This window comes from Mya arenaria, chromosome 8 (genome assembly GCF_026914265.1).
Source record: "Mya arenaria isolate MELC-2E11 chromosome 8, ASM2691426v1".
Lineage (NCBI taxonomy): Eukaryota > Metazoa > Mollusca > Bivalvia > Myida > Myidae > Mya > Mya arenaria.
In genome coordinates, this window is record NC_069129.1 from 27,223,419 (window position 1) to 27,295,507 (window position 72,089).

Here is a 72,089-nt window from a genome sequence, read left to right on the forward strand (position 1 = left end):
CAACGATGACAAAGACACCAAAAATACTACACAGGCGAGCTAATAATGTTCATCTAACATAATAAGGCTATATAGAGTTTTGACTAGAGTGCTGTCCTTTTTTTTGCAGCACCTTTCTGCCGTTATGGACACCAACATGGCCACCCTTTTGCCTTTATATAATTAAATGCTTAAGACAGTCTGCGAAATGTTACTTTAGTTTTGATTAGAACATGTCATCAGGATATAAACACATACACTTATCATATTTTAAACCTAAAAATACGTGAATTAAACACAAATCAAAACATTTTCTGTCAAATTCATGTATCAAATTATATTCAGTCTGATAATATGTGCACTTTTTACCCTGAGCACCTTGTCGCTGTCCTTTTTAAAACCTGGCTTTAACTCTTGTTTACAGGTCATAGAGTGTAAAATTTGTAAAACTGGCATGAAATTGAAAGCATACAATAATGTACAAATAAACCTGTTCTATTTATCATAGATGTATAATATATCTCGATTCTGTTACTCAATCAGGCTGATTAAAGGAAACATTGAATTTTATAATATATTTCTCGCCAGTCACTTTGACAACCTGCTTATAGGAATATCTGAAGCTGATACTATATCTCGCGTCAGTCACTCTGATAAGCTAACTACAATAAGTTATTAAGTTTAAACAATATCTCGCTTTTGTCACTCTGTCAAGCGGAATAAATAAAGTTTTAAAGTTTTACTATCCTTCGCGTAAGCCACTCTAACAAACTGTTTACAGGAAACTTTTAAATTTTAACTATGTGTTACTACTGTCGTTCTTTCAAGCTGCTTATATGTATCCTAAAGGCTTATACTATGTTTTTTTTTCACTCTGACAAACCGCACTTATAGGATGTGTTGAAGCTTATACCATGTCTCCCTTTTGTAACTATGTTTAGCTGATTTTAGGAAGCTTTGAAGGTTATACTTCGTCTCGCTTCAATCACTCTGACAAGCTGCTTATATGAAGCTTTGAAGCGTATTCTATGTTTCGCTTCTGTCACTCTGACAAACCGTACTAATAGGATGCGTTGAAGCCTATACTATGTTTCTCTTTTGTAATTATGTCAAGCTGCTTTTAGGAAGTTTAAAATATTATATTTCGTTTCGCTTCAATCACTCTGACAAGCTTATATATAGCTTGATGTTTATAACGTATACGTATTGCATCTGTCAATTTGTCAATGTGCCTATAAGAAGCTTTCAAATGATGCCATGTCTTGTTTCTGACACTCTGTCAAACTGCTTATAGGAAGGTTTGAAGTTTATACTACGTATCGCGTCTGTCAATTTGTCAATATGCCTTCAAGCTTTCAAATAATACCATGTCTTGTTTCTCTGTCAAACTGCTTAGGAAGCTTTGGCGTTTATACTATGTCTCGATTCTGTCACTCTGACAAACTTCTTACATGAAGTTTTTAAGTTTAAACTTTGTTTCGCTTCTGTCACTCTGTCAAACAGCTTATAGGAAGCTTTGACGAATATACAACGTCTCGCTTCTGGCGCTCTGACAACCTTCTTACATAAAGTGTTTAAGTTTAAACTATGTTTTTCTTCAGTCACTCTGTCAAACTACTTATAGGAAGCTTTGACGAATACCCAACGTCTCGCTTCTGGCGCTCAAACAAATTTATAGGGTGCTTTGAATCTTATACTTTGTCTCGATTCTATCACTTTATCAAGCTGCCTATAGGAAACTTTGTCACTCTGTCGAAGCTGCTTTTAAGAAGCGTTGAAGCTTGTACTATGACTCGCTTCTGTCACTCTGTGAATTTTTTTATATGAAGCGTTGAATCAAATACTAAGACTTTCTTCCTCACTCTGTTAAGCTGCTTATTGGAAGCGTTGAAGCTTATAATATGACTCGCTTCTGTCACGCTGTCACGCTGCTTAAAGGAAGCGTTGAAGCTTATAATATGACTCGCTTCTGTCACGCTGTCACGCTGCTTAAAGGAAGCATTGAAGCTTATACTACGACTCGCTTCAGTCTCTCTGTCAAGCTGCTTATAGGACCTCTGTTTGGCTGCTTATAATGGCATAAAGGCTTTTGCACGTATCTTTGTGTAATTACGACTGAGTATGTTAACACCTCTGAATTCATTTACCGGACGTTTGAGACAACCCTCGCAAGTTACAAAGATGTACAATATTTTGTTAGAAAAATAGAAGCATGTCATAACAGTATATTTTTCAAATATTTTTATCATATCATTTTATCTATGATCAAATCAGTGATATTTGAATACCAGCTTTTGAAAAAAATATGATTTCGAATCGGATACAACACAGTCATATAATTTGCGTTCGTTTGTTCACATTTTGATAAGGTAATGAAAAAGAGATGCATTGAAAGGATATGTTTTGGAGGTGGCCGATGCAAGGGTAGTAGAAGGCCATTTAGCAGAATTTGTAAGGAAAGTATGCATTATTTATCTACCGATAGTGAACTACGTAATAGTGAAGTACAATTGTTAATGATTAAGAATGGGCTGTTTGAGCGTAGCGAACTGACTTAGAATACTACCTCATTGACTGATATTTTGACAACGCAAACACAGAGAGTGTGTATCGAATGAGTGACAGTAGACGGAAGTTTAAACACCCGTGAAAGGTGAACATTTCAATGATTAAATCTAGTACTTAATGATTGCGTACCTGCAATTCCATTGACTTAAAATGTAGGTTGTTTTCCAAGAAGTGTTTTATGATATACGTGCACTGACCAAATATGTGCACACACAGAAAAAAACGCAATTTTTGTATATTTAAGACTTGTATTTACAGTCATAATTTGCAAATGTCTGATAAAACTATGATAAAGCTTCACAAATATTTGAACTTTGGTTGTTTGAAACAGCAGCAGCGTCATTGGGCTTGCATGTTTCGTCGATGTCACACACATTGTGTCACAAAAAATACCTGCGTCGTGTTTGTGCTATGAGTTAGGTGCCATTTAAAAGGATTAGACACCAGATGGTCTCAAAACGGCAAATACAGTATTCAAAACCAGCGTAGAATTTTCAAAACGAACTAGTATGAGACCGATAATACATCTTTTAAATTATAAAAATAATATTTTGTAACTGACTCAGCTGAGTTTACCCGTTTAAAAGTGACGAAAAATATTTTCCAAGTTTATAGTGTGTATATTAAGCATGTGAAAGTCACATGATTAGTACATATTCATATAGCGTCTCTGTTGTTAAATTCACTAAGATTTACGTGGTGAACAAACACAGTAAATTTCGAATAGAAAAAATACGCAAAATCTGCGAAGGATACATGTGGCGTAAGCGATGTGATACATCTGAGGGTAAAAATCAATGTGTTGTACAAAGCGGTATCAATTCTATGTAAGTATGACACATTTCTTTTTTTCGTGCAATAGTATCATCTGGTGTCTAGTCCCTTTAAAACACATACAATATACCTCTGTTAAGGTTGGCAGCAATTTCCATCCTGGATTAAGTGGCAACCTGTCATAGCAGCTAATTCGACCTTTTCTATATTCAATACAGATACAACTAAAGTATTTGTTTGTTACGTTCCTCGGATTTTGAAGCACTTTCATCTAAGAAAATGCAATAGGAGAGGTTAGATAATGTTATTGTTGCTAAACATAGCAAACTTTTGATCAGGAGTCAATCTTGTTCCTGTAAAGCTTTTCACAGAAAATGCAAGGTCCTTTCTTTGAAGGAAGTAAATTGCAATTGTTTACTCTTTCGTTGTGAATAGTAATGAAAATTTCGCAAATAACATTGTGATAAGGAAATTTTGTGACGCAATAGCCAACGTATTAGACATATAGCAGCCGCGCGTGGGGTAAACAATGTGTTTTTAGAACGATGTGCCTTTTTGGATTTTTGTGATCGTAATTAATTGACGTTTAAAGCAGTAGGTATACTTTTTATGATGTTAGAATAAGTATTACTGTATAGCATTAGCGATAAGTTGTTGACAATTAAATAGAGTATCACTTGTAGTGGTTGCATATGTACAATCCCCTATACGCTTTTTAACCTATCCAGCTGGCATTTTCCATTGACGATATTTGGTTGCTTGGTTATTTAAAGCGTTGTTTGTCTTCTGTTTGACATTACCTTTAATCAGGATTTGGGTTATATGTAACTTAACTGGCCTTTCCCCCTGTTGTTTGAATTGTTTTATTATTACAAACATCTAAGGTATAAGGTTGTCTAAATTATAATAAATCGTTCTTGTTTTCGAATGCCTCGATACTAGCCAGCGCGCGTTCGCGAACCGTAAAGCCCAACTTATTAAAGACAAATAATGACTTAATGAAAAGTTGGCGATTGCTTTCGTGAGATGCTTTCTGAATGATTGAACCAGAACTCGTTCGGAGATCCGATTGGCGGAGTCATGTGCGTAAGCACTAATGTAAATTACATTCAAAAATTTAAATTTTGGAGATAGCGACGCTGCAGAATTAACTTTTAATCCACGAAAAAAAAACATGATTGAGATCAGATTTACTTTTGTTGAATTCGAACAGTTTGCAATAAAGATAAAATTGTGAAATTTTGTTTGATGAACATAACTTTTATCAGATGTTTAACTTTTATGCGATTCGTTTGAACTATAGTGCTCTCCCTCGAGAAACTATTTGAAATCATACCTAAGTGTGAAACCAGATGTTCTCTCGTGAAAACAAAAACTTGGGCTAATAACAAATATGTATCGAAATACAACCATTTCACATACTTTTTGTATTGATCCATGCTAACAAAAATGCAATCCCAATATACGTCTCCACATACGCTAGCCTTACACAAAGTTTCATCGCTTAACTTATTATTCATAAGGAACATTATTGGAAAGTCGATTTATCTTCAGAATACCGTTTCTTGCATAACGGACATGTGTTTCCGAATTTTAACCGGGCATTGAAATTCATGTCTATCCGACGACTCACGTGCATCTACGCGCCATTTCAGAAAAAGATTTTAATGCATAATGATACTCTTTTTTAAAAAAAAGAACGAATTAGAAGAGAGAATTATACGGGCAATGACGGCTTCCTCACGTTCCTTCGAATCGGATTTTTCCATCCGCTCTGCATACATGTGAAAGATACTAATATACAGTAATTAGTTAAAGTGATGTTGACCTAATCATCATGCATACGGATCCATTGATGCTTGTAACATACTATGTTTCATCGCTACACATCACTCCTAAATCAAGTTAATAAGCGGACACCGTTGTTTTGGTTTTAAAAGCTTATGAGGGCAGTTTCATATACTGCGTTTTATCTAAAGACACAAATGTTTGGATACTATATCTTAGGAAGTTGTATTTGTAAATATGTAACTGTTTAAAAGTGTCATTTTATAAATACTCAGTTTGACTGTACTTTTGCGCATGTCTGTCTATATTGAATGTGCTATATACTTAACATAATTTAACCAGACCGAACCCTTAGATGGGATATCGAATTTCTCTCTGATGAAAAAGCAAATATAGCTTGTTATTCTTTATACCCACAATGATTTCCAACCATTGATTTGCACATTTAAAGGGACTAGACACGAGATGGTCAAGAAATTGGCAAGAACAGTAATTCCACAAAACAAGCCTTGAATTATTATCACGAACTGGTATGAGCCGATAATATATCATTTTACATGATTCAAAGAATATTTCGTCGCTTTCTCAGCTGAGTTAACCCGTTTAAAAAATAGCGTATAATGGCTTCCAAGTTGATAGTGTATAATTTATCATTTGAAAGTCACGTGACTAGTACAGAAAGATATACCGACGCTATTTTTAAATTTACTGGGATTTACGTTGTAGACGAACCTAGTAAATGTCGATTTGGAAAAATTCGAAAGCGAAGAATACATGTGTTGTAAGCGATGTGATACATCAATAAGTAAGATTGCATAATAATGGGCATACTAGGCATTCTAATAATGGTAGAACTTTGAATAAGTGTATAAGGTATTAAGCGCAGATGGATTTTCTAATCCTACCACACCATTTCATTTCGTATCCCTTCAAACATTCTGTCCCAAGGCAAGTCTCCGCATAAGTCATTCGAAAATAAAGCTATTGAGCGAAATTGTGTGTGTTTGTTTAGTTTTATTTACATGTATTTCTCTTAATTTAACATCAGAAATTATTGTTCTGTTTATCCTTTAAACAATTAGTTGTACCATTGCCCCCATTGTATTTGGCCTTGACTTTTGTTATGAACGTGCGTACAGAATCTCGTAAAATCAAGAACTGAAGTTAAACAGTATGATAGTGTTAAAATTTAATGAAGATTTTACTAAACTATGTCTCAAATGACAAAAACAGCTATTACTTTGGAGAAAAGATATATTCTTACTAAACAGAAATTACGATCCGAAAAAAGAGATCGTATTTCTAAATTGTCACTTTGTTATTGTATAATAATCTTTGTCCTGAAGGCCATATATTTCAGTACACGATACCAAAGCAAACAAGATAATCTTATTTGATAAGTTGATCTCTGTTTTGTAAAAAAAATAATTTTTGCTCCGCTGTTTATGTCCAAACAGGTAGAAATACAGAATACAGAACATGTTGATCCTGCTACTGATAAGCTTGACAGGTTGGGGTATTTCAAGTGGGTCTCATTTTAGAGGCGCAATCTTCTCATGGAGACCCGGGCCAGGCCAGGTATAGTTTTTATCTCTTTTATCTCCGTTTGATGACGAATTCACCACCTTTATCAATTGATGGGAACGTGCTTTTTCTGAATGTAAAATGTTTTATCACAAATTTTAATACAATCTTAAGCAAACCAAATCCAAGTCATGCCGATTCATATACAAAAAGAGTTTTTGATCTGATGTCGAAAGAATTTAGTTTATATGAATATTGGGTAATAATTTAAGACTTTTTTCCAAAACAAATGTATGTTCATCAGGAAAGTCATTGAAAACTCTCTAAATAAATACAAAATCTGCCTTTTTGGTGGCCGAATTCTTATAGTGACACTATAATTCAAAATCAATACATACACACGTATAACAAACATAAATTTTGAGTATTAAACCCTCAACTTCTTACTAAATAATGCATTTATGGAAAATATTAATTACTGATAACAATTTTATAACCGTGTTTTTCGTAGCTGAAAACGCAAAAATATTAAATGATTGGTGAATGCTAAAAGATTTACTGTGATCTGCTATCGTCTCATAAGATAGAAATACCGTGTTTTCTGCACCTTTCTTTCAAATTAAACGAAGTATCGTTCATAAGAACCATTGTTTTCGACATTTATTAATCCTTTTTGGTAAATTTAAACAATTGTGTTAAATATAAAAATATGTTTTGGGGAGTAAAAGTGCATCTTTAAACTAAATCTAACAATTCTTCACTTTGATGTTATTATTCCCTATTGTGTGACCCTGTTCATGTTTGAGCCCTACAGATTCATATCAAGGGCTGACAGCGAAACCAGTTCTTAGACGCTGAAAGAATATATTGTTTTCAAACTTTAGGACACTATCACGATTGACTATCGTATATCCTGGCGACGCTCCTATAATCAAGGACTTTTTTGCGACCAAACGACAATTAATAGTCAGAAAAAGATAAACGGAGAAGGGAATTTAGAATGTAAAGAAAACTGCAACTATAATTCCATGAACTTCCCCCTTTCGTTCAAATGCACCGATTTTAGTATTTCTGAGGACTGGACATCGGGAATTGGCACGATCGTAAAAAGGTTTTTTCCTTTGCCACACGGAGACTTTGTTTTTGGGTAATGGCACGCTATAATTCCGGTTTGAAGTTAGGTTGCACCAATAAACCACTTTTTAAAGATTTAAGAACTTTGTAAGAGCAAGATCATATTTTCCTTGCTACTTGAGGGTCAACAACATTTTCAAATCAGGATAACTGTTTTATCGTATACATCAATGTAGCAAAACGTAATAAAAGTAATTTGAGCGAACTGTATTTCTTTAAATCCGATCTTCAAACGATTATAGTTTGGTTTGCTTCCTGGTACAGATTTACAGGCTCTGCGTGGATTAATACATTGTCACTAGCAAGTGGTGGTGACTGGTCACTTCTTGTGACTGCAAACCTCCAGCCAAGGGCTGACACAAGAAAAATCAACAATTCACCTAAAGCAAACATATCACCAATTGTCCGGCTACAGAGGGGATGCAACCATACGATAACCATTCCAGGTAAATGGGGGTAGCAACAAAAACGTTATGAAAAGTAGGGTGAATACGTTTTACTATTCCTTGTGGTACAAATATTTCTAAAACTATTCTAGTGAGTTTGGGGATGGAATATTATCAGTCTATGAATATTAGCATGGAATGCATAGCATTCCTTTTTTACTTTTCTCAAGATTGGGTCATATAATTAAGCTCCAAAAGTCTAATATTTACATTCGCACTTTATTTCCTGTACGATAAAGTTTGCGTTCATTTTGCATGAACCGTTCGACCCTTCATGACACCTGTAGGCGAAGTTTCGCAAGAAAGCAACGCTTTGATTCGACGCTGCTCAATCACCGCACGTAGAGATCTTAAATAATGATTGATTCTTATTTTTCACGTGTTCATGCAGTATTTAAGCTCGGTCGTGATTTGGCAAATATTTGAAGAAGCTCTATGGATTTTCCAAACCGCGACAGAGCGTCCATGCTGCATGAACGCACGAAACACAAGAATCTATCATTGAATGAATATGATAACTTATATACATGATCACATTGAAATAAACGACACCTTCAGCGAGTTGTATAAAACGTTTTTTGTAAGGATAAAGTAAGCCAAAATACTAATTGATTGGCCAATAGTTATCCAATATGTTCTATTAAAAAATCAACATGTTTTAATTATGTCAACTAGACAAAACTTACATGAACAATTGGTCTGCTCTCAGATCTATCAATTGACTGCAGTATTAAATACGAATAAACCGTATTTTTTTACACAGTGTCCGACGTAGATGGTGATATTGTGAAATGCAGACGAGCATTAGGATCACGGAGGAATACTGGACATAACGAATGTGCATCCATCTGCAGTGCAATATCTAATTTGTGGCTAGATAATGTACGTGTTTCTTGCACTTATTTATGATAATTTCATTTAAAATATCTTGTAAACGAGAATTATGTTTATACTTTCGTTAATACTGACGAATAAAACAGCATGTATACGAAATTTAATAAAAATAATATAATATTTACGGGAGTTATATTAATAAATAAAAGAATAATGATGTATTTAATAGCATTTGTGTCTTAATGAGTATTGCGTTTAAAGGGATACATTATATCGAGTCATACATTTAACATTTTCATTTTGTATGTTTTTTGGAAACAATGTTAGGCTTGTGTCAGGGTAAAAACTATGATTTATTTTGTAGAACAACTGCGTTTTGTCATACATGGCAACGACGAGCGGTTGGTATGCCGTGGCTCTACAAGTTGAAGACTTTGCGAATGCGAACGCCAGTTCACCTTTAAGTAGCATCCCCGTCCAGTTTCTTATCAACGTATACGACTCACAAAGCAACTCGTGCCATAAACCAGTCCAGTTAGTTTCACCAACCTTCCCTGATAGGTCTTGCCTTGCAGTGGAACATGGACAGACATTGTATATGGATGTTGTAGCAAGAGTAGATAATGCGACACGAAGGTAAAATTAAACAATGTAACCTACAGGGACAAACCCAGTAATAAAGCCAATATAAACACTGTCAAGAGACACAAGGCAAGGACAGAACGCCACTAAAGTAGATAAATAAACGTACAAATACAACCTACAGACATCACAAACCAAAAAAGCTTTACCGATTAATTATTGGAGTGTCGCCTTTAACGGTGTTTCACGAGTTCAGTGGAACATAAACTCATCATTGTGCGTTATTGTTCCATTTTTTGCAGCGTACGCGACGACGTTACGATTGAAAGTTTAGTTGGAACTGGAAATACAAACACATGTTTCTTAAAAATTGCTCCTTTACATTGAAGTCTATTTATTTTCTTCAATTTTCAGAATAGAGGAAGTTGAAACTATATCACCTCTTGGTTTGTCGAAAGAAGGCCTGAAGAATATTTCAAGTGTTGATTGGAAAATCAACATGTCCTGGACGCCTCCGCTGAATGCCCCAGCCATTAATTCCTTTACTTTCTCGGCAAAAGATAACTTTGGGTAAGTTTTTCACTTTAAGTTTTATTTCTGTTTTTTATTTAATTAAGACTAATATTCTACCTAGTATTGCTAACTCGAGCATGGTCACGTTCACTATTAATCAAGGTATGTGACATGATACTTATTTTCTATAATACTTATTTGTACTTCGTCTTTGTTCATAATATCAATGATAACAGCATCCGGATTAAGTTTGCAAATCCGGAATTTTTGCAATCTTATTTTTTTTATTTTTCACCCAATGTTTTTTATTTTTGTATTTTTAAAATGTGTTAGGTAATACTAATAAGAGATATTTTTTGTTTCTTGAAATTTAATTTAGAAATATGTTTTTTTGGCATTTAAAGTCAACTTTTCCAATGGGAGTCCCATTGGAAAATGGCCTTCCCATTGGAAAATGGCTTTTTCAAGCTTTTCCAATTGGAAAACTGGCTCTATTAAAATTGTGGGAGAATTTTGAACATAATTTTTAAAATTGAAATTGACTGTTTAATTAAGAATATTTTACACTCACTACATGAAAAATAATATATTCATTAAAAATGAAGAACCGATAGATTCATTTAAGGCATTTGTTTGCGAATCCTTCCCATGAGTGAATCTTTCCAATTGGAGGATTCCCACATTCAAAGTGGGAAAGTATGAACATTGGAAAATTCCAATTGGAATATTTGGTTAATGGGAAAATTCCAATTGGAGAATAAAGTTCAGTTTTAAAATGGGAAATTTCCAATTGGAAGGACAGGTAAGATTTTGTAATGGGAACATGTAGGAAATGGGAATAAAGAAAAATATTGCCATATTTAAAGCAAAAATTAGGAAAATGACACTTCTTACAATGTCCTTACCTGTCAACTGTCGACTTATCCATATTCCTCATCGCTGTTATACTATACAATGGTTAGCATGACGTCTAACCATCGTATTGCTTCATTAACCCTGTATCAGATACTAGTACAATTTTTTATCCGAGTGAAAAAAGACAAACAAAACAAATCCATCTTTCATCAATGTCACAAAAACGCTGTCGTTAAGCTTGATTACAAACATCTTGCCATTTAACCGATTATTTTCAAGGTTAAAGGCAACTAAAATTTGGTCAAGAATTAGCATTAATGAAGTTCTTTGAAGTCGAAGATATACACTTTTTTACACTTCTATCTTTGTTAAAGACCACATGATTATGTTCATATATTTACACAAATTATAAAGATGTCGGAGAGGTGATGGAGATCTATTGTATGAAAAGGCTTAATTTATGGTATTTATGGGTAAAAATAGTGAAGGAACGACTCGCCATACTGTCATTATTTCATGTACATTGTGCTATATGAAATTATTCTCGTTCACCAGAGTGATGGTGCCATGCGTTACACATTTGATTTATCACTATCAAACCTCTTGTAAATGAGAATGTGTGAACATGGTGTTGATAAATCAATGAATGGTTTAGAAAATAAACATTTTGAATTTTGAAAAAAAGAAGCCTGAACTTGAAGAATACTGCCATGACTAATGAGATGCAATGTGCCAGGCCGCAAAAGTTTTATCAGTGAACATATTAACAGACAATTAAGATATTACATTCTAACAGAGAAAAAGTAATATGAAAACCTATCGCTGTCGCTAAAGTAATGCACCAGTCAATGGTAAGCATCCCCCCACCCCAGGTCCGGGGGGACAGTCGGTGGTTTTGTGTTCGCGCCAAAATAGCGGGGAATTGGCCTTGGACCGACTGTGTAGCTCAAGGAATTTGGTCGAAGCGCTAGCGGTTTAAGCGCCCGGCATGCGCCACCTCTAAAATAATCGAAGTTTACTGTTTTCATCAATATCGGAGAAACAAAGGTAATAAAATAAGCTCATAATGCACCATTTCCGACTACATACATGAGGAAGTAACCCCAAATTCCTGTAAAACAGTTTATGCCATATACTTTCGGTTCTGAGGGAGGAGCACATGTCAAAAGTTGCGCCCCTAAGTTACTACCCCTCTAACATCAATTCCTGGATCCGCACCTGCGATGTGCCATGTTTCCGCAACCTGGGAGATTTAATAAAAACGCTTCTGTTTCTGGGGCTGTGATTACGAAGTTCGTAATCACTGCTTCTGTTGTAATAAACCAAGTTGATACTTGACTTCTACTACTAAAAGTTACCTAGATTCACGTGCATTATTTAGCACGTTATTGCTATGTGTTTCACAAGATTTATACCCTGTGTACTGCTAATATTTAGCATTCTCAAACATTTATTGTTGAATAAGATTTCAGCTGATAGCTATTTTCTATTTGTCTGAAGATGATGAAAAACATAATCTTATATATTCAACCTCAAGTCAGTTTCCTAGTCTGAATTTTGAGAGGATACAAAAAGTATTCCTGGTGGGTACAACCTTTAAGGTAAAAGACAGACACAAATACATGCATGCCATACTTTTGAGAGGCTTTGCAGTGGATTTTAGTCTGAATTCCAGGGAATATTGGTCTAAAGTCCAGCGGATTTTAGTTTTAACAATATCAACATTCATTATTTAAGGCTAAATACAGAAATTTGAATGCATATTTACTTATATTTATTTAATGATCTAGAATACATACAATAAAAGAATAAATAATATATTATGAAATTATAATCAATTGTCAATGCATATGATAAATAAATAATACATAAAACAAGAGGGCCATGATGGCCCTAAATCGCTCACCTGAGTAAAAGAGTTTAACCTTTGTTATTAATATAGCTTGTTTCTCAAAGAATATTGAACAAGAGCTGTCAAAGTATATGACAAATGCCCCCCAATGTGACATTGATCTATGAACAAGTACATAACAAGAGCACCGCGAAACGGAGCATTATACGCCAGAAGAAGATTCGGCTTGAGGTCCTTTTAATGTAGTGATGATTTGTATAAAGTTATTTGAAAATCGCTTTATTAGTTACCAAGTTATGGCCCGGACACGGAATTGCTAACGGACGAGTAACAAAGATGTGGCCCGGACACAGAATTGCTAATGCCCCCCCCCCATGGTGATTCTAGTCTTTGAGGTATGGACCTGGAAATTGCGCGCAACACATCCTTTTAATGTAGTGATGATTTGTATAAAGTTATTTGAAAATCGCTTTATTAGTTACCAAGTTATGGCCCGGACACGGAATTGCTAACGGACGAGTTACAAAGATGTGGCCCGGACACAGAATTGCTAACGCCCCCCCCCCCCCCTGGTGATTCTAGTCTTTGAGTAATGGCCTGGACATGGAATTGCTAACGTCCCCCCCATGGTGATTCAAGACTTTGAGGTATGGACCTGGAAATTGCATGTGACACATCCTTTTAATGTAGTGATGATTTGTATAAAGTTATTTGAAAATCACTTTATTAGTAACAAAGATGTGGCCCAGACACAGAATTGCTAACGCCCCCCCATGGTGATTCTAGTCTTTGAGGTATGGACCTGGAAATTGCGCGTGACACATCCTTTTGGACACGGAATTGTTAACAGACGAGTAACAAAGATGTGGCCAGGACACAGAATTGCTAACGCCCCCCATTGGTGATTCTAGTCTTTGATTTATGGCCTGGACATGGAATTGCTAACGTCCCCCCCATGGTGATTCTAGACTTTGAGGTATGGACCTGGAAATTGCATGTGACACATCCTTTTAATGTAGTGATGATTTGTATAAAGTTATTTGAAAATCACTTTATTAGTAACAAAGATGTGGCCCAGACACAGAATTGCTAACGCCCCCCATGGTGATTCTAGTGTTTGAGGTATGGACCTGGAAATTGCGCGCGACACATCCTTTTAATGTAATGATGCTTTGTATAAAGTTATTTGAAAATGACTTTATTAGTGACCAAGTTGTGGCCCGGACACGGATTTGCTAACGCACCCCCATGGTGATTCTAGTCTTTGAGGTATGGACCTGGAAATTGCGCGCGACACATCCTTTTAATGTAGTGATGATTTGTATAAAGTTATTTGAAAATCGCTTTATTAGTTACCAAGTTATGGCCCGGAAACAGAATTGCTAATGCCCCCCCCCATGGTGATTCTAGTGTTTGAGGTATGGACCTGGAAATTGGGCGCGACACATCCTTTTAATGTAATGATGCTTTGTATAAAGTTATTTGAAAATGACTTTATTAGTGACAAAGTTGTAACGCCCCCCCATGGTGATTCTAGTCTTTGAGGTATGGACCTGGAAATTGCGCGCGACACATCCTTTTAATGTAATGATGCTTTGTATAAAGTTATTTGAAAATGACTTTATTAGTGACAAAGTTGTGGCCCGGACACGGAATTGCTAACGCACCCCCATGGTGATTCTAGTCTTTAAGGTATGGACCTGGAAATTGCGCGCGACACATCCTTTTAATGTAGTGATGATTTGTATATAGTTATTTGAAAATCGCTTTATTAGTTACCAAGTTATGGCCCGGACACGGAATTGCTAACGGACGGACAGACGGACAGACGATGGAGGCCATAACATAATACGACCCTTCAGGCGTATAAAAAGTTTATCTTGCCTTTATGTGTCAAATACATATTGCAAGTTATATTAAATTGCCTCTGAGCAAAAAAAAAACAATCATACTAAATGACAGCCAACACTCTTTATGTCCTCATATTCAGCATTCCATTGTGAATAAACACTTAGTGTATCTTTCACCTTACGTTGTCTTGGTATGTTGAAAACATATGGCATTTTCATTTTAAAATCTGTCCATATAAGAGAAAGTCACAGCGCGGACACGACAGCCTATAATTTCCTTCAGGTTGCCATGGCAACCAGAGTTCTGCAAGGAATTAATTTTTTTTAACAATTTTGAAAAAGCACCAACCAAGGATCATTCCTATGAAGTTTCATCAAAATTGTCCAAGCGGTTTAGGAGAAGATGATTGTAACCAATTGTTGACATTTTCCTTTAGGTTGCCATGTCAACCAGAGTTCTAAATGGAATTAATTTCTTTGAACAATTTTGAAAAAGCACCAACCAAGGATCATTCCTATGAAGTTTCATCAAAATTGTCAAAGCGGTTTAGGAGAAGAAGATGATTATAACCAATTGTTGACATTTTCCTTTAGGTTGCCATGGCAACCGGGCCAAACAAAATTATGTGAACAAATTTATGAGAGGTCCATGCAAGGACACTTCAAACCAAATTTGCTGAAGATCTATCAAGGGGTTCATGCGAAGAAAATGTTAAGTTTTTTTACTAATTTTAGCTCTGGTGGCCCTTAAAAGGGGCCAACAAAATTATTTGAAAAGACCTGACAGAGGCCCATGCTAGGATGCTTCAGACTTGAAGATCCATCAAGCAGTTAATAAGATCAAGTTGTTTAAAGGTTTTTCTATTTTTTGCTCTGGTGACCCCTAAAAGGGGCCAAACAAAACCATTTGAACAAAGTTGAGAAAGGACCATGTAAGGATGCTACATATCAAGTATGGAGTCATTCTGACCTTTACTTTCAGAGGAAAAGATGTTCAGTGACAAGACAATGTAAAAACAAATGACCACTGAGCAAGGCCAATTTGACCCCGGGACAATAATTTGAATACCTTTGGCTTTGGTGTAGGTCCACTAGGTAACACTATATACCAAATATGAAAGCTCTAGGTCTTATGTTTTGGAGAAGAGGATTTTTAAAGTTTTATTATATAAGACTATATAAAAACAAATAACTTTCAGGGCGGGGCCAATTTTGACCCTGTGGCAATAATTTGAACAACTTTGATCGAGGTCCACAAGATGATGTTGTATACCAAATATCTAATCTCCTGGCCTTACGGTTCTGGAGAAGAATATTTTTAAAGATTTACTATATAACACTACGTTAAAACAAGGACCCCCTAGGCGGGGTCAATTTTGACCCTGTGGCAATAATTTGAACAAATCTGGTAGAGGTCCACTAGATGATGCTGTATACCAAATATCTAAGCCCTGGGCCTTACAGTTTCGGAGAAGATTTTTAAAGATTTACTATATAACACTATGTAATGAAACTAGTGACCCCTGGGGCGGGGCCATTTTTGACCCCAGGAGAATAATTTGAACAAATTTTGTAGAGGACCACTACATGATGACACATACCAATTTTCAAGGTTCTAGGCCTTGTGGTTTTTGAGAAGAAGATTTTTAAAGTTTTCCCTATATAAGTCTATGTAAAACAAGTGACCCCCGGGGCAGGGCCATTTTTGACCCCAGGGGGATATTTTTAACAATTTTGGTAGAGGACCACTAGATGATGCTATATACCAAATATTAAGGCTCTAGGCCTTGTGGTTTTGAAAAATAAGATTTTTAAAGTTTTTCCTTTCCGTTGCCATGGCAACCAGAGTTCTGCATGGAATTCAATTCTTTGAACATTTTTCAAAGGGGACCACCCAAGAAACATTCCTGTAAAGTTTGGAAGAAATTGGCTAAGCGGTTTATGAGGAGATGTCGTTTAAAGTATAAGTTTACGGACTGACGGACGGACAACAGACGGACGCCGGACAAATTGTGATCACAAAAGCTCACCTTGTCACTATGTGACAGGTGAGCTAAAAACATTTACTTATTAATTATTATAGCACTGCGCATAGTAATATACTTTTCATTTTTTCATTCCCCCCCCCCTCCCCCCCCCCCCCCCCCCCCCCCCCGGGAATATATGGCATACACAAACCAAACTTATACTCTCAATTGTTTCAAATGAACATTATTATTTATTAACTATTTTGATTCAATTAGCATTCACATTTAGTCAAGTCACCATGATTTGCATTTGAATTTTTGCTATTTGTAACATTAGACATACCTTATATACTTCATTTGTACCAAAACTAAACAAATAACGATCTGTATTATAAGATAGCACAATTTGAAAAAAAAATAAAAATACTTTTATTACTTAATTAATTGCTTAAACAATAAACATACATTTTTCCATCCTTTTTTATGAAATTCAAAAGCCATTGCATTACTCTTCATATTGACAAACAAGAAATAAAAATAGTTTATGTATGTAATCATTTATTTTATTTAATTTAAACAATCATTTGATATCATTATAATTTAGTTCTTACAAATCATGTAAGTAATTTCACTTTCAATAAATTGAGAGTTAATAAACAGTCACATGACAAATTCCTTTTATTGGATCTTCAATGTCAGATGGAAAGATATTATTAAGGACCCAAGTGATGTTTGTTCCTGCATCTGAACTGCCTAAATGCAGCCAATTAGAAATTTTGCATTGAATGTTACATATTTGGGTTAATTAAGGGCTATAATCTCTGTCCCGACAATTTTGAAGATAGAACTTAAGAAAAGTTATTGACTGGCTAAAAGAAAAATATAAATTGAGGAATATAGGCAATGTAATCTTAACAGATATACAAAAATGATTCGCAAATACATATTTAGACTTATCGACATTTTACTTAATATCAAAAGGTTCTTACAAATTATTTATAATATTATTCTTCATATACATACACATTATTTAGTAAACAGTACTGTTTCAACAATTCAAACAAATACATAGTTACAAATCAAATGTTGCTGTATTATGGCAAACACTTGGTGTTCCATCAGTACTTTAACTGAACTGGAACCACAGATCAACCCATAAAGAAATGGAGTCTAGTAAATTCCCACTCGCCTGCCTCTTGGAACAACTGGGCCATGATTTTACCAGTTACCAGTAAGTGTTCTTTTAGACCATCATGTTGGTCAAAAATGTAATCAGACAAATCAAGTCCGTAACTGGAAATCGGACCTGTTTCAATACATAGGCCACACTTTTTTTTATCCAACTCCTTCCAAATGATGGGAAGTGACATGGACATTCCTCAATCTAACTTCTGCAGTGACTTCATTCATTCCTTTAGTCAAATATGGACAGTGTGAGCTGTTGAGATAGACAGCTCCTGTGACATCACATTTTATTGTGAAGAATGTCCAGCATAGATGGCTTGTCATATAATGTAGCTAATATGTCCGCCCAGTCAGCTCAATCGGAAGAGCGTTGGACTCTGAATTGGACAACCCGGGTTCGATTCCCGGGCGGACCAGGTCACCTCTGTTGTGATTGGTTATGAAATCCTTTCTACGACCATTCGCACTGTACCACTGCACCTGGCATGTACAGAAGTTGTCAGTTCCTTGCAGAGGTGAAGGCACCTAGTACTGGTTCTGCCCAGGATAGGTGTGCGGTGGTTGAACTGTCACTCTGGGACCCTTCAATTTGCTCACGCCGGGACCCGGAGTATAAACTACTAACACCACCACCTGGCAGCCTGCTCTGAAGCTTGTCCATAGCCCCATATGTGTGGCCAGTCATCCATTATCCCCATTTTAATGATAATCTGAAAATAATCCCAAGCACATTTATATGCATATTTATTATATCATATCCGTTTCTATACACTTATCTTCTCTAGGATGTTCAAACAGGCTTGATGTGACAATACAAAATGTGAAGACAAATAAACAGTGAGATACAACAAGTATTTTGAATTTTCTGTCTGATTTAAAATGATTTGTAATATAAACAGGACAGGTGAAACTTCCTATTCGACAAATATCTTTTTTTTATTGTCATTTCCAAGCATTTTTTATGATTAGATTATTTAATATTTCACAACTTAAATACTATCAGGAAGTCATAAGATTAACCATCTATATATATATAATAAATCATATATATATATTTAATATATAAAAACAAGTCATTATACAATTGATATACACAAATTAAAAAGGTATTTATACTTCTGAAACACTGTTGCACAAGCCACTGGGCACAAAGAGGTTGATGAAGGTTTTCCTGATTCCCTTTGAGGTTTCCCCACACTAATGAGAAAGATGACCTCTGAGAGAGATGGTGGTTATTTCCTGAAACATTAAATTTATACATGTTGTATATAATTTAAAAAAAGGACACTTGACAATATACAGAATGCTGTACATAAAATTCATAAGTCCTATAAATAAATGCTTTTGAAAAATTCCAGAACGTATAAACAGCAAAACCCAAAACCTCTTGATTTTGTTCTCAATTGGCCAACAGAGGAAGTATTTTTTTTTTCAAGAATCCATGAAAACCAGTGATATAAAACTGCTGACAAAAAATTAGATCATGCATTTTTCTTTAACTGTTAGTAATAGTTTAACCCACAAAACATTGGCTTTCAAACGAAAATATGCAAATTTGCGATATGATCTATGTCAGCAGTCTTTTATCATTGGTTTGCAGATACTATTAAACCCAAAAATTTGCACTTCCCAAGACAAAAAAAATAAAAAAAAGTTGTAAAAACGGTAAATTTGTGAGTGTGCATGCAGCTTTAATAATAATTAATATATTCTTGTAATGAAGCTGTTATGTGCTAAAAATAGAACCCAATGAAAAATAAGCATATCCTAATAAGCCTAGCTTTATATGAAGTATTTACTGAATCAAATAGACATATATAGGCAAATGACTGAAAAGCTACCATAATTTAAAGCTGCACTATCACAGATTAAACATTTCGACAACTTTTTAATTTTTGTCTTGGAACAAGCCAATTTTTGCTACAATCCATGGAAACCAGTTAATAAGACTGCTGACAAAAAATTAGATCGCGGATCTTTATATTTAAGTTCATAAAATGATGTTTTATGCATTTTTCTTAAACCGTTAGTAAGGGTTTAAGCTCTAAAACATTTTCGAAAATATGAAAATCTAAGATCTGTTTTTTTATCAACAATCTTACATCAATGGGTTGCAGATATTTACGCAAAAATTTGCTCTTGGATTGCTCTTTCCAAGACAAAAATAAAAAAGTTGTAAAAATGGTAAATCTGTGAGAATGCAGCGTTAAGAGTATTTTTTAAACTTATAATGAAAGTCATTTGCATTTATTTTATATAAGCACGAAAACTAATGTGTTATTTATTCTGAACTCCTTTATAAAAATGTAGGACAAAACATCCCATGTCATTTTTGACTAAGGGGACAAAACACGTCCAACCCATTTAGACAGCAGTGTTCTGCCAAGGATTGAAAAAGATGGGGCCGAATGGCCCAGCAGTCATGAAAATTAGGGGCCATTTACAAAAGTGAAGGGCCATGACCTTTTCCAGTGGAAAAATGAAAACTTTTAAATGAGTGTTTTATTTACCCATTATATACATGGTGTAACATCCACATGACATCAGTATTCTCAAGTATTGGACAGATCCATTCAACATTTAGAAAAACTTTAAACTTGGCACAAATGAGACACAATGATATATGTTAATAAACAGTTTCATGTGTCAATGTGTTGTTATGCTTTATCAGGGATGTGATTGACCTGGCAGCTGGAGGGCTGAAACCATTTCGGTCATTGGGGAACTTTTGGGGTCAAAAGCACACTGCCGTAGAAGAAAAACTGGCCCAAAAGCACACTAGTATCTTTTAAATCAACTAAAAAAATTAAAAAATCTTGTTTTTTTATTTATTTCTTTTTTTTTTTTTTTTTTTTTTTTTTTGGGGGGGGGGGGGGTCCTTGGGGCCATTAGATACGCGGAATTCCACCCAGGAACATTTTCCTCTGTTTTGCATTCCTTTAATGCACCAGGGCCTCATTGAAATTGAATTTGTTTATATCTCCCCCCTCCAATTTGAGTTGTTTTCTTTTTCTCAGCCATGATGATGACATTGAATTTGGTAAAAAAAATTATACTACCCCTCGCGGTTGGATAGTTACACGTAAACGGACCAATGAAAATCGTTGTTATCGAATGAATACATTGGCAGTTGGGGTTTACTGTTATTTTGAAATTTCATATTTAATGTTTCATCAGAAAAAGAAATTGATTAAGTCTAAACGGCTCTTAAAAATTCGATTAAGTAAAAACGGCTTTTCGAAAAACGGGTGCGCCAATCGGCCCGTCTACAGGTATTTCGTTGCGCCATCACGATTTTTTCTGCGCCAATGGCGCAAGGGCGCATCCTTGGCAGAACACTGAGACAGGGTTGACAAAACAACCCAGATCATTTTGACATGGTGGACAAAATAACCAGGAAAATATTGGCAGTTCAAAAAGTTAAGACCCCCCCCCCTCCCATCCTACCAACACTTGAAAGATTAAAACTAATTGGCCATTATCAAGATGTGTTTTATTACCCCCAATAAACACACTTTTTCACTTAATTTATTAGGTTTAGAAATGTTACTATGGAGATCTTTATCACAGCATAAGGAAGACACAGTGACTTTAATCATAAGGATTTGCTACAAAGCTACAGTACAATATTAAGTTCAGCATTATAATAATCCTTACTTCAAAACACTCTTCTTAAAAAGGTGTTCAAGGCCAAAATCTAATATTCATATTCATTACAGGCTGCTTTGCATGACAATTATTAATTTCAGATATTTGCTTTAAGCAATTTATTTTTAATTATAAAAACACTTTCTCATAGTTTTCAGTTTTCATCTTCTTTTTGATATTGACATGTTAATATTAAAGGGGCCTCATGTGTTTTTAATATTTACGTTAGTCTTATATTAAAGCTGCAACCTCACAGATTGAACGTTTTGACAACTTTTTTTTAAAAATTTGTCTTCGAACAAGCGAATTTTTGCGTAAATATCTGCAAACCAGCGATAAAAGACTGCTGACAAAATATCAGATTGCAGCTTTTCATACTTCCATCCAAAATTGATGTTTTATGCATTTTTCTTAAACTGTTAGTAGCAGTTTAAGCTGTAAAACATTAAATTTGGAATGGAAATATCAAAATCTGAAATCTAATCTTTAGTCAGCAGTCTTTTATCACATAAGCAGGTATTTACGCAAAGAAATTCTAATACATAAAGTTTAAACAAAAAATAAAAAAGTTGGAAATCAATACATACACAAGTTGACTAACATATATTTTGAATAATAAACCTTAAATTACTTTTCAAAGAATGCATTTAAGGAAAAGTTACTTACTGAAAACAAGACTGTAACAATGCATGTATTTTAAAGTGAAAACGCATATATATTATGTATTTTAAAAATGTAATCCTTTATACTTTTTACTCTTTCTGTTTTTAAAAAGGATGTAACCCTAACCAAATCATTTTATTTTTGGCCCTACTATAACACAATCAAGAATTTAGCCCCACATTCCAGAATGCAGGGCTTAAATTGTGTTATCATTTTGATCACTGACATGACATCATTGACAAAATAAGGATTCAAAAATCTTTGTTTCCGCCCAACTGACCCTATTTTTATCCTTCTGATCTTTTTTTGTTTTTGGTGTTTTGATCAATATGTGCTTTTTTAGTAAAGACCTTAATAATTCCCTGATATAGGTCAGTTTGCCAAAGAAACATGGTCCTAAAAAAACAACAGTTACCGTATGCCTACCTTTTTGATATTTAAATGGAAACTATGAATACTTTTTTTTGGCCTAAGCAACAATTTTTGTTTGAAGCCAGATGTGCATACTGTGTATTTTTTTACTTAATTACATTGTATTGTCTGCGAATTACCAATATCAAATCCATTGTCCTATTTAACAGGAGAATGGTTTTGATATTGGTCCCATGTATTATCATTATAAAAAGTGTAGGAATTTTATTCAAGACCATTTGCAAGATGTGTCATGTTTGGTGTCAATATTATGCTTGAATTATCATATTTTATATTTGTCATTGTTATATATTTAATTTGTATAAAAAAATGAGCAATAATAAAACCTCTAAAGTTTTTTCCTCAGTTGGTAAGAATAACACCTGTTGTTGTTGTTGGGTTAATAAAAGTCTGCTTGTCTATGGCTCCATTATGGCTTGACCCTGTCACACCCCCTAGTGTGACTGAAACATATTTGTGAGGCCAAAGGGGGGATCTATCTTCATTGGATGTCAGTATTTATTTTAGCTCCACCCCTTTTACTTGACCTGGCATCGCCCCTTTCACTGAACCTGACATCTGATTGGCTGAATGAATATGCCTTTTAAAGGTTTCCTTATGACTGACAGCCCCCACCACAGAGAAAGACTGGTCATTTGAGACAATCACTATCATATTTTGAAAAGGGGGCTATATGCATGACTATGAATTGGCTTGTAATTGATTTAAGATAATGATCATTATCTGCAGTTATGCACTTAAATTCATAAAAAGTTCATGTTCCTTATACTATGAAAATTTTGGAAGAAATACATGACTGTCAATTTAGAATTGAACTTAATTTCCATGTAAATATCCTTAAATTGTATAACATGTCGAAGGCAAAATGTAGATTTTCACAGATTGATACAATTGCTAAAAGGCATGTTCATTTTTTCTAGATAATGACATTAATAGAAGGTTTCTACTTTGTGTAAGGTTTTCTGAATTTAAACATTTTTTTTTGTCTTCAAGTCTCTTAACATTACCAAATAAAAAGAACTGTCCTCCAGTTTGTATTATGTAGAATAAGATGTAATTTGGAAGTAACTGTAATTTGTTACAAAGATGGTTTAACCAAAACTTAATGAAAATCCCACATTGATTTCATGCATTTATATATATATATATATATATATATATATATATATATTAATACATATAGCCCAGAATAGTTGTAGCCCGGAATTATAGCTATTCTGGTTTTTCCGACCTAATCCTCCAGTACAAACAAAATTAAACCGTTGTAATATACACACATTACTTCGGAAACAATAGAGTCATTGGACTGTTGCATGAATTTCAATAGCTCGAAATTCACCTTTTATTTGTTACTTCCGGGCTATATGTATTAACATAACAGGGTTTTCCCATGCTGGTACAAATAAAAGGCGAATTTCCAGCTATTGAAATTCGTGTAACAGTCCAATGACTCTATTGTTTCCTAAGTATAATTCCGGGCTACAACTATTAAGAGCATATACTATCACACTCATCTGATATATTGGGGATTAAATTTATGTACCAGTACATTATCTTACAGAATGATAGTGATAGTCATTATCAAATTATTATCCTGATTAATAAGTAAGTTGTTGAGTGAAACTATTTTAAAATTGAGACAATAAGGTGGATGACATGTTAAGTTATTGAAAGCTTTGAAGATTTTATACAAAAGTTATAAGTTGTCTCAATTTATGATTTCGAAAACCATTAAATTGGCAGGCCTAAGCATCATGAGCCACTCACAGACTTTGATGGAATTGGTAAAAGACAAAAAATAAATATTTACTTTCTTAGTGTTGCAATGCAAAAGATACTGGGCCTACTTTCTATCGAGTAAAACATTCTTAATATATAAAGCTTTTTTCCATTTGCCAAATAATGGAAAATTATTTGAACTTGATTTTAAAAAATAATTATTTTTTATCCTGACTATATAATTATTTAGTCTTTAAAACAGACTCTCTTCCTTTTAAACTCTAAAATATCTTTAAAAATAAAATAAAATACATTTAAACCCATTAAGATTTAATTAATTATTTAAACAGGCCAGTCTGCACTGCTTTTTCAGTAAGGATTTTAGTCAAAATCATATCTTTGTAAGAACAAGACAGTACACCATAGGTAATTATGACCCCCCCCCATAATTATGCATATTATGCATATTTGTATACATGTATTAGCTAGACAATATACAACGATAAGTGTATTGTATATATTAGTGAGCAAATAAATGCATTAATAAATAAATAAATACAGATTTATACTGGTAAATAGATTTATAAATATAAATATTTTAGGAAAGATAAACATTAGATAAAAAATATTATCAAAGCCTTTTTAGCCATATTGTATTGGCTGGTGGGGTTACTCAAAATTACCATGCATGGTCCGCTTACAACCAATTAAATATTTTCAATAGCTCTGAGAATGATTCATACAATCTTTGATATGATGTCAGTTTTTTTTACATGGCATGGCTTGACTTGATCAATATAAATTTTATATTATATGACTTGCACAATTCACATGACTTTTCATATATATCCTTTAAGTTTTGTGTGATAATAGATCTTTGATCTAAATTTGTGATTCAAAACTTAAAGATACATATATATATATATTTACTGCTTCGGAATCACACTTTACACACAAGACATGTTAAAATAGATTATTGTACTCACTGTTTTTTAATTTAAGTTTATTCATCAAACTCTGTCACTCTAGCTGTCTCTGTATTATCAGCATCACACATCAACTAAAAAAAAAATAATAAGAATTATAACAAGAAAGGTTCAAGTAGTTAAAAAATATATGGGCTGTCATTGGACATATAATATAACAATTTACCATGATTCCATGAAATATTTTTACAAACTAGCAAACCTGAACTCTTTAGTACATCTTTGTGAGATTTTGCATAAAGCATCTATCTAATTCTTTGTTAATTTACCACATTAAAATTAAAATATATTGATTAACTGTACTTTTATTTATTTTATAAATATCTTATATGTTGTGCACCAGTCAATTGTAACCCTGGCGCCCCCAGGTCCAGGGAATAGCGGGGACTTTGACTTTCGGTCCAGCCAACCCTGGGTCTAATCCCCTCCCCTGCGGGAACGAACTGATGGTAAAACCCCGGCCAAATGCCCCTGCACACCAGAGACTCTATATAAGGCCCAATCTCGGCTAAATTTGGCTCAAAGACAAAACCACTGCGGTCACCCGGCCCTGCGTGGCCACATAGAAAGTAAAAACACGGCCCATTTCCCGACTATTCCCAGTATACCCCCGGACGGGGGGGGGGGGGGGGTTAGTTGACGGCTATTTAGGCAGAGTAGCCCCACTCCCTGTCGAAGTGTGGATAAGAAGAGGACTGTTTCAAGTGAACGTTCTTAACGAGATGTCCTACTTATTGACTGTTTATATATTCAAAAATCAAGACAAAAATTAAATGGAAAAAATAAATGACTTACCAATGGGTGTTTGAGATATCCATTTGGCACCACTTTAGTGCCATTCATCGCTCTTCAAAGCTCCATAAAACAAAATCATTCGTCTAACACATTCCCGACATCTTAACACAGATGGTATTGATTACTGTGACATGTTTGTGTTAAACCGGTTTGAAGGTGCATTCACTCGAGTAATAAAGTCAAAGATGCACTCTTAAGTACTGCCAGATAAGGTTTACCACAATTAATAATGTTGTTTCAATATTCCTAAAAGAATGAATAAATGTCGAAAACAATGGTTCTTATGAAGGATATCGAGTTAAATTTGAAAGAAATGAGCATAACACACCGTATTTCTACCTTATGAGACTATAGTAGACCACAATAAATCTTTTAGCATTTACCAATCATTTAATATTTTTTGCGCTTTCTGCTATTAAAAACACGGTTACAATCTTGTTATCAGTAATAAATATTTTCAATAAATGCATTATTTAGTATGTAGTTAAAGGTTTATCAGTCACAATTGATGTTTGTTATATATGTGTATGTATTGATTTTGAATAACAGTGTCACTAAACAAAAAATAAACAAATTTACGCAATTTCACAACCCTTTTTTCCAGTTCTTCTGGATTACCCTGTATCCCCTGCCTCGTAACGAAAAGTTAACTTGGACGACATCGGTACGTTGTGGTTGGGGGGGGGGGGGGCCCCCCCCCCCCCCTCCTTCTGGCCACTAGTGCAATTGCAAAATTAATTTTGATGCGTGAGGGATATACTTAAGCGACGATGTTAACCATTGCTTCAATATTTATGCATGCATATGTACTTGTTGGCATTTTGGGTGCCTCATTTCTACATCAAAAATGCTCAACCAGGTATGAGTTTATTGTATAAATTATAGCTCGTAGTTTGTAAAATGTGGTTCTTTAGCAAATTTGTTTTAAATACGAAATAAAAGATGTTGCTTCCAAGGTATGCATGATCAAAATATCCATAAATTATGTATGAGTCCCTTTTGCTGAGTGGTTATGCTATTTATTTGTCCATGACGTAAAAAGCGTAGGTTCACCCCTGATTAAAACAAGACTTTATTTTCATACTTTCATTGTATTTTGTTCTGCAATTTCAGTATCAAAGAGTGAACTAATTATTTCAGACACATTACCTGGAAAATGATTATTTGGTGCCAATGAGGTACGAGTCCCTTTAAGAATGACAAAGTGTTTTTACAATCAGCTAGATAACAAGTTCATTTTTTCCACACATACAAGATGATTTACAAGTAATCATCATATGTGTATTTTTGCTCCACTGCTATCTTGTAGGATGACTGGCTTATATACTACTACCGGGTATGTAGTAAAGTGACAACATGGCATTAATTACCAATAGCGTTTATTTTGTAATGCAAAATTCACCAGCCTTACATTTTTGTACAGTTCGATATTTTTTTCTTAAACATATACTAGTATTACTGTTTGAGGAAGGCATTGGCACATGATGCATGTTAACATTCTAAAATGCCTTTTAATGGTGTTTAGCTTGGACCAGCTCAAAACCAAATAATAGGGGTTGGAAAGTCTTTGGTTTAGGAGTTAAAAAGTCTTTAATAAGGTTATTAAAATAATTCAACTAGGGGTTGAAAAGTCTTTGTTATAGGAGTTAAAAAGTCCAAACAGGTAGGGGTTGAAAAGTCTTTGAAATAGGGGTTTAAAAGTCTAAGGGTTGAAAACTGAAAAGTGTTCTTTTTTAGAAGGGTTAAAAAGCCTCTTGGGGTTGAAAGGTCCTGCTCCCCTGCAGAACAGTGTGTATGAATTAAACTATTATCTTAGGTAAAACATTTCATATGGATTTCCATCAATTAATTACATCTTCATTAAAAATCAAGAAAATGGTACATTTTCTGTGTAAAGGTACTGACAACCGAAATAACATTTTCAAGCGTAAAGGTTAGTATAGCTTTGAAAAAATGAATAAGTTCTTAGTCGTTTGTAACCACAACTTAATCGATTAAAAATGGCGTCTGAGGAGATGAAACTAGTGTAAAGATATTTAAAAAAATGGAATTTGTGTCACTGGTTGAGTAAGAATACTTCAGGTAATTTTTGATATGATTTATTGCATTCAAATTCATTAAAAGATGCTTAAATCTTATCGCTAAGATATCAGCACAGAAGTATTAGCTTGGAATTGGATGGATACAATGTCAGGACACAGGTAAACAATAAAACAAAACTTCAAATATATTCCTAAATAAATAAATAGGTGTTCTTTTAAGAGATTTAGGAAAGTTGAAATATTTTCCCATTAAAATTTATTGCCAGAACCTCCAATTGGATTAAGCCCATTGCCAATGTTACCAATTGGAAGATTCCAATGGGACAATGTTCCAATTGGAGTTTTCCAATTTCCTGACTTTTCCCATATTGAATTGTGGGAAATATCCAATTGGAAAAAATGGTCGACGGGATTTTTTTTTACAAAAAATGATAAAAAGTACTATAAACGCACTTTTTCTAGACAACATTATAACCATTAATGATAATGATTGTTATTAATCACTAATTCCTTTTTTGAAAATGTGGGAGAATTTCCCAACAAAAAATGTTGGGCTGATTTTCCAATTGGAAAAACCATTTTTCCAATGGGAAGGCCATTTTCCAATGGGACTCCCATTGGAAAAGTTGACTTTAAATGCCAAAAAAACATATTTCTAAATTAAATTTCAGGAAACAAAAAATATCTCTTATTAGTATTACCTTACACATTTTAAAAATACAAAAATAAAAAACATTGGGTGAAAAATAAAAAAAATAAGTTTGCAAAAATTCCGGATTTGCAAACTTAATCCGGATGCTGTTTGATGTGCTCACAGGTATGAGAGCGAACGGAGGACGTACACACTTCTAGCTGGAGGTTTGTAACGTAAACTGCCTTTCATGTATTGCATGTGAGTCAAATTGATATGATATACACAATTTGCATATTTTCCTCAACATTCCGACTTACTTAAAATCATGACGTAAGCCCATACGGCCAATAACTTTGAACTTTTATTTAGTATCAATACAAAGAGATCAAATGAGTTTATTACTCAACTACTACTTAACTGACTTTTTCAGTATCCTCGCCAACATTCAAAGACGGAACACAGACGCCGAGAGGGACGGTTTTGCCCTCTAACCGAATATGGGAAATAGGTGTTCAGAACGAGGTCAGGGTTTTCTTTCATTCGCGTACATGTATAAACTTCACAATATGGTGCCTAACCTAACTTTCATAATTATGGTGCTAATACATCTTTAACAATTATTAAAGAAAGCAAAATTATTGCCCCAATACCCCGGATAATCTTAACGACAGTACGGACGGTGTTTACAACGAATTAGGACAGTCTCATAGATAGGCTGTATGTCACGTATACTTGATAGCGATATTTGAGGGGCCAAAGTCGATTTATCGGGTTCGTAATCAGTGACACTAGTTATTGAAAAAAGTTTAAAATACTTCTGTGTGCAAAACTCTTAGCAAACATGCTTGTGAATCAGTAAAAAAAGCATGTTGCAATTGTAATTTTGCACCGATAGAAAGCAATCGGAGCATCTCGGCTATTTTGTTATCGAAGACAACCTCGCATGCATATAGACGGTTTACGATGTCAGAATTCTTTACATTTAACAACGCTGCAAGTACATCGCGAAGTAATTTCATTTAAGCAGTTAAGCCTAAGTACTTTACTCTTACGAATCTGAATTATTTATGCAATGATACACTAATTTGAACTAATTAATACAAATTACACGTTAAAACACTACTATTACGTAATATCATAATTATTAATTGTACGAACTACTTTTACTAATGCTCCGGTATTCATCCGAGGTTATTTTCGAAGGAAAATTCCCGAAGTGCTCCGATTTCGATGGAGAGGTATTGATACATTTCCCAAACTAGAAGGTTTGACGTCAGGTAGGAAGTCACCGTACCGCGTTTCACGACCTCGAACGCCATATATGGGATGATAGTTCCACTTGTATAGAAATCATTTAACAGCATTAGAAAATAGTGACATTTTTCATAAGAAAAATGGAATTGGTTCAAGTAACCAATATGTTTTCACTTAATGTCTAAGGGTACAAGCAATGTAGTAAATGTAAAGAAAATGTAGGTCATGTAGATCCAGTATGTTCAACAAATTTAAATCACAATTCATTCTGCTTTAAAACCTACAAAGATGGAAAGTAGCCCATGGTATGATAGGTTATAACCGTGCTTTGTTTCATTGTCATGTGTTACAAAAACAACAAATGTTACTTCCGACTTACAGTTTGCGTAAGTTTCCCTTAATAAAACGATTACACACACGAATTATTCCTCTGGTGTTTTAGCGATCGAGGATGTTGTCTATTTTGTCTTATACAAAATGATTGAGTTGAATCATGACAACCAGGCTTATCCTAACATTTTCATTTTATTATAATTGTAGAATTTACAATTGTAATTGTTACTGGTAGTATACTTTTAGTGTTGACAGTCAAAACAATATTTGGTGATACAATATCATGGACTTGCTTATAATTTAGTTCGAGATCACACCGTACCATCGCTATATTACCTTGCATTTTCAAAATGGAACTCTGGTGGAGAAAGTTTCTTCAGATGGTGTTACGAAAAAGGAAGGAAATTTAATCACATTTCGAACAATGTCATCTTTAATCGAGAAAGAACACTATTACTTCTCATTTGATCTAGGTAAATGATGGTGTTATTGTTTTTGTTTGTACTACAAATGGCTTTTATAAAGCACATTCTTTATAAATCAGTTTGATTTATGAGTAAAACCTTGCCATGGATATATATATTACATATAATACGTGTTATGTTTGGATTAAGCGTATTTCATTCCATACTAAGGTACACATGACAACATAATTTTCAATACTAATATTTAAGAATGTCCTGAAGAAACAAATTACTTGTTCTACATGATATTGTTCTATTTATAACATTTTTTTGCTTTTCTCCGTAAAGGTATTGTTCGCGGAACACAGTACTGCAAAGCCGAATCCATTCCAGTAACAAACGCCACTTTCTGGGCATTTAGAATTAGTAAGATGTATATTTAACCTATGCTCATATACATATCACCAGAAATGCAGCATACTTTCATAATTCTCCTGACTACAGCAGTATTGTTTATGATTGGCACTTTTTGTTCTTTTGATCTGTGTGCAAAATAGAGCCTAAGGGAACCTAAGGGATCTGCATTTATCTCTTTCTTTGCTCTTTTATTATTTTACCTAAGGGCATTCACATTTGTACCTATATTGATATTTCAGAGGATATAACGCCTCCGGTTATAACATTTACATCCCCACCGAGATTAACCAATGCAACTACTGAAATAGCATGGATGTCCAATGAAAACGCTTCATACGAATGCACATTATTTGCTGGAAGTCATGTTGTATATAGAGAACATAAATGCGACACTCCATTGATAGAACCTGAGTTGCATGAAGGCATTCATACACTTAGAATCTACGCAACCGACCTTGAAAACAATACTGCGACTGTTTCTCATTCATGGACAGTAGGTAATGAGTTTTATATAAGTAACTATAGTTTTATGGCATTAATTGCATTTCGGGAAGTGTAAATATAAGATTATCGGTTTAAAATGAGACTGTCCATTGCAAGTAACGGTAAGTAAAAACACACTATCAACGCCCCCAATCACAGCACTAAGTGATTAACATAAAGTATTAATCAATTACCTTGAAATACCAAAATAAATATCGCACAAGGGGTTGTGGGTTCGATCCCAACCAAGGGTACATGAACCGTCTTATGGCCTCTCAAAATGGACACGAATACTGGTTTCTACCCAGGAAATGGAGCGTGATTCTATACACTGTCAGCTTTTGTCGCAAGCGAGCTTAAATACATAACATATATACTTAATATAAAAAAAACACTGGCGTGAATACTATAATGTTATTAATTAGGTGATTTCATATTGGCCTAGTTATTTGTCCGAGGTTAGCTGTATTTGCCTGAGCCCGAAAGGGCGAAGGCAAATACAGCTGACCGAGGACAAATAACTTGGCCAATATGAAATCACCTAATTAATAAGTATTTTATTAATTAACTATTACCATTTTGGTTAAAAACATTTTTATAACTTACCTTTAGTTCACACTGAAGCCGTCTTTATTCCTCATCCATTCATGGTGTTTTGACTTTGCTGATTTTGACATGCATCCTTAAAGTGACATTGCATATATTTATGATTAAGCACTGTACATTGTAAGGAAGCATGTCTTTTCGTCTTAATTTCGTTAATCGTTTGCACGTCAAATGTTTCACCTTACAGTATCACCTTTGTCGTCCATTTTGTTAATGTACACAATCATAATAGTCGTAAAATCCGCCAACGTGTTAAATACAACTGTAATATCAAACCGTACAAAGTAGTTTAATCATTCAATAGGTTCAAGTATTCCAAAAAGAGTTATACGAAGCACAAAATTGTCAAAACAGTGGGAAAACGGAAAACAAAATGGCTACCTTTAAAAATAATTTCCAGCATGTTTCTCATATTAGGCGAGTTTCGACAGCCAATGAAAATGGCCCATTTCTCAAATCTTATATAAGGCGAGTTTTGTAGCCAATCAAAACGGAGGAAACTCATATTAGGCGAGTTTTGTTGATATTGGCCGAGTTTGGTCGATATTGAGCTAGTTCTGGCATATATTGTCTTCAGTTGTCTGGTATTGGTGCAACATTTGTCTCTGTATCTCGCCAAATACGTAATAGTTGATTAATAATTATTCATATTATGTGCTTCTGGTCCTGATCAAATATTCTGCCCAAAGACTTTCGTGAAAGCCAATAACGCCGCTTGCCGAATTACCAGGAAGAAAGCATGCCCGAGGGTAGGATGTTCGATAATGACATGAAATATAATATCATCTGTTTTCTTGCATTACGTAAATGTGTGAACGTTTTTTTGTCTAAAAAAGTGCTTCTTCAAGATGATGTTTTCTATTGAAATGCCATAAATTAGTTTTCATATACTACGTAATAAGAGGAAAAAGAAGTAGCGCCTTGTTCCGCGTGACACCAATCTGGTATTGTTTTGTTTGTTTTGTTTTCGGAGGGGGGATGGGGTTGGGGGATGGGGATGGTGCAAGACGGACTTCCCTCCACGGGCATATTCACCGGAATTGCCTATCCGATGTGCATGAATACTATATCCATACAAGAAGGAGTCAACACAAGGAACAGTTACCAATGACAACAAATTAATTACATGAATATGTATATAAAATAAGTATACATACAAAAATAAATAAAAGTAGTACCCTTTAAGAAACTGCAACACCATATCCAATCCTATTCTATTCTAAGATATGAGGAAAACAACAATGTTTTGCATTTATTCGTTCTAGAAATATAGTTTATTTGATCGAAAAATAGATAAAATATAGGCGGAAATAGTAAAATGTTCAGTTGCTATATCCAAAATGGTAACCCCCCCCCCCAGATAACCCTTTGTTTTAGCGCAAAAATTGTTCAATGGTAAGATGACCACTTTATCACATATGTTTTCAGACGCAACACCCCCTGTGATAACATTTAAACAAACACCCCGACATACAAGTAGTGCCCAAACAGTTTATTTTAAATGGACTTGCAATGAAAGATGCAGTTCCGAATGCTACATATCCGATGAAACAAGGACTGAAAATGTGACATGTGCTGTTAATAGCTTGAACTGGAGAATTCCAAATACTTCTTCAAACAGGTCGTACACATTTAATGTCATTGCAACCGATGACGTTGGAAATAAGGACAACCGCTCTTTCATTTGGTTAACAGGTATGATTTCATTGGATATCGGCAATTTATACTGGTTCTGAAATGCTTTGAAACCATTGCGTTCGTACATTCTGCAGCGTATATGTCATGGAGCTTGCAAGTTTTATGTTATTTTACATATCTTTGTGTTTAGATTTCGATACACCAAAAATACAGCTGTGTGCAAAAGGTCAGCATTTGACCATCAACTGCTCAACAGACAAAAGACCAGAAAATATTTGTAATGTGACGGCCATTGACGATATTGACAAATCCCCAAGTCTACATTTCACAGATTCACTAGAAGGAAATTCATGCACGTTTAAACGGGCATGGATTGCTATGGATGCTGCTGGAAATAGCGCTAACGTCACTCAGAGCATTTCAATAACAACCCAAGAGCATATCAAAGTGCTAAGATACCCCAGGTCAATGTATGTTGCGTGTGGGGCAGTGGCAAAGCTTACGCAAGTACTGTCCTCTATGTTTGTCATTGAACATCCTTGCAATTTAACTGTTTCTACAACATATGCGGATAATTCCTCTGACGTATGTGATTCTGTCATAAACCGAACATGGACACTAACAGATGAATGCAACAATGTAATAATTTTGTCTCAACTGTTGTATATTCGCCAAGCAAAGAAACCAATTAATCCTTTCGATGGGTACATCGGAACAAATTTAGACACAGAGCTTCGTTGGCAGGGTTCTTCAAGCGCGGTCAGCTATGAAGTGTACATATGGAAGCGAAAAGCCAGCAAACCGGACATTCCTTTCCAAACAACATCCCTGACTTACACTCATGTCCATTCACTTGAACCAAACTCCGTCTATACTTGGTTCGTCATATTTAGATACAAAAACAACGATACCTACATCAGCCCAATTTGGCAGTTTCGAACAAAATCATTTATCGAACTAGGAGTTGTGGAAATAACAGTCCCTCCAACATGTTATACAGATGAATGGTGTTCTGTTGACTGGAAAGTACAAAATACCGGGAAAAGCACTTCATATGCTTCGTGGTACGACGCTGTATATATATCTTGGGACAGTAATTTCAAAGACAGCAAACTTGTTGCGTCTGTGCGTCAATGGAATATCCTCTATAAGGGTGACTTTTACGAGGCAAACACCCAGTTTCTGTTAGACAAAACTACTACCGGACCGATGTATATTTTCATTTACACAAATTATCGCAGATCATTTGAAGAATATGCGTGGGATGATAACTTGAAGAGAAGTTCTACGCACATTAATGTGGAACTGACTCCTCCCCCGGATTTGCAAGTGACGGATATTTCAACATCTGATACATATGTGTTTTCAGGTATGTTTGTAAATGTTTGTATACTTATGAAACTCCTTTTTTTCTTTATATATTTTTTCAGCGTTTGATACTGTATAACTATACTGATTGGTTTTTATATATGTCGTTAAAAATACACCTTAGACCTTAACATTCAGGCCAACGCATCTTCTTATCATGGACGGTTGAAAATAGAGGGACAGGGTCAACGAAAGAGCATTACTGGTTAGACAGGATTTACTGGAAATTGAATGCGACGAAAGGTATTACAAACTACTGGAATAACATTAACATTAACATTTTATTTTATTTTTATCTGACGATGGAAAATGCTTATAGATATAAAATGACATTTTAAATTTAATTTGTGCTAGCAACAATAAGGTATAACACGAAGCTTCCCATACTTTTGAAATATTTGCTCCATTTGTTTATATATTCAGACGTTTGTGCAATTGAAGAATAAAACATATCTAATTGTTATCATTTGTATATGCAAATGATTAAATTTGTTAGGTATTAGTCTTTGATAAAAGAATATTCATACCGATGAAACCATTCATCTTTCTAAAGTTTGTTGTATTTAATATTTCAGGAAACAATGAGCATACGTTTGTTGAAATCTGGCACTCGGGTGTACTTCAGGTCGGCCAAAAATATTCGGTCAATACTTCTCTACTTATACCGGAATTTACGTTTGGTAGCTTTTTGATGTTCGTGGAAACTAATTACGGAAACAGAGTTTTTGAATATGCAGGAGGCAGCAACAACTTTAAAATGCTACAGGTTAATTATATGTTTTGGTAAAACTGAGAACACAATGAAACACCTTATATAATGTTAAAGATATGTTGGCTTATTTTTTAATTAAAGAATGAATTGCGTGATTGATGTCATTATGAACGCAGTAGGGCTGGTTAAAGTGTGTGGAGTCCAGGACTTCACGCATACTTTAACCAGTCCGACTGCGTTCATATACCCGATAATCACATCAATCACGCAATTCATTACTTAAATTTACACCAAAAGTTCATATTTTCATTCAAAAGTTTAAAAAAAATATCTTTATTTCATTTAAGAAAACCTTGTTATTTCTACTCCACTCTGTTAATAGAACAACCCGACCGTATCCGGCAACAATTTATCAAATTACATCACAGTAACGCGGGAAAATCAATCACTTCAACATGAATGACAATATATTTAACATATCATAAATAACACTTTCTAATATGTTCATTTATGTTTTTCGGGGCCTGCTGACACAATACACACAGCAACAAGATAAGCTTTTTTTCAATTAACATGTACATGTATATTGTTATACGATGATTCGCGATCCGAACATATCCGTAGATGTTGCGTTCATCAGAAAATATTCGCAATTGCCGAAAGGCAGTTCATTTAAGGAATGAAAGTTGAGGTTTAAATATAGATAAATTAAGATTAAGGGACATAACAAATGAATTGTTATATTCAGTATGCTTGCCTTGCTTAACACACTTGCAACTTTATTGCTATTTTTCATGTGAAATTTCTTTAACTATATTTGGTTAAGGTTTTAGTTTTGGCACGGCGATCATTTTGTAACAAAGGCCATGGCAATAGCTCAACCTTTTCGAAAAACAGACGAACCAAACTAATAACAATAACAATCTTAACACCTTGTATCTTTTATACATCTGGTATGTTATTTTTTGCATTACAGACACCAATTGAAGTTATACTATCACCGACACCCGATTTAGTGGTTAGTAACATATCCGTATTTAAGCAGTCCTTCACAACAGGGGAGACTATATACGTTGATTGGGCAGTAGCCAACAGAGGACATACCACACCACATTCTCAGACCTACTGGGAGGACAGATTGGTAAGTAGAAGAATGTTGAGTAGCTTCAGATTAAATAGGTATATTTTGTATATGATATACGAAAAAATGGAATGCATAATAAGATTGAAGATTTTTACTTTGATTCAGTGTTATCAATACAAATTGGTTTGGAAAAAATCCAATCATAAAAATGTTTAAAATTCAATTTTTCGTTTTGTTTTATGATACTCTCTTTAGGAAAGATGAAACATTTCTTTGAAATATGTTTAGGTGTGTTAAAGGATATTCGTTTAAGATCCTTCAACATTCAAACGGATTTTTTGTTCAACATATGAATATGTTTTTGCCAAAGAAATGTTACTAACTATTCAACCAACAGTGCGTTGTGGCTTCTTAGTGATATTGTTTCAAATAACATATTGTAACTTAAATTCAGGTCCTTGTAACAAAAGAAGTACAAATATATATTTTTTTAAAAATAAGCAATCGACAGACAGCCACGATACATTGTTATTGGGAAAGCGTCAAAATTCTTAATTCAATCTTTTCCTACTACTTTAGAGTTTCTCCTTTGAGTGCTAACTTTAATGCATTTTGAACTAAATTCTCAGACTGATAAAAACATCTTTCGTCAATTTGAAAAAGTCATAGAACACATCAACGTATTTGTTTTTTTACTTGTGTAAGTTTCCTTCAACTTAATTTTGTATCGCGGTTAACTCTTGAATTGTGTTGTATGGCAATCCTATAGCTTTATTTAAAAAGACCAAACCCAAATATCGACATGCCGAACCCGTTGAAAGAACCATTACACTGACATAATGCTCTTCCATACATTGGCAACACAGAATAATATGGATTAACAATAAACCGATAAAAGTTATTGCATGGTAAAGATACGGACCGGACAAGATTCAGTCCGAACAAAACTGACAAAAATTATGCCGTTTACGTGTCATATGGTAAATCGAGTGGGTTTATCTAACAATGCTAATAAAAACACCAATGGAGTAATCGCCATCTTATCGCTTACAGTTATATATTTTTCAGCGTACGCGTAGATACTTATTGATCATAATTGTTATTATCAGCCTTATTGTAATCATCATTCAACATCAAAATAACACTTTAATGAATTAAGAGTCTGATATGCAGATTGGACGAAGAAAGAATTATAGTCTATATATTACTTACTTAAATGTTAGATGCATTTCCTTTCCCTGTGACGATTTCCTTTGCTAATTTCATTTGCAGGATCTGATTTCTACAGTTTCGTCAAACTTAATATATTCTAAAGTATCACCACATTATGGAACTCTTATCGAAAATGGTGTTTATTCCTTAAGACAGTTTTTCTACGTTCCCCCGAACTTGAGAACAGGTCGATACACAATCAGTGCGGAAACAGATGTTCGAAATAACGTATTTGAGTACACCAGAAACGATAACAATAAAAAATCGTTGGATATAACGATCACAAGAGCAGTTCCTGATTTATCAATAAGGAAATTTACAACCGGAGTCCACAGAACGAAAACATCAACTTCAATTAATGTAACTTGGGAGGTCACAAATATAGGACACGGTCAAACACTCTCAACAAAATGGGTTGATTGTCTTTATTACAAATCATTACACGACTGGAGTTATTCCCTGTTGTTACAAAGTGAGATCTACATTGACGATAACCTTGCACATGGTCATGTCTACACTAGACACATAGCAGAACAAATGCCTGAAAATGTCCACGGGCAAATCAGATTTGCAGTTTCAGTGGATTGCAGTGGAAACGTTGGAGATCATGATCGGGACAACAATGAAGCTTCGTCCGGTATAATTGACGTACCACTTATTGCGGCCGATCTTCAAATAAGTCTGGTAGAGATAGAGGGATATTATGAAGGCGGTGGAAACATTCACGTCCAATACACTGTTTCTAATATCGGTAATATTGATATTACTAATAAAACTTGGAGTGATAGAATTCTCATCGGAGAAATTGGTTTATTTGGACTTTTCTTTCACAAGTTTGAAAGAGTTCTCTCGAAAGACAATGTCCTTCGCCAAGGCTCGTCTTACTCTCGTGATATTGAAATTTCAATCCCCATCTACTGGAAAGGTTCTTATGAAATTCGAGTTGAGACAAATGTTTACGGTGACATTTATGAGGGAGGCTTGACTCTGAACAATCGCCGAGAAAATCAGATAAATATAGAAGACACTATAAGTGTCGATCTTGGTGTAACATCTGTAACAGTTGATCTGCTTGATAGAAATGAAGGTATACAAATGATTGCTGTTAATTGGTCGGTGGGGAATTTTGGAAACTCTATGCAAGGATCGGCTCAATGGTATGACAAGATATTAATCCAGAGTGAAGTCAAGTATGATGTTGCAACATTTTTGATCAAATCGGTTTTGGAATCAGGAGCGTCATACGAACAAAGAAGAGTTTTAAATGTCCCAATAGATACACAGGGTTATATAACTGTTTGTGTTGAAGTTAACTCAGCCAAAACTGTTTATGAGGGAAACGACAAAGAAACCAATACAATGTGTTCCAAAGATACCATGATTGTTGGTTTAACAGACGCAAGTCTGAACGTGTCAAATGTCAGTGTAATACCATCAACCAATTACGAAGATAAGATAACTCTTTCATATAAAGTAACTAATACAGGACAAATGACAACCAAATTTGCGTCTTGGTCTGATGCAGTATTTGTTACGATACAGCAGGCAAATACGAGTAAAGTATTGCAGACCGGAACAAAGATAAAAGAAATTATTCATGTTGGAAAGTTACAAGCTAACGAATCATACACATCTGTCGCAGAATGTAGAATTCCAAGAGAATTCTCTGGATCTCCATTCTTTTATATATTTCCAAACTACACATACATAAGCATAGACAGTACCGATGAACTATTACATGGGCAATCTATTGAATTTACATTAGGCAATGGAATATATTTGATGGGAGAACTTTCAAACCTCAAAATAAATGGAATAGGTAATGTAAGTGAAGCTTCTAGTGGACAGCCACTTTCAATTGCCTACAACATAAGTAACACCGGGAATGTATCGGTTCTTCTGCCGTGGTTCGATAGTGCATACCTCAGTGACGACTACCTAATAGATTCATTTGATACAAAACTTCGTTCAGTAAAACGATATGGAGTTATTCAACCCAATACCGAAGAATCTTTCAATATCACATTTATGCTTCCATTCGATATGGAAACAAAGAGCTATGTGTTAGGCATAGTTCTAGATTCAAGAGATGACATTATCGAGACAAACGAAACCGATAATACTCTGTTAATACCATTTCACCTGATTGGACTTCAAACTGCGGACATATATGTAAGCAATATCTCTGTTCCTGAGAAGGTAAACTACGGATCTGAAATGGTTGTTTCCTGGTACATAGGCAACAACGGAACGGAGTCATGTACAGGCTACAAATGTGACTCTGTTTACTTCTCCGAAAATCAGTTGATGAGTATTGACGATGTACAATTTGCAAATGCAGATTGTTCAAGGTTTTCTTTAGGACCAAACCAAACAGAAGAACGGAAATACTCAGTTAAAGCGATTCCATCGGCGTTGCCAGCAGATGAATTCTTTTCAATCGTTAGATCAAGGTCAAACGTAGTGGACATCAATCAACATAACAATATTCTTGTCTCAAGTTACACTACAGAAATGCAATATGAAAGTATTGCCGTTGGAAAAAGAATGGACATGACATTAATACCTCACTCGTCTGTTACACTGAGAATTGGTAATTTGACGAAAGATGAAACATTAATTTTCAATATTCAATCTGGTGATTCAAATTACGTTGAAATTTATCTGAAAGCTGAAAATCCTCCGACGTTGTTTAGCTTTGATCAAATGTCAAACAACTTTAACAGCAAATATCAAAACCTGATATATTCCGATATATACACGTCTGATGCGTATGTACTTATACGAAATGTAGGTCATGTTAACGAAACTATTGATTTTGCTACGAAATACGCAACATTTGAAATATTAGCCGTGACACCTAATGTTATTATACCCAAAACTACCACAACAGTTTTAATTACTGGAGCTCTCATGCCGTTCGATTTGAGGGCCTATTTGATAAGCAACGACAGTAAGACAATTGCCGCAGACAAAACATTTACATTTTCGCCGACGGAGGCTTACGCGACATTCAATAGTTCAGCCCTAATAGGGAGTTCGACATTTTCTCTTATTGTCGAATCAAATTCCCTGAATAAAACAGTTGAATTCGAGGCAAACATAACTATGCAATCCTTGGCATTTGGCTATTTAGGATTTGAACTTGATATGGACTCAAGATTACGAAGAGATACGAACGGACATCTATCACTGAAGTATCAAAACTTGGGTGATTCGGATCTTATTGTACCAGTTATCAAAGTTGAAATCACTGGTAAAGGGAATATGCGCATCAAAAACGACATAAAGTATGAATCATACAAAAAAGAGTTTTTTTTGTTTTGTTCGAGTCAGCATGGGCCGGCTGGAATTCTTAGACCCAAGCAGTCTGGGTCGATAGTGTTTGAAACAACCCAAGATGATTCCGACAAACTAGGCAGAATGAAAATCAAAATATTTCAAATCAAACCTGATGTCAACATTCGAAATCCGTTTTTGGATATGAAAAACAGCCTGAAGCCATCAGGCTACGACCAACCCGCATGGGAAAAAATCTGGCAAAATTTTGAGAACATGATAGGAAACAATACTTTTTCTATGTCTCAAAAATTCAGTGCTGTCTTAAACGAAATGAGCTTAGCAGGACGTTACGTTTATTCCGTTGATGACGTTATATTATATCTGCTGGATTTCGCAAATTCCCCCAAGGTTGGCGCCGTATTGGATTTTAGCAACGATATCGGAATAGAAACAGACACTGCGATACAGCTCACAGTAAACAGATTATTGACAGGAAGAATAGGAAATAGAAATCAACCCGGACCAGCGGGAAAAGGTTGGATCCTGCCATTGTGGTGAGTACAATGTTATTTATGCTTTATTTCTAATTGTTCGAGCTTTTAGGAAAAAAATATTTTATGTATTATAAAGGATGAACCATTTATAATTTCATATATAAACACATTAGTAAACCAGAGATTCAAGGACTTAAGATTTTTAAAACTCTGGTAAAGCGTTTGAAAAAAAAATATTTAAAGTAAATGTATTGTTGCACAGTGCTGCAGCAAAATGATTTACACACGACATGATAAACAAACCATCTGAATGCTTTGTGGCTGTAACTTTGAAATTGTCAAAGCTGCATATATTCGTAATATCTTAAGAAACGAAGAAATACGGCATTATTCTGTGCATGGACTAGGTTTAAGCAGATTAGAGCTAAATAATTCCTTTTCTTGTTCGTTTCAGGGATTCAAAAATCAAAAATGTCTCTTCATCCAAAATACTCTTATCAATTGAGAAGGAAGATTTTGCCTTTTTCAAGGGAGATGACGATGTATTTATCAATGGAAATTTAGGAAAAATTCGAAAAAGCGAAACAGGTTCTTGTTAGTGCCATTCAAACGTTTAGACATGTTTAATTTCTTTATTTGTATTTACGCTTTTCTTAAAGCAGGCCAATAATTATTTCATATTAATTGTGTTTGTTTATATTCTAGGGTTCGTTCTAACAAAGTCAAAAGACAGCAAAGAACTGGTATTTGATGCGCAAAAGCTCTGCCTTAAATCGATCAACTCCCTGATTGATGGTAGTTGGCTACGTTTTGAGTATGAAGACGATGTTTTGAAAAGGCTGATTCATTCAACTGGAAGTTCTTTAAATATAAGATATAACTCAAGAAATTACATTCAGACGATACAACTTTTGAATAGCAACAACCAACAAGGTTCCCGTGTGTAAGTACGAGTTTACTGAAATGTAATGCATAAACAGTATTCACATACTCTTAAATTGATAGTTACTGCAGCCACAACCCGAGTTATTCAAGTGTAGAATGTCAATTAAGAGGTTAATTGGTTAAATTACTGATTGTTCCATGAAGACAATGCTCAATTACGAGCGTGCAGTGATAGGAAAATAGCGCCATAATACATCCACACGCTCGTTGTCAGTTAAGTTCCGCCTACATGTTACGGTTCCTATATACGAGTAAATGTTTCAAAGCAAACAAACGTAACACTCGCAAATATGGTATAATGTAATGTAAACGATAATTTCAACAACATCCTTTACCTTGAATTTTTACTAAGATTAGGATAATAACTTATGTTTTTACACATCCTTTGACTTCTTTCAGAGATTATTTTTACAACTTTAATACAAACATGCTTTCACAAATGAGATCTGGAGGAAACGTTGTGAGATACTATTACAATAACAACGACAACTCATTACGGATGGTCATTAAAACAAAGACCTCATCACGAGAACAGTTCGGATACAATGCAAATGGGCATTTAATTTCAAGGAAATTGATTGAAGGAGGACGCTTAATTATGGACGATGAATACACGTTTACCAAGGGTGGCATGACTGTCATTGATGACAAAACAATTTCAGCTTCAACTAATGTCATATATTCTGAGTCAAATGATGTAATAAGTGTTCAAAAAGAAAATGGCGTGCCTGTCAAAACAATCCGAACAAAAGTATCCGAGTCTATTTACGAAGGAGAAAAGGTAAGCCTAGTTCTGTTTTAATTAAACTTTCTAATTTTACGAGGTAATTTTACGATGAGTAGCAATGTAGAACAACTTTCGCAGAGTTGTCTTGAGTAAATATACTTAATCAAATTTGCTATGTACAACAACGGTACAAACAATGACATCATATCATTTACGAGCATGTTTGTTACAGTTGGTATCTTACCGTGCATTTGACGGCAACACGGTTCTCATAACAGACGGTAATGGGGACACTATAAAAACCAAGTTTAACGATTTTGGACAAATGATTCAATTTGCAGATGGAAAGAGAAATGTTTACGAAATAATATTAAATGATAACCAAACTATTAAAGAGGTATTGTATCCCGATGGTACCAACAAGACATATACCTACTTTGAAAATGGACATTATACAAAAATGCCCTCTGGAAACTTGAAAAGGTACGAGTTTAATAGCAAACACCTCCTAGCTAAAAAGGATATAGGATCGGATACGATAACAATGTACGAATATACAGAGGACGGCAAATTGAATTATGCGGCTAATGAACTAGGAGAAACATTAATTGAGTACGACGGAAATCTACCAAAAGCTATTAAGACACCCGAAACGAAAATTAGTTACGAATACAACAGGCTTAATCAGTTGACACGTATATCAACAGACCAGGGATATGATACTCAATATCAGTATGATGGGCATGGACGAATTACTGAAGTTTCTAAGGGAAGAACAACATTGGTCAAAACTACTTATAATGAAGCAGGACTTGTTACAAGGAAAGAATATGGAAACAGAGCCTACAGTGTTTTTGTTTACAAAAGGGGTTCGCGGTTGCTTTTGTCACTAATGAATTTTTACCCAAATACAACAATTGCCTCTTTCTTTAATTACACATACGAGCGAAGCAAAATGAGAATACAGATGACGACAATGGAAGGGAGCTGGAGATTTAAGTACGATCGAGCTGGACAGTTGACATTAATGATTGATCCGATGGGAAATGAAACGTTGTTTAACTATGATAATGCGAAAAACAGAAGATCTATCAATCGAAATGGAATTGAGGAAGTATACAATGTTAATGAAATGAACCAATATAAACAATTCGGGAAGGTATCCTTTACGTATGACAGAAACGGGAATCTTAAAACAAGACAATCCGGTAAGAACGAAACATTTGGTTATGACGAAGACAATAAACTGATCTCTTACTCTTCTCGTGGAATGTCATGCAAGTTTAAATACGACGCTTTCGGAAACTTAGCCTCAAAGCTTTGCGATGGAAGACAATCAAAATATATTACAAGTCCCTTAGGTTTCTTCGATCGACACATATTAGAGCAGGTATTTGTCACTGATTTATATATACTATTAATGCATTTATATTGCTTCTTTATCAATGTGTAGACAAACATATTTGTAAAGTCGTCAGGTAAATGTGTCCTGTAAAGTGGAATTCTAATTATTTAAATGGATTAACGACTCATGAGAATTGCAGTTATTTTCACGTGACTAATTAAAATGATATTCAGGACTGTTGCAGCTTTTCAAATTATTGAAAGTAATTCTGTTTATTATGGCAGACTGAGTGTGCAAAATTTGAAGATTCAGTAAGATCGTTCAATTGTTTATACTAATGTAATTAATGTCTTTTTTTACTTTATTTGAACGATCACTTAATAATGCACTAAATAGATAGAAAGGATCCAATGACAAAGCAACATATTTAAAAATATATCCTTTTTTCAAACTCTTCTTTAGATCTCAAGCAGCGGAGAACGAACACGATACTTTTACGGGGGACGAGATGTAGGATTAGTAGCGGCTGATACGAACGGAGAAAATCTGCAATACTTCTTTTATGACCCCTTAGGGTAAGATTAGTTTATGACCCCTTAGAATAGATTCGTTTATGACCTATAAGGGTCAGATTTATGAATAACTCCTTCGAATAAATTTGTTTATGACCACATCAGGTCAGATTTGTTGATGATCCATTAGTAAAGATTCGTTTATGACCTCATCCGGTAAGATTTGTTTATGATCCATTAGAAGAGATTCGTTAATGACCTCATCCGGTAAGATTTGTTTATGATCAATTAGTAGATATTCGTTTATGACCTCATCCTGTAAGATTTGTTTATGATCCAGTAATTAAAATTCGTTTATGACCTCATCGGGCCAGATTTGTTTATGATCCATAAGGTTAGATTTGTTTATGATCTCATCTGGTAGGTAAGATTGCCTTAAAATAAAAAAAACCTGTTTATTTTATATCGAGATCTAACTTTTCAGAACTGTCGTCAATATTCTTAGCGAGAACGGTGAATTACTGTCGTCATATAACCACGACCCGTTTGGAAATGATATGTCTTTGGCTGGTTCGAAAAACCCGATCTTCACTTTTATTGGACAATGGGGTGTTGTTGAAATACAAGAAATACAAGGAGTATTTTATATGCAAAGCAGAATGTACGATTCTTCTACCGGTCGATTTCTAAGTCCTGATGGGTTGGGACTAAAAGCAAAGAGTCAAAATCTCTATATCTACTGTGGAAATAATCCAGTGCATTTTAACGATCCCAAAGGAACATGTCCGGTCTGTTTATACATCGCGTTTGAGGGTGTTCTGGGTGTTGGAAAATACTTGGTTTCAACACCAGTTAACCAGTGGACTTTTGGAGGTTTGCATTTCGATATGTAGTATAACTGATGAATCACGTTTAGTTTATACTAATTTATTTTAGCTAGGTTTTGACAGCTTAACGATTATTAAAGCCCTCTCGAGTCCAAAGTTTGGATAGAAAGCAGTGCTGTTGTCCTATTGACAGGTCATGGGAACGTACTCCTGCTCGGACTCGAACTCCCAACCCCTTGGGGCGGCCGGCATCTTCATCACTACACCACTCGAACCCTCATTAATAACAGTTGTGTTCACTATATAAATCATGTCTTTAGCATGGCATGAGTATTTCTATATTTTTACAACAGGAGCAACTGGTGCGCTTGTCGAAGGATCTATAAATGGCGTGATCGGAAAATACGTGAAAATACCTATTGTCAAAGATCTTGCATCTGTTGCTACGAAGACGTTGCGCAATTATGTACAGCATACTATTGACGGCGAGAAATATGATTGGAAAGATGCCAGAGACGATATTTCAAAGGGATTACTAGATATGGCAGACGCTGGATTGGCCAAGAAGTTTGAAAAATACGGGATTTTCAAAAAAATCTGCAGTGCATTTGAGGATTACAAAAGTAAACCTATAGAGGTAATACTTAAACTTCTTGCATATATACTAATAAATAAACAATTTGAAGAAAGCTGCCTGCTTTTGATATAGTTATGGCTTATGGGTTTAATGTGTTAAAGGCTATAAGTGAAAGTCTTTCGGGTTCAAAACTGCGTCTGTTTGACGGCTATTAATAATTTAATTTACATAGTTTTCTTTTAAGATATATAATTGTGTGTATTCTTCTCAAGTATGGCTTGATTTGTATACATTAGATATGCCACTTGAGTTCCCTGGTTGATGTTGATTTCAAGCAACTCTTAGAGTTGGGTGACGGCTTCGTTGATTGGGTTGCTTCCCTTGATCCGGTTAGACATAATTATCTTTTATCTTCCATTTACATTTAGTATCGATCAATATGAACTTCGTATGACGAAAGTGCAATTTAAGAGCCTTGAATCTATATATTTAAAGATAATATAAAATAATTATGATATGTTTCTACCCCTTGGTTTATTACACAAAGGCTTAAACTTGAATTAGAAGACATAGAACTGTTTTACTCAAGACTAAAAAAACTTACAATAATGCTCAAAACTCATTCGATTTTTGGACATAAATGCTGCAATTCGACACATATATTTATTTATGTCAAACTATGTTTCTTTTTAACCGTTCCAGAACGATATGATTGGACCGTCTGGCTTTGGCGCTGCAAGATTTATTTCTGGAAGAAATCGAATGACGTATACTATTCGATTTGAAAATAATGAAAATGCTACTGCTCCTGCACAAAGAGTGCAAATTGAACATAGTTACAGCGAATTTTTAGACGACAGAAAGTTTACAATAGGGAAATTCGGATTTGGCGAGTTTGAACAGCCAGTCAAGGACAATAGCAAATCATTCCAAGTAAAATTCTTTTAAATATTTTCCTTTTAAACAATGATCCTACCCATATTTCAAACTGATTGTAGTTTGAGTTGCTAGATAAAATATAACTGTGTATGCAGTGATTTGACCGTCGTATCATCATTTTTACCATATGGTATGCCTTCATCCTTCAGGGTACAATCAACATGACAAGCACATCTGGTGTCTACGTAAAAGTATTCTGTGGTATTGATGTGGTCAAACGTGTTCTTTTCTGGAATTTCCAAAGCATTGATCCAGCAACAGGTAAATGCTTGTTTTAAATCAGGCGAACTTTGTTTTTAAACGACACAAGCAATATGCGAATGATTGTTAAGGTTATGAGATTTTGACATTTCGATAATTTATCCAAGACACAGATGCTTGAATGAAACATTTAAGTAAGAATACTTTTGCAGGTTTTGCCCCAAGTGATCCCATTGTTGGATTTTTGCCACCTAATAACGGTACAACTGGGCAAGGGTTTGTAACATTTACAGCAGTTCCTTTGGAAGAGGCACTGGATGCGACCACGATCAACGCAAACGCATCCATCTATTTTGATCAGAATGACCCTATTGACACCCCTAATATATTTAACACGGTAAGCTTGTAATCCATGTTGTTTTTCTCATTTTTTGAGTAATTACTTTACAATGAATTATTACCTGAATAAGATGAAGTAAACCGTTTTTTATTTATGATCTTTACTTTTCCAAAGATTGACAAAGCCATACCTACGGTAAATGGTTCCGTTGTTCCAAGGACAGAATCTGCTGAATCAGCAATTATACGTCTCCGATCTGAAGACGATGGATCTGGTGTAAAACAAGTGGATTTGTACCGGCTTGACAGTAAAGTTTTTTATTACTTCCATTTGTAAACACACATGTCAACTGTTTCCTTAAATTTATTACTTTTGAAAAAAAATACAGTTATGACGATACCTCACGTAAAACTCAATTTAATCATTTACATTTCAAAGATGGTACAATTTCACTGTACGCACAAGGCATTCGGAAGGAAATGGTTCTGATCAGTGTTAACGTTGGCGAATCAATGTTTCTTGTACCTGTCCCTATTGATAATGTCGGTAATTCAATTACTCATTGGGAAACCGACGAAACAGCGACTATTGTTGTGACATCAACACTTGAGAAACGTAAGTTCGTTTTCAGTAAAGCAAAGGGTCAAACGATCCGAAATATCGTAGTGAAATTGAAAACAAAATCAAATGAGCAAAACTCAGTATATTTAAGAAAATGTAACAACCAGTAATATTTAAATAACAAGTTTAAAGTAGAAATCAATGTAAGAAATTGAAAATGACCAAATTAAAGCTTTTAAAGCCTTGTAATTGGAAGAGACTACAACCATGATATCAGATAACTGTTGGATATAACTGTTTATCTCCTCATTTCTGGAAATGTTCATATCAGATTGTAACTGCTCTGGGAATGGTAACTGTAGCATCGGATTGTCCACCTGTATTTGTAACGATGGTTTCTATGGAGCGAACTGCAAATCAAGTAAGCCACGTCAAAACAAACGCATTATTTTGATAAAACATATGTTATTATAAAAGGAAATATGCAAAGTATGCAAGGTATTATATACAATATTAAAATAAAGAATTGACATGAAATATGGTTATTAACTTATGACAGCCCTTTCACAATATTTTCAACGCAACTATTATTCAAGTTAGAATCTCACATTCTTTGTCAAACTAAACGCATTCTATGGAGTTTCATATCAACATATTATACATTTAGTCTGTTTGCTCTACTGTTTTTAAAATAACGTGAACCCAAAAACTGATTGTTTACATATATTGTTAACATCATGTACGTGTAGACAAATTGAATAAATGCATTCAACTCTCTCAAAGCAACACCTCCTCTGGAACCACCTTCTTTGAGTTTGCGAGGAAGTTCGGGATTTGTCGACGAACCTTTGCAAATAAAAGTCGATGCAAAGAACATTTCGGGGTCACTCGAGCACTTGCAAATCAGTGTTTCTGGATTTCAATCAGATACGTTATTTGAAGATGGTCTTCAATATATCGATGGAGTTTTATGTCTTAATTCTTCACAGTTTGGGACGTTAAATATTACATTCAAACGACCCGGTGAAATCAATCTTAACGTAACTGTTCATCAAAGTGACATCAATAAGACACGCTTTGGTCAAATGACAGTTTTGATTTATCCTACAATATCAGCGAATCTCGCCTTTGAAGGTTGTCTAAACGCTGCAGAAAGGGACACGGCAATTATTGCTTTTAATATATCTGCTAAGTTGCCAAAAGAGTCACACAATGCTACGGACAAGCTCAATCTTCAAGGAATAGGACTTGTTAAGTATCAGCGAGCAGTAAACATCGAAGTCCAGCCAGCCATTATGAATGACATATCTGACATTAGACATATTAAGGAATACCGTATTGATAGTTACGAGACCGGAGGCAATATTCCAAGTCCTGTTCCGTATGGAGAACCTGTTGAAGTTCGAACTACACTGCTGATTACAATAGATGATACATTAAGGAAAGAGTTTAATCTGCGGCAAGAAGTGAACAGAGTTTGTCAAGGTAAGTGATGTTTTATTTTTTCATTCAAAATATCTCTGGGCACAAGAAGAGGTAAGAATTCAATTTGAATTTGAATGAAAGATGTAGTTTTATACCTAAAAAAACAGTATGCTGAAATAGTGTCACCTATTTAACTTGACTCCATCAAAATATAATATCAATATTCAAACCTGAACAAAATAAGGATATACTATGATAATTCCGTTCATATTATCTAGGTTGCACGCAATGTGACACAAACCATACAGCTTACTGCGACACATCCGACGGAGTGTGCCACTGCAAACCAACATGGACTGGAACTGTCTGTTCTGATGACGTGAATGAATGTGTCGATATCGGAGTCTGTAGTGCTGTTCCAAACACTGGGTGCTTTAACTTAGATGGCGGATATGAGTGTTCATGTTTTAGAAACTATGTTAAGGAAAACGGCTCATGCATACGTAAGAGATTGAAGATGTACATAATATCGACGTATCGTGTTTTTTCGATTAGGGTGATACATTAAAGGTCCAGAATGCGTGCTTTAAGTCTCAACTTATTTATTTTACAACGTGTGAAATAAGTTATAATAAAATAATATCATTTACTATAATGGTCACAAATTTAGGTGAGGATATGGTCATGTTTTGTAAAGTAAACCGGAGTACCCGAAGGAAGCCTACTTGTCCGGCTTGTCCGGCTTGGTGACCAAAAATCACACTCACAAACGCATAGCCGGGAATCGGACCCAAGATTTCTTGGTGAGGAGCGAGTGCGATACTCACTGCGCTAACCGGACAAATCGTGCCCGGAATTATATTTCTTCAATAATAATTACACTACTTGTTAAATTGTGTTCGGTTATTTTATCCAATGGATCATATTTATCACATGAAAAAGATTGTGTTCCGTTTCAGTAACAACACAAGAATTTTCGGCTGACATTACGACTGCAAAACCAACTGGTTTGTATCTTAAAATCATAATAAACCATCTATAACAATTTGATTACGATTTCTTTATTTTGATAGAACGCACCTAGTTTTTTAGTCATGACTAAAACATCGTTGCATAGACAAGCAGACATATTATCTTTTACAATTTTAGAGAAATCAGTATCCATAACCGTTGTCGTAAATTTCGACTTACAAGAAAGCGAAAACTTGAATGTTACTAAAGTCTATGAGGAAGTTGAAAACGAAGCTTTAAAGATGGTGAGTTTTTTTATTCGTACACATTAAAGTTATGCCTTACCTGGGGGAGGTTAAGCGGACCTGCAAAAGCCTTAAAGAGCGGGTGATTTCCGACAGGCTGAAATTTGAAAGTCCCTAGGCCCCTGCTGGGAAATAGACTCGATCAGTTTTTGTTCTCGTTTGAAATTTCCGGCCTGAATGATTTAGACATATATCCAGGAGTGTGATTAAGACAACTTAATTTGCAGATTGTCATTTAGGCCATAAGCCATATCTAATTTTGTTCCATATTTTATTCATGTAAACATAACAATAATATTCAGTGAAAAATGTAATACCTCGGCTAGTATTTACTCACTGTACATTTTTGATTTACAGCTTACACCCTTTTATCAAATGCAAATGGGATACAGCTTCAAAAGAGTGATTATTATTGACATCAGGTACATGTGGCATCGTCAGAATATATGTTTGTGTAATCATGTAATCCTTAAATATAACGCTTTCTTATTATATGCTTTTGTGGTTTATAAAAGGTTGTCATTACATCGAGCGAGTGATACTAATGTAAAATGTTGATGTCTGGTAACTCATTGTGATAATTATATAAAATGTTGATGTCTTGTAACCGATATACTTTGATAACATTTGAAAGGGTATTACTTGCTGATAACTTATATAAAAACAAATTGACCTATATATATATTGCATTTTGTACATTTTTGATCGGACGTGAAATGATCAATTTTGCAATCTGCCAAGGCGATAAAAGCATTTGCAATATATTTTGGCATATTTGATAATATATTACTTTTCAAAATATGAACTGTTTTAACTAATACCAAACTAATACGGGGTCACAAACCACATAGGTGTAACGTTACTGTGAAACAACTATTGACATATCTGAACAAAATTACTCGTTTGGCAATCATAGCAACGATTCAATCGGGGCATCTCGGCCAGTTTCCATCGAAAACAACCTCGGATAAATATGTACTGTTTAGAATGTCAGAATTCTTTACATTTTACTACGCTGGGGGTAAAACGTGTTGTAGTGTCAATTAAATAGTTAAACATAAGGACTTTACTCTTATGAATCACATAAGCAATAATACACCTCACTTAGAATAATACAACTTACACGAATAAACACTACCATTAAATAGTATGACTGTTATTTATTTTACAAACTACTTCTACTTATATACCGGCATACATCCGAGGTTGTTTTCGAAGCGAAATGGCCAAGGTGTTCCGATTGAGTAACGATTTTGCAGGAGAGGAAGTCTAGTCATCGACCACGTTGTAATCACTCGAAATGACGATGAAGCCGCACAAGCCCTTGCAGTTGCCGTGTCGAAGATGTCTCCCGGCACAAATGAAACTGATGGGACATTAAAATTCAGAGGAGAAAAGGTGGAAATCAAAGACATAAAAATGGACGGAAAACCTGGTAAAATATGGTGTCATTTTTACGACGGTTACCAGTGAAATGATCATTCGATTCCGATTCATTTTTCCATAAGGCAACATCTGAGACTGCTTTCCACTTGTATAAATATATAACGGCAGACATGATCATGACATAATGAACATTCTAGTAGAAAATGACATTCTTCCTCGAGTGTATGACAAAGATTAAAAGCCGCACTATGTATACGTTCTGATAAACATAATGGTATATTTCAGTTACTAATCCTTGTGATGCATATTCAGCATGTGAAAGAGATAGATGTTCTGCGAATGACGGTAAACCAGTGTGCGAAAACATGTAAGACTTAAATAGGTGTTTAACTAAAAAGTTATGGTAGGATGCTTCACCATCTCATTTTTAGGTAGCACCATACTACCCTCATAGAGATCAACATGGGAACACCAGTGCATTGCTTGAATGAAATGCTCAAGCTTGTCAAATAATTGGCATTATTAATTACATACAAAGCTTCATATTTTGCAGTTTAACCCTAATATATCTTCGCTTAAACCCAATTCCTATCATTAACTAGTCCTTTACAATTTGCCCTGTTTACTCTTAGCACCCTGTTTCTCTTTTGCAGCACCCTGTTCCTCTTCTGCAGCACCGTTTTCCTCTTCTGCAGCACCCTTTTACTCTTTTGCAGCACCCTGTCTCTCTTCTGCAGCACCCTTGTCCGGTTTTCGCAGCACCCTTTTACTCTTCTTCAGCACAATGTAATAAAAAAAACTCGATACAATTCTCATTTAAACCCCTAGTGAACACCTGTTTCACTGACCGTCTGAAGGCGGTAACCCGTGTATTTGCTAATACATATATTTTGATGTATGTATCTTATGTTTGTGGTGTATGCGCTATGCATGTTTTGTACTTCCTGTACTTCCTGTACCTCTCGGTCTGTGTCGTTTGGGCTCTGACATTGTGCCTTAAAACAGAGTCAACGTAAATTGTCTGACTACTGGGCGTGTCCCTGTTGTTTTCATTTTTTAATAATATAATGTTTAGATTCCATATTGCTATACTTATTATTACTACTACTAATATAATAACATGAAATAATAACATAACAATACAATTTTTGAATAAAGATATGGTTATTGAAATCGATCACAACATTACACTTTAAACTACTATACATTACACAGCCGTTTGTATTTTGCAGTCCAAGCAAAACGGTTGACGATAAAGGCGGCCTAGTGAAAGGACTGAAGATAGGAGTGGCTGTCACAGGATCATTGACAATAATTCTTATTATTCTCGTCATCGTCATATGTTGTCGGCTAAACAAAAAAAGCTTGACATTCGTTTAATTCAACATCTGCATTTTTAACTTGCAGTAATTCGTGTTATTTTTATATTCAGTCGACTTCTGAGTTAGTCTCACATACAATTGTATTTCTTCTCTGTTCTAACGTAAGTGATGTCTTGAAAACGTACCCAATTATGTAAATCGGCCCGGTGATGTTCACGATGTGTAGATAGATTTGTATGTGTAGTATTTTTGTGATATAATCGGATTTATTGTATTCATGAGAAATATGGAAATACATATTATATTCCTTCGATTAATACTAATAGACATTTTGTATGTTGGAGTGTTCTCCAATCACTGAATGAAGCAATATATTTAGAATATTTCGCTTTTGTTCAAAATAAATATATAATACTATCGACATTGGTACGCAGTCTTGCTCTTCGTTTACATTCTGTATTCATTGAAGAAACTCTTTTGAAAATTAGTATGTAAATAGTTTTTATTTTCAATATTTGTTGTACTGTATTTTGTGTGAAGCTTTCTTTTTGTGTGAATCTAACCAGAAATGTACATGTATATTATACCAATATTTACTAATAAACCTACGCTTATGCATTTTGTATTGAATTTTAGAAGCATCATGAAGCATACGATAAAGCTGCATCTTAAGATAAATTTAGACATTTGTGAAGTTTGCCTGGCGACCCCATATAACTATGGTACCATTCGAAAGGGTTTTGTGTGTAAAAAAAGAAAATGTAACTTTGTTTACCGCAAATAATATCAGAAACAATAGTTTTTGACTTTGCAACAATGGAACAACAAGTTAAAATTCTTGTGCAGGGGTCACGTTGATATTGCCATCTACCAATGCGCCAACTGTCATCGAAGTCTATTCAAGAGTTAGGCTCTAAGATAAACTAATTTGACCGCGATCAATGAACATTGCTGATATATTCACAACAATATGTCCATGATTTACAGTTCCTGTGATGTGCTCAACTACACAATGCCATATGGCAGCAATATTACTTTAACAGTATTGCCCCTAGTTGCTACTTACCAATTTTACAGCTTTCAATTGTTTGGAGGTTGAACATAAACAAATCACTTTGTAAAAAGTACCCAAGATTTAAAATTCCAGCGCTGATTTTTTATCAATGTTCAGCGTTTCATTCAATTTCTTCCAGTTGTTTTAAGGTTATGTTTTGGACATACCTGTTTCAGAAATTCAAAGTACTAGTGGAGATAACGCTGCATCAATTTGACCAAAAGTTATATTTATTCACTATGCACATTTTCTTATCGCCATCTATAAATGAAAAAGGGGAGATAACTTATCAACAAAATAAATAAGTTATGACACTTATGTAATGACAATACACAGACTTATAATTTATACAGAATAGCTAATCAAATATTTATTTTGTTTTGATTAAAACTTATAATTGGACTATAAGTACATACAATCTTTACATATTTGGCATTTGAAACCTAATATTACTTCAAATAAACACAAATCCTAAACTTTTCTGCCAAACTCATAATGTTGAAGATAATCAAAACAAAAAATGCATATGATTAGGTACAGAACAAACTATTTGGAATGATTTTGCGCCTTTTAACTGGCTTATTTGTGGTAAAGCTATAAATAAAAAAAAACGTCTATAAAGGCTAATATGTTTTTGTCTGTACCGAAACAAATATGAAAAACTATCAGTACAGAACCACCGCTGAAATATGAAGACACAATCGCTACAGAACTACGGCTGAAAAATGAAAACACAATCATTTCTAAAACACTGCTAAAATATGAAAACACAATCACTACAGAACCATGGCTGAAATACGTATAAATTCAAATCAATTTTATAGTTTGATTGGGGTTAGAACATAAGAACAAAAAACATTTATCAATTGCATAATCATAGTTGTCGATAACATGTTATACAATTGATTGATGGAAAATAAATTTTGTATAGCTCTATGAAAAATAGTCAGAGGCCTGTTTCAATAAATAGAGGATATTTGTTTGTTTCAATGTATTATTATTATTGACTGTCATTTTAAATTATATTCAGGCATATGATACAAAGAAATACTGTTTGTTTTTGTGTACGCCACGAGTGATATATACGGTATCACGTGACTTAGTGTTTACAAGTGAAATTTTCTAAGGTTTCAAAAAATATATATTCTTGGATTTAAAAGTGTTAACAAAAGTGTTTTTTGTGGATTTTAATTTTAAGCGGTGCTTTAGCAGACTTTTGATCTTATACATATATATACTTACAAAAGTTGGTCTACTTTTTAAGATGATTTCTTTTCGAACTATTCTACGTGCTGTTTTGTGCGTATGAATAACCAAAAAAGCCATGTTTTCGTTTCCATATTCAAAAATTATATGCAGTATATTCGCTCCTTAATATTTTGCCACCTATAGATAGTAGAACTACTAGACACATTTTAAATAGCTTTTAATTATATGGGATAAATCAAATTAGAATGTAGGTAAGACCGTTCTTTACATATATGTCACATGTATGTGTTGCAATAATATGTGCTTGCAAAATCGGTGTGTAAACAAAAAACATCATGAAGAAAAGCATTAGCGACTCTGAATACTGACATATTATTCACTGTCCTATATACTTTTTCGTCTGACGTCATCATTTTATTTTATTTATTTTTTGACATTATTGCTCTTTCCAATGAGATCGTTCTAAAAAAAATAACATCTCTTTTGTTATTCACGAATTCTTCGGTTACACAATATCTTTTACCACATCATATTTTCAAATTAAGGATATATAAAGTTTAAGCACAATAAAAAGATTAACTATGATAATAAGGCATCATTGGTAAACAAGTGATACATACATACAAAATAATCACCACGACAGAATGGGAAATAAAAGCCTTGCAGCTTATACTATTTAACACTTCTGTCAGTCAATCAAGGTGTTTATATTAAACTTTGAAACTTAGACTATGTCTCGCTTTTTCAAGCTGGTAATATTGAGGGTTCAAACTTACACTATATATGACTTTGAAAAGCTGCTGATGTAAAAAGTATGTCCCGAATCTGTCACTCTGACAATCTTCTTTTAAAAAGAGTTGATGCTCAATCTATGTTTCGTTTCTGTCACCCTGACAAGCTTCTGATAGAAAGTTTATACTATTGCATGCTTCTGTCACCATAATAAGCTGCTGATAGGTTTTTGTATTATTGCACGCTTCTGTCACTCTGACAAGATGCTGATAGGTATTTGTACTATTGCACAGTTCTGTCACTTTGACAAGCTGCTGATATGTGTTTGTACTATGTCACGCATCTGTCACCCTGATAAGCTGCTGATAACTATTTGTACTATTGCACAATTCTGTCACCCTGACAAGCTGCTGATAGGAAGAATATACTATTGCACGCTTCTGTCACTCTGACAAGCTTCTGATAGGAAGTTTGTACTACTGCACGCTTCTGCCACGCTGACAAGCCGCTGATAGAAAGTTTATACCATTGCACAATTCTGTCACTCTGACAAGCTGCTGATAGGAAGTTTATACTATTGCACACTTCTGTCACCCTGATAAGCTGCTGACAGGTATTTGTACTATCACACGTTTCTGTCACTCTGAAAAGTTGCTGTTAGATATTTGTACTATTGCACGCTTCTGTCACCCTGACAAGCTGCTGATAGGAAGTTTGTACTATAACACGCTTCTTCCACTCTGAAAAGCTGCTGAAAGAAAGTTTATCCTAGTGCACGCTTCTGTCCCTCTGACAAGCTGCTGATGGTTATTTGTAACATTGCACGCTTCTGTCACCATAATAAGCTGCTGATATGTTTTTGTATTATTGCACGCTTCTTTCACTCTGACAAGCTCCTGATAGATGTTTGTACTATTGCACAGTTCTGTCACTCTGACAAGCTCCTGATATGTGTTTGTACTTTTGCACGCATCTGTCACCCTGACAAGCTGCTGATAAGTATTTGTACTATTGCACGTTTCTCTCACCCTGACAAGCTGCTGATAGGAAGTTGGTACTATTGCACGCTTGTGTCACTTTGACAAGCTGCTTATAGGAAGTTTGTACTATTGCACGCTTCTCGCACCCTGTCAAGCTGCTGATAGGAAGTTGGTATTATTGCATGCTTGTGTCACTCTGACCAGCTGCTGATAGGAAGTTGGTACAATTGCACACTTGTGTCACTCTGACAAGCTGCTGATAGGAAGTTTGTACAATTGCACGCGTCTCTCATCCTGTCAAGCTGCTGATAGGAAGTTTGTACTATTACACGCTTCTCTCATCCTGACAAGCTGCTGATAGGAAGTTTGTACAATTGCACGCGTCTCTCATCCTGACAAGCTGCTGATAGGAAGTTTGTACTATTGCACGCGTCTGTCACTCTGACAAGCTGCAAATATGAAGTTTGTACTATTGCACGCTTCTGTCAACTTGACAAGCTGCTGATAGGAAGTTCGTACTATTGAACGTTTCTGTCACCCTGACAAGCTGCTGATACGAAGTTTGTACTATTACACGCTTCTCTCACTCTGACAAGTTGCTGATAGGAAGATGGTATTATTGCACGCTTGTGTCACTCTGACAAGCTGTTGATAGGAAGATGGCACTATTGCACGCTTATGTCTCTCTGACAAGCTGCTGATAGGAAGTTGGTATTATTGCACGCTTGTGTCACTCTGACAAGCATCTGATAGGAAGTTTGTACTACTGCACGCTTCTGCCACCCTGACAATCTGCTGATATGAAGCGTGTACTATTAAACGTTTCTGTCACTCTGACAAGCTGCTGATAGGAAGTTTCAACTACTGCATGCTTCTGCCACCCTGACAAGCTGCTGATATGAAGTTTGTAATATTAGACGTTTCTGTCACTCTGACAACTGCTGATTGGAAGTTTTTACTATTGCACGCTTCTCTCACCCTGACAAGCTGCTGATAGGAAGTTTATATTACTGCACGCTTCTGCCACCCTGACAATCTGCTGATATGAAGTTTGTACTATTAAACGTTTCTGTCACTCTGACAACTGCTGATAGGAAGTTTATACTATTGCACGCTTCTCTCACTCTGACAAGCTGCTGATAGGAAGTTTATATTACTGCACGCTTCTGCCACCCTGACAATCTGCTGATATGAAGTTAGTACTATTAAACGTTTCTGTCACTCCGACAAGCTGCTGATAGAAAGTTTATACTATTGCACGCTTCTATCACTCTGACAAGCTGCGGATAGGAAGTTTATATTACTGCACGCTTCTGCCACCCTGACAATCTGCTGATATAAAGTTTGTACTATTAAACGTTTCTGTCACCCTGACAAGCTGCTGATAGGAAGTTTGTACTATTGCACGCTTTTATCACTCTGACAAGCTGCTGATAGGAAGTTTATACTATTGCACGCTTTTGTCACTCGGACAAGCTGCTGATAGGAAGTTTATACTATTGCACGCTTCTGCCACCCTGACAATCTGCTGATAGGAAGTTTGTACTATTGCACGCTTCTATCACTCTGACAAGCTGCTGATAGGAAGTTTGTACTATTGCACGCTTCTATCACTCTGACAAGCTGCTGATAGAAAGTTTATACTATTGCACGCTTCTGCCACCCTGACAATCTGCTGATAGGAAGTTTGTACTATTGCACGCCTTTATCACTCTGACAAGCTGCTGATAGGAAGTTTGTACTATTGCACGCTTCTGCCACCCTGACAATCTGCTGATAGGAAGTTTGTACTATTGCACGCTTCTATCACTCTGACAAGCTGCTGATAGGAAGTTTGTACTATTGCACGCTTTTATCACTCTGACAAGCTGCTGATAGAAAGTTTATACTATTGCACGCTTCTGTTACCCTGACAAGCTGCTGGTAGAAAGTTTGTACTATTGCACTCTTCTGTCACACATGCAAGCTGCTGATAGAAAGTTTGTACTATTGCACGCTTCTGTCACCTATACAAGCTGCCGATAGAAAGTTTGTACTATTGCACGCTTCTGCCACCCTGACAATCTGCTGATAGGAAGTTTGTACTATTGCACGCTTCTATCACTCTGACAAGCTGCTGATAGGAAGTTTGTACTATTGCACGCTTTTATCACCCTGACAATCTGCTGATAGGAAGTTTGTACTATTGCACGCTTCTGCCACCCTGACAATCTGCTGATAGGAAGTTTGTACTATTGCACGCTTTTATCACTCTGACAAGCTGCTGATAGGAAGTTTGTACTATTGCACGCTTCTGCCACCCTGACAATCTGCTGATAGGAAGTTTGTACTATTGCACGCTTCTGTTACCCTGACAAGCTGCTGGTAGAAAGTTTGTACTATTGCACTCTTCTGTCACACATGCAAGCTGCTGATAGAAAGTTTGTACTATTGCACGCTTCTGTCACCTATACAAGCTGCCGATAGAAAGTTTGTACTATTGCACGCTTCTGTCACTCTGACAATCTGATGATTGGAAGTTTGTACTATTGCACTTTTCTGTTTCTCTGACAAGCTGCTGATAATGGTGTCAAGACTGTTGCGAAATCTTTTTGATAATACGACATGGTTGAGCATGTGAGCATCTCTGAATTTACTTGCTGAATTATTAACCATGCACTAAAATTAAAACTTTAACCACTTATATTCTCATCATTTGTTACGAACGTTTGGGACAACGCTCGCATATTATAAAAAAAACACCACAATATTTTGTTAACAATAGAAGTTAATCATAGAAAATAGTATGGCAATTGAGGTGATTTTTTTCTGATATTTTTATCATACCATATTATCTATGATCAAATCCGTGATTTTTGAAGTCAAACATTTCACAAAAGTATGTTCTTGAATGTAATCAGAAATGACACGTTTGATTTGCGTCCATTTGTTCTCATTCTGATAAGATAATGGGAAGATATGAATTGACATATGTGAAAGATAATTTCAATGTAATAATAAAACATGGAACAAAATCGAAACTGAGACAAATACTGTCTATTTAAAGAAATATCGTACTTACACATTTTCGAATATATGCCGGTTTTATATAACTGTGGGTAGTCAATTGTATTCTTAATAAGTTAATGCAAATTATATACGATCGAAGCAGACCTTCCTTTTCGCTAAGCGGTTGGGGTCTAAGGTCGGATATTTCAAATCTTGTTCCGGTTTGAACCTTCCTTTTGTTTCAATGTCTGTGCTAAGGCTAAATTGTAAGATTTGAAGCATAACATTTTATTGGTGGCCAATGCAAAGGCTAAAGTGGGGCCATTTAGCAGAAATAGAATGCTCTCTGTAAGGATATTATGAATACTCTTCCAATAGTGATATACGATTTCATGATAAGCCGTACACTGACCAGATATGATAATACATAGAAAACCCGTAATTCTATTACAGTAAAACTGCGATCGCTCGAGGTCGCCGGGGACCGAACCAAGACCTCGAGTTAACCGATGTTTCGAATGACCCGATTTTCAATTCTCCAGTCTGTTATGAAATATCTTTCAGTGTATTTTAAGTTTGAAGTCGTCTGTTAACTATGACACCGATTATGTGTTGTGTTATGGAAATCGCACATATGTTCAAAGGCTGTCGTATACTATATGTATACTAAATATAAAATGTTAAAGAATTATCAATTAATGAATAGTTAGAAAATTTATTTTTACAGTATTGCCATATTGCAAAGCAAAGTGACAAGAAGGAATTCTTTTCAGAGATTCCGATGTTGGATCGATATGGTAGTGTTTATTCATATTTTTATTACTCATTTCCATTTCTCACAATTAACTTCTCGTCATTAACTTCTCATAATTATGTTCTAAAATGCCCATATAAACTGATATCGGTCATGCGTTATCAGTGTTAAACGGTTTTTCATACCTTATCAAATTGCCTTTCAACATTTTTACAACTTGCGAAAAATTTAATACCTAGCAATTGTTTGTTTATTTTGGAACACGTGTTCGGGAAAAAGTGTGAAATTATGACCTCGAGGAACCCTAAGGTTTTGTGCTTGAATTGTGTACTTGGGACCGAGGATCTTGCTCGACTCCTCGACATTATCAGGTTTCGATGCAGCGTAAGTATATTATATATGAAAATAGAAGGAAAAAAGTTCGGGACCAAGCTCCGACCTCGAGAGAATGCCGGTTCTCGAACGACCGCTTGTTCGAACGACCGCAGTTTTACTGTATATTCAATGTTTATATTGACGATCTTAATATTGCATAAATTCTGTGGGATAACCAAACAATGAAAACACGCTGAAACAACGCCCCCAAAACATTTGAACGTAGTTGAAATTCGGCTGTTTGAACAGCAGCAGCGTCATTGATCTCACTTGAGTTATTGACGTCACATGAATTGTACAGCAATAAAATCCCATGCGCCGAATTTGTATTATCAGAGGTAATGCGAAGATGTTGCGTTCCTCGGATTGAGAAGCACTTTCATCTAAAGAAACGCAGGTTGGAAATATTGATATATTGAGGCCTGTATTGATGTCTGTGATTTTCAAAACAACAACATAAATACTTTATAATTATTATCTAAAGTTTATAAAAGATATAACCAAAGTGTTCCGTTTCTCGGATTGAGGAACTCTTTCATCCTAAGAAACGCCAGCTCGGTTTGATAGATTTCGTAAAATGTTATTGTTGCTGAACATAACATGCTCTTTATCGGAGGTCAACATTGTTTGTGTAAAGATTTTCATAGAACTGTAAGGGCATTCCTTTGAAGGAAGAAAATTAAAACCTACGATAAACACTATCCTTGTGACGAACATCGCAAATTTCGCAGATAACATTGCGAGAAAGAAATTATGCGATGCAATATCCAACAGATAGCAGCCGCGAGTTGGTGTATCACGGTGTTATAAGATGTGCCTTTTCGGACATTTGATTAGTTAATATATTATGATATTTATAGTATTCTCACAACATAATATTAATTCAGAATACAAATCTTACAATTTAGCCTTAGCACAGACATTGAAACAACACGAAGGTTCAAACGGGATCTATATAACCGAGCTAATGTCTGTTCAGATGAAAGAAAATTGTTGCTTTGAATACTGTATAAAGGGCATGTTATGTTCAGCAACAATAACATATGCATATGTGCAATTCCATTTAATAAAATGTAAGTTGTTTTCTAAGAAGGGTTTCATGAATATCCGTGCACTGAACAAATATGTGCACACACAGTAAACGTCGCAATTCTAGTATATTTAATATTTTTATTCATAGTCGAAGTTTGCAAATTGTCTGTGGGATACTCAAACTATGATAAAGATTCACAAATATTTCAACTTTGGTTGTTTGAACAGCAGCAGCGTCATTGGACTCACTTGTTTCGTCGATGTCATATACATTGTGTCGCAAAAAATACGTGCGTCTTTTTGTGCTATGAGTAAGTGCCATTTAAAGGGGCTAGACACCAGATGGTCCCAAAACGGAAAATTCAGTATTTCCTGAAAACAAGCGTAGATTTATCAAAACGAACTAGAATGAAACCGACAATACATCATTTTAAATGATAAAAATTATATTTTGTCGCTGACTCAGCTGAGTTTACCCGTTTAAAAATTGCGAATAATAATTTACTGGGATCTACGTGATAAAACCCCCCAGTAAATTTCGATTTGGAAAAATACGCAAAAACTGCGAGGGATACATGTGACGTAAGCGATGTGATACATCTGTCAGTAAAATTCAATGTGTTTACACAGCGATATCAATTTTATGTAAGCATGACAGTTTTCTTGCAATATATCATCTGGTGTCCAGGCCCTTTAATACATACAATTTACCTCTGTTAAAATACAGGCTGGCAGCAACTTCCATCCTGTCATAGCAACCATTTTGACCTTTTCCAAATGGAGGCCTCTTAATTCAGATAGAACTGGAGTATAAGTCTGTTACGTTCCACGGATTGAGGAGCACTTTCATCTTATGAAATGCAATAGAAGAGGTCGGATAATGTTATTGTTGCTGACCAGTTCATACTTTTGATCTGAAGTCAATATTGTTCCTGTAAAGCTTTTCAAAGAAATACAGGGGCCTTTCTTTGGAGGAAGTATATTGCAATATACGGTTAACTATTTTGTGAATATCAATGAAGACTTCGCAAATAGCATTGTGATAAGGAAACTATGCGACGCAAAAGTCTACGTTACAAACAGATAGCAGCCGCGCGTGGGGTAAACAAGGTGTTACAAGAACGATGTGTCATTTTGGATATTTTTGATAGTTATTAATTGACTTTTAAAGAAGTAGGTAAACTTTTTGATTTGATGATTTTAGAATAAGTTTAACTGTAAAACATGAGCGATAAGGGGTCGACAATAAAGTATCATTAGAAGTCGTTGATATTGTCTACTGGTCCCATGTGTACAATTTCCTGGCTTGCATTGTCCATTGACGGTATTTTGATTGTTATGTATAATGATAGTTTTGCTTTGCAGTGATGTGCGTCTCTTGTTTTGCGCTTGTTTGATATTGACCCTTAAACTTTAATCAGGACTTGGGTAAAAAAAATACTGGGATTTGTCAGCGTTTATTTTTAATGATTTTATCATAAACATCTAAACTGTTTGATTGTCTGAAATATACAGTATCGTTCCACTTTTCACTGTAATAGTTTTTGTTTAGATTTGTTGTCCTTAAATATTATTCGCCGAAGATGGGTTTTCTTTTGCAACCACACCATTGCATCCCGACATCCCTTCAAGCATTCTGTCGCAAATTAAGTATCCGCATTGCCATTCGTTCGTTACTAAAGCTATTGAGGGAAGGCAATGTTTGCCTGCACACAACACTGTGCTCATATAAGTTTTCGTTAGCAAACCTTGTAATTTAACGTAAGGTGAAAATATTTTTATTTGCTTAGTTTAATTTAAAATAATATCTCATATACATCAGTTTACATTATTGTTTTGTTTTGCCTATAAGTGGTTAGTTCAACCATTGTATTTGACCTTGACTTTAGTAATGAACGTGCGTATCACAAAATAACACTAAATGAAGAACTGAAGTTATATTATAGTATAGTAATACTAATGATATTGACATTGTTTTAAACTATATTTGAAAAGACAAAGGCCATTATTACTAATTATATATGTTTTCTACACAGAAATAACGAATCGAAAAAGCGATCGTAGTTTGAAATTGTCACTTTGATATTGCATAATAATCTTTGTCCTGAAGTACAGATATTTTAGTACAGTTTCAGTATTTGAAACTAAAGTTGAACTCTGATTTGTAAAAACTCAAATGTGCTCTGCTTTTTTATGTTCATAAAGGTAAAAATACAGAACATTTTGATCCTGCTGTTGATAAGCTTGACAGGTTGGGGTATTTCAAGTGGGTCTCATTTTAGAGGCGCTATCTTTTCATGGAGACCCGGGCCAGGCAAGGTAAAGCTTTTATCTCTGTTATCTTTTGATGACAAATGGATCACACTTATCTATCGTTGCAACGTGCGAACTTCTTTTTTCCAAATGTAAAATGTATTATTCCAAAATTCAATTCATTCATAAGCATAACAAATAATACCAATTTATGTAAACAAACCTGTTATTCATCTGATGTCGAAAATAATTAATCTATAATAATTATGGGTAATTATGCGAGACTATTTTCCATAACAATTTTAACAAGTTTGTTAATCAGAAAAAAGTCGTTGAAAATTCCCAAAGTATTCCAAATCTGCCCTTTTGGTGGCTTCTAAAAGCTGATAATTCTTCCCATTTATTATAATCTTTCCAAATGTGTGACCCTGTACATGTTTGAGTGTTTAGAGAAATTAAACAACGAAGAGGGTAGAACCCGTTCGCACTCACCCTCGATATATTGTTTTTAAACTTTAGAACAATATCACGATTGACTATCGTATATCCTGGCGGCGTTCCTATAATCAGACACTTTTTTGCAACCAAACGACAATTGAAAGTCACAGAAGATTACTCGGAGAAGGGAACTTAGAATGTAAGGAAAACTGCAACTTTAACAGAATGAGCTACCATCTTTCGTTCGCATGCACCGATTTTAGTATTTCTGAGGACTGGACATCAGGAATTGGCACGATCGTATACACGTTTCATTGGTTGCCGGTTGGAAACTTTGTTTTTGGGTATAACTTGTGAAATTCCAGGCTGAACATGCCTAAAACACTGCTAAAATATGAAAACACAATCACTACAGAACCACGTCTGAAATACGTATAAATTCAAATTAATTTTATAGTTTGATTGGGGTTAGAACATAAGAACAAAAACATTTATCAATTTCATAATCATAGTTGTCGATAACATGTTATACAATTGATTGATGGAAAATAAATTTTGTATAGCTCTATGAAAAAATAGTCAGAGGCCTGTTTCAATAAATAGAGGATATTTGTTTGTTTCAATGTATTATTATTGACTGTCATTTTAAATTATATTCAGGCATATGATACAAAGAAATACTGTTTGTTTTTGTGTACGCCTCGAGTGATATATACGGTATCACGTGACTAAGTGTTTACAAGTGAAATTTTCTAAGGTTTCAAAAAAATATATATTCTTGAATTTAAAAGTGTTAACAAAAGTGTGTTTTTTGTGGATTTTAATTTTAAGCGGTGCTTTAGCAGACTTTTGATCTTATACATATATATACTTACAAAAGTTGGTCTACTTTTTAAGATGATTTCTTTTCGAACTATTCTACGTGCTGTTTTGTGCGTATGAATAACCAAAAAAGCCATGTTTTCGTTTCCATATTCATAAATTATATGCAGTACATTCGCTCCTTAATATTTTGCCACCTATAGGTAGTAGAACTACTAGACAAATTTTAAATAGCTTTTAATTATATGGGATAAATCAAATTAGAATGTAGGTAAGACCGTTCTTTACATATATGTCACATGTATGTGTTGCAAAAATATGTGCTTGCAAAATCGGTGTGTAAACAAAAAAACATCATGAAGAAAAGCATTAGCGACTCAAGTTTTTTAATGCTTTTGTTTGGTTCCAACATAAAAACAAATCATCGTCCAAGCCAATCATACATTTTTCGTTTGACATACGCTGCAACCTCATTAAATGTTGCTTTTCACTCTGAATACTGACATATTATTCATTGTCCTATATACTTTTTCGTCTGACGTCATCATTTTATTTTATTTATTTTTTGACATTATTGCTCTTTCCAATGAGATCGTTCTAAAAATTAACATCTCTTTTATTATCCACGAATCTCCGGTTAAACAATATCTATTACAACATCAGACTTTCAAATTTAGGATATACAAAGTTTAAGCACTAAAAAGTACTAACTATGATAATAATGCATCATAGGTAGACAAGTGATACATACATACAAAATAATCACCACCACAGAATGGGAAAAAAAGTATTGAAACTTACACTATTTAACGCTTCTGTCAGTCAATTATGGTGTTTATATTTAACTTCGAAACTTACACTTTGTCTCGCTTTTTCAAGCTAGTATTATTTAGAGTTGAAACTTATACTATATCCCGCTTTTATGACTTTGAAAAGCTGCTGATTTTTCTACTAGTATGTTCCGCGTCTGTCACTTCTTCTGACAATCTTCTTTTAGAAGCTGGTAGAAAGTTTATACTTGTGCACGCCTCTGTCCCTCTGACAAGCTGCTGATGGGTATTTGTACTATTGCACGCTTCTGTCACCATGATAACCTGCTGATAGGTTTTGTACTATTGCACGCTTCTGTCACTCTGACAAGCTGATGATAGGTATTTTTACTATTGCACGCTTCTGTCACCCTGGCAAGCCGCTTATAGGTATTTGTTCTATTGCACGCATCTGTCACCCTGACAAGCTGCTGATAAGTATTTGTACTATTGCACGCTTCTGTCACTCTGACAAGCTGATGATAGGTATTTTTACTATTGCACGCTTCTGTCACCCTTGCAACCCGCTAATAGGTATTTGTTCTATTGCACGCATCTCTCACCCTGACAAGCTGCTGATAAGTATTTGTACTATTGCACGCTTCTGTCACCTTGAGAAGCTGCTGATAGGGTTTTGTACTTTTGCACGCTTCTGTCACTCCGAAAAGCTGCTGATAAAAAATTGTACTATTGCACGCTACTGTCACTCTGACAAGCTGCTGATAAAAAAATTGTACTATTGCACGCTTCTGTCACCCTGATAAACTGCTGATAGGAAGTTTGTACTATTGCACGCTTCTGTCACCCTGACAAGCTGCTGATAGTAAGCTTGTACTATTGCACGCTTCTGTCACCCTGACAAGCTGCTGATAGGAAGCTTGTACTATTGCACGCTTGTGTCACCCTGACAAGCTGCTGATAGGAAGCTTGTACTATTGCACGCTTGTGTCACCCTGACAAGCTGCTGATAGGAAGCTTGTACTATTGCACGCTTGCGTCACCCTGACAAGCTGCTGATAGGAAGCGACTATTCTGATTAACAAATATTGTTTGGGAAAATAGTCTTACATAATTACCCATTATTAATAAAGAGGAATTACTTTCAACATTAGATGAATTACAGGTTTGTTTATATAAATCGGTATGATTTGTTCTGCTTATGAATGCATTTGATTTTGGAATATTACATTTTATATTCCTTTGCTATTGATAGATAAGTATGATGCATTTGTCTTCAAACATAACAGAGATAAAAACCATACCTCGCCTGGCTCGGGTCTCCATGAAAAGATAGCGCCTCTAAAATGAGACCCACTTGAAATACCCAACCTGTCAAGCTTATCAACAACGGGATCAACATGTTCTGTATATTTACCTTCATTGACATAAAAAAAGCAGAGCACAATTTATTTTTTTACAAATCAGAGATAGCCTTTAGTTTAAAATATTCGTTGCTTGATTCAAATATTATTTATTATTTATTTTATTATAAATTTTGGGTAGTCAATTGTATCAATAATAAATAAATGCGAATTATATACTCTTAAAACTTAAAGCAGACCTTTCTTTTCGCCAAGCACTTGGTGGTCTAAGGTTGGAAATTTCAAATCTTTCCCCCGGTTTAAACCGTCCTGTTGTTTCAATGTCTGTGCTGAGGCTAAATTTGAATGGAAGTATAACGTTTTATTGGTGGCCAATGCACAGGTTATAATGGGGCCATTTAGCAGAAATAGAATGCTTTTTGTGAGCATATTATGAATACCCTTCCAATATTGAAGTACGATTTCATGATTAGCCGTACACTGAACAAATATGTTCATAAATAGAAGACCCACACTTCTATAATATTCAATGTTTATATTGGCAGTCTTAATATTGCATAAATTTTGTGGGATAATCAAACGACGAAAACACGATGAAAACAACGCCTCCAAAACATTTGAACGTAGTTTAAATTCGGCTGTTTGAACAGCAGAAGCGTCATTGATCTCACGTATGACGTCACATACATTGTACAGCAATAAAATCCCATGAGCAGTTTTTGTATTATCAGAGGTATTACGAAGATGTTGCGTTCCTCGGATTGAGAAGCACTTTCATCTAAGGAAACGCAGGTTGGAAATATTGATAAATCGAGGCCTGTATTGATGTATGTGATTTTTAAAACAACAGCATAAATACTTTAGAATTGTTATCTTAATGTGTCGTATTTGTACGAGCAGAGATATAGCCAAAGTGTTTCTCGGATTGAGAAACACTTTCATCCAAAGAAACGCCATATGAGAGCAAATATTGATAGATCAATGCCTCTACTGGTGCATGTTAATTTCAAAGCAACATAATGTCCCTTTTCATCTGAACAGACATTAGGTCGGTTTGCTAGATTTCTTAAAAATGTTATTGCTGTGAACATAACAGGCTCTTTATCGGAGGTCAACATTGTTTGTGTTAAGCTTTGAATAGAACTGCAAGGGCCTTCCGTTGAAGGATGTATATTAAAACCTACGATAAACATTATCCTTGTGACGAACATTGCAAATTTCGCAGATAACATTGCGATAAAGAAATTATGCGATGCAATATCCAACAGATAGCAGCGCGAGTTGATGAATCACGGTGTTATAGGATGTGCCCTTTTGGACTTTTTTATTAGTTATAAACTGATATTTACAGTAGTAAGTTAGCGTTTTAAGTTCACCTACGTTTAGATGATTTAAGAATAAGAACTATAGCACAATCGATAAGAAATGAATCCAATAATTAAGTATCACTTGTAGTCATTCGATAATATATTTTGCATTGCCATCCACGTCGTTGGTTACATATGTACACTTCCTATACCCTTTCTAACATATCCAGCTGGCATTGCCCAGTGAGGATATTCTGATTGATGTGAACAGTGTATGATGTTTTGTAGCGTTATGTATAACTTGTTAGGTGTATGTTTGACCTTCACCTAATGCAGGGTGTGGAATCACGTGTCCTCACATGGCCAAAATTTCAACTTGACGGAGTTTTGTAGAAGGATGCAACGCTGTTTGCGCTGTGAGAAACCCGTTGAAGTCACGTGCTTCCTCAACCTGTTTTGCGTTTAGCTAGGATTTGGCTGGGCTTGTCCATGTTTCTTTTTGCTTTACTTAGCCAATAATTCGGCATCAGAATATTTTTTTTTTGAGTAAAGCAAAAATAAATAATAATTGTCAAGTGTTTATAAAATCCAATTATTGACTTAATGGGATGTTGGCAGTTGCTTTCTAAATGATTAAACCGGAAATTGTTCGGCAATCCCATTGGCGGAAACATGAGCGTAAACACTAACGTAAGTAACATTTAATTGAAACATTTGAGTGTTGGTGATTACGACGTTACAATATTGACTTTCTATTCGGATTGCCCGCGCAAATTAATAGTGTATAATTCCCAATTAATTAAAAAAGCGTCAATATATGAATCAGTACTAGTCAAGTGACTTCCACATGCTAAATATACACACTCCTTCCAGGACAATTTTTTTTATAAAAGTTGTCAAAACGTTCAATCTGTTGCAGTTTTAAAAAGAAGAAAACAACAAAAATCCGTATTAACAATGATAACACATGTTGCACTTGTTATATATCCGTTTAGTTTTAAAGTGTATTCTTTTAGATAATAACCAAAATGATTATTTACAATTTTACAATTTATATGTATATAAACGCAAAATTAATTCGATTTGCCTAGGAGATTTACATGTCCAATATCTTTTCAATGGGCGTGACAGTGTCCAATAAGTTGACAATAGCGCCATGAAATTCATGTTTTGGACCACGTTGTTTACATGTTTGAAGAAAGTAAAACGGCCCAAACTTTTCATTTTGTCACCCAACAAACAGCCGCGGCATGTGCCTCGGACTGTTCTTTCTCTGACATAATGGACAGTTTTATAGGCTAAGAAATACATAGACATTATGCTATAAGAAACAAATAAATAATCATAGTAAAATTTTGTTTTATAACCTTTGTTTGATATATAATATCATTATAGCAGCGTAATTTTGGTGTTATTAAACATGTAATCCATTCTAAAATAGATTAAACATAGAAATAATCTCGATGTTAATATCTATAATGCACTTCCACATCCTTGCATCCTGTTGATATAATGCTTGACATAAATAATGATGACGTAGTGTTCAACGTACATGTTTACATTTATTATCAACACAATCCAAGAATGTAGAAAA

The 72,089-nt window shown here is 34.9% G+C and overlaps 1 protein-coding gene across 3 annotated transcripts; it reads left to right on the forward strand.

Annotated features, from left to right (window-relative positions):
* The first annotated feature begins 3,854 nt into the window (after positions 1-3,854).
* On the forward strand, positions 3,855-55,003 carry LOC128242673 (uncharacterized). Of its 3 annotated transcripts, none has more exons than XM_052959915.1 (40): positions 3,855-3,919; positions 6,567-6,687; positions 7,518-7,780; positions 8,032-8,213; positions 8,977-9,095; positions 9,412-9,683; positions 10,044-10,199; positions 28,954-28,994; positions 29,201-29,292; positions 30,662-30,830; positions 31,110-31,187; positions 31,418-31,675; positions 33,696-33,962; positions 34,096-35,274; positions 35,412-35,516; positions 35,849-36,039; positions 36,962-37,126; positions 38,342-42,117; positions 42,512-42,651; positions 42,763-43,000; positions 43,402-43,783; positions 43,962-45,119; positions 45,537-45,649; positions 46,071-46,459; positions 46,767-47,050; positions 47,287-47,379; positions 47,693-47,923; positions 48,079-48,190; positions 48,343-48,527; positions 48,645-48,777; positions 48,909-49,085; positions 49,363-49,452; positions 49,815-50,516; positions 50,735-50,959; positions 51,416-51,463; positions 51,606-51,712; positions 52,070-52,134; positions 52,972-53,147; positions 53,384-53,465; positions 54,331-55,003. In XM_052959915.1, the coding sequence occupies exons 2-40, from the start codon at positions 6,589-6,591 to the stop codon at positions 54,476-54,478; spliced, it is 12,690 nt and encodes a 4,229-aa protein (XP_052815875.1). In that variant the 5' UTR covers positions 3,855-3,919; positions 6,567-6,588; the 3' UTR covers positions 54,479-55,003. The 3 variants fall into 3 exon arrangements, with proteins under 3 accessions (XP_052815875.1, XP_052815878.1, XP_052815877.1); XM_052959918.1 differs by having other exon boundaries at positions 42,512-42,645; XM_052959917.1 differs by having other exon boundaries at positions 3,861-3,915.
* Positions 55,004-72,089: the final 17,086 nt, after the last annotated feature.

Coding starts and splice junctions, on each gene's coding strand:
- LOC128242673 (XM_052959915.1), top strand. CDS start 6,589: ATGTTGATCCTGCTACTGATAAGCTTGACAGGTTGGGGTATTTCAAGT. Junction 9,096..9,411: donor CTAATTTGTGGCTAGATAAT/GTACGTGTTTCT, acceptor TTTATTTTGTAG/AACAACTGCGTTTTGTCATA. Junction 46,460..46,766: donor TAACCAGTGGACTTTTGGAG/GTTTGCATTTCG, acceptor TTTTTACAACAG/GAGCAACTGGTGCGCTTGTC.